Genomic DNA, 72,089 nt, shown 5'->3' with positions numbered 1-72,089 from the left:
AGAAGTGACCAGACGCTAGGCGACAGTGTGTTTGGTCCTACACTACAGTGTGTCTGGTTGCAACTTAACATGTGGCACGAAGCTGACTAGCCATTAAGATCGGGCGCTCAACATTTGAGGCTGATGACACATGGCAAGCATCGGGCGACCGAACGCTGGGGTCCTGTGTCCGATCAACCTGACCGACGCATCTGGTCAGCCCATGTTTCACTAGACAGAGGAGCCAATGGCTCTTTTTGTGGGGGATCTCTATTTAAGCCCCATCACCAGCTCAAGCTTACCCACTTGGCCATTTGCATTGACATAGCAACCTTGTGAGCTTACCCAAAGCCCTCCCACTCATCTCCATCATTGATTCGTCATCATTGTGAGATTGGGAGAGAATCCAAGTGCATTGCTTGAGTAATTGCATCTAGAGGCACTTGATGTTCGTGTTTCGCTGTGGGATTCGCTTGTTACTCTTGGTGGTTGCCGCCACCTAGATGGCTTGGAGTAGTGAGGATCGTCGAGTAGAGGTTAGTGATTGTCTCCGGCTCCGATCATGGTGATTGTGTGAGGTTCTTGACCTTTCCCCAGTGGAGAGCCAAAAGGTACTCTAGTAAATTGCTCATGGCTTGTTTCGTCCTCATCTTGTGTTGGTTGTGTGGCACCCTATTGAGGGTTTGGCGTGTGATGCCAATTAGCGTGTGAACCTCCAAGTGAGTAAATCGCCACTACGAGGACTAACTTGCCGGCAAGCAAGTGAACCTCAGTAAAAATCAATGTATCATCATTTGATTCCGAGGTGATTAGTCTTCATTGGTATTCATTCTTGTGATTGATTGGTTCATTCCTCGAATTAGCGGTATAACCATCTTGTTCTCTCTCTTTACATTACCGCAAACTAGTTTTCAAGTTCTTTAGTTTAGCTAGTTGTGAGAGCTTGTTAGTTTGGTTAGTGTGGCTCTTTAGTTAGCCTTTGAGGGCACACTAACTTAGTATAGTAACATAGCCATTGTGTGGATAGAGACTATAGAAACTAAAATTGTGGTAGGTGGCTTGCTTTTTAGTAGGCTAGCACAACACTCGCTTCGCCTCATATTTGTCTAACCAGTTTACTAAGTGTTGTTGTAGAAATTTTTAATATGCTATTCACCCCCCCCCTCTAGCCATTAGGACCTTTCAACTGCTACTCTGGCTGACACCCAAGAAGATAGTTCAAAAACTACCCAACAAAAATTAGATCGAGTAAATTGTTGATGCTCCTAGGTAGTATAGAACCTGTTTCACCATTTAGAAGATGTAGGAAGTGCATGAGCAAGTAGATCAGGACCAAATCCTAGAATCACCACAAACATAGGTATAGCAATGCAAATCAGAAGAACACAAGTTAGACACTAATTTATCCCGTGGTTTAGCTCACCACTATGTCTTGCCTATGTCCATGTTGTTGAGGAAGCCACAAAGGCTTGTGTTTCACGGAACCCTATCCTCGTTCTTAAGTCAAGAGAGTGAACTCTTGAGATGAGGGGGTTTCTACTAGATGATTAGGGTGATTACAAACCTCCTAGGGCTACCACATAAGCTAGCAAGCTCCACGGGCGACATGCTAGCCGGCTAGGAGCAAGCTCCAAGAGTAACTAACATAATCTATCGGCTTGAACGTGAACCAAGTGCTTTAGGCGATGAAGAACAGTTGAGGAAGCTTTCTTTCATTGATTAGAGGATCAATCTCTCAAGGAATCAAATTGGAATCAATGGGAGAAGGTTGAGGAGGTCCAATGGAGTGAGAGAGAGAGAGGAAGAGAGCTTTCTCTGGTCGGGTTAAGATGTAAATGGGTGAAGAGGTGACCGTTGGGGAGAAGGGAGGTGAAGGAAATACCCCCTTCTCTAACTGTCATAAGTTAAGGCGCGGCAGTGCTGCTCATAGAGCGAAATTGCTGCTCAGAGAGTGGCAGTGATGCTCTGGCCTATCAGCTCCAAATTGAAAACTAAAATACATGCTGACCAGGCAAGGTATTAGAGGATGTTTGGTGGAGAATTTAGCACTTAGTTGCACGTTGAAGTTTGTGAGTTGTATCCCCTTTGTAGTATGGCTTTTCCTAAACTCAAATTCAAAATAAAAATGAATTATAAACGCCTTTGAGTCGAATGCCACATCCTTTTGTATATCCTCCTTTTAATTTTACCTGCTTCTCATCTTGAAAAATCTCGTTAGTCCCCTAATTGTATATTAATTATCACCAAAACCCACATTAGGGCTTGATTGCACTTACACAAACTTCCCAGAGTTGCCACACAAGTTAAAAGCATTCACGGGCGACACCTAGCCGGCTTGGATCCTTGCTCTAAGAGTAACAAACACAATCCACTAGCTAGAACGCGAACCAAGTGCTCTAGGAGTTGAAGCTCAGTTGGGGCTGTTCTCTAATGGAGTTTAGAGGCTCAATCTCTAAAAGATTAGCAAGGGAATGCAAGGAAGAGAGCTTAAGAGCTTGAGAGACTTCAACGGAGAGAGGAGCCCTGTCTAAAGGTGAGAGATGAGTGAATGGTCGAGATGACCATTTGGGAGGCAGGGGAGAGGTAGACATACCCCCTACTGTCCAATGGTTACTTTAAGCCAAGCAACCAAGAATATGAAGAATGGGTAGCTTGCTGTTGTGGCTAGACTTTGAAGATATTTTGGTGGATCTTTTGAGCACTTGGTTGCACATTGAAGCTTGTGCATTATATCCCCTTTTATAGTATGGCATTTCGTAAACTCAATTTCAAAGCACAAAAGAAATTAATCGCTTTTGAGTCCATTGCTGCGTCCTTTTATCATTGGGGGCTCCAACATTGCATGTATTATCCTCTTTCTCATTTTATCTGCTTGTCAACTTGGTAAATCCTATTAGTCCTCTAATTGTGTGGTCATTATCACCAAAACTCACATTAGAGCTTGATTGCATTTACAAAGACCCATGCCATATTTGGCCCAATCTAAGGAAAACTCTATAAAGCGACATAAATAATAGTACCACATTGGTTTTTCAACGGGATAAGATCACCCCTACTCCCTATAAAATAGAGGGTATATGGCCGATTGAGGTATCCAACATCCAATCATTACAAACATAACTACTACCTCTTTTTTTCTTTTCCAACCTATGCTGCTCTTCATCTCTTGATCCAATGACCAAGGATGGCGCCCTAGGCTTGCTGGCTAACCTAGGGCAATCTGGCAACATCCTTTGCCCTAACGGGGTCCCTCCTAGGTGAGAGCTTCAACGGCTCCTTTGCTAGTGTGCTCGGAAACTAGCCATTCTTTGTCGCGCAAGCACGACCTCTTGGGTGAGAGCTTCGACGACTTCTTTGCTAGTTTGCTTAGAAACTAGTCATTCTTCATCATGTAAGCACGATTGGTTATCCTTTGGTGGTTTACTTGTAAACCTCACCGCTCTTCACCACGAAGGCGTGTTGGTTACCCGCTGCATTTGTTACTATCATGGTTGCTTGCTACCATGGGTGTACCGTTTCCGTTACTAACACGGTTGCTTGCAACCACAGGTGTACTAGCTTTTTCTGGTGTGTGATCTAGGATGTATCTTTAACATCAGCTTAACCGATCCCTCGATCGGTTTCATCGATCCACTACGTTTTGTTACTAACACGGTTGCTAGCAACCACGGGCATACTAGCCCTTGCTGGTGTGTGATCTGGGATCCATCTTCAACATTAGTCTAACCGATCCCTCGATTGATTTTATCAATCCGCTATGTTTTGTTACTAACACGGTTGCTAGCAACCACAGGCGTACTAGCCCTTGCTAGTGTGTGATCCGACATTCATCTCGGCATCAACACACTTTTTGATGACTCCAATAGGAAAAAATGCTTCGGCTCTATTTTGTAGCTGAATCTATCTGTCCTAGCCATCAAAAGTTCTTAAAACCCACTCGGTTGTGGGAGCACCACAGCATTCTAGGCATTGGTGGCTCATCCGCAGGCTGGCGCGCGTCTATGCACCTTTTTTGCAAAAAAACCCTCTTATTTTGTGATAATCAACCCATGCTCCAACTTTTCCTCTGATTATGCGACGAGACCCCTGCAGCCCAACTCTCGCACACCCGCATCCTGTCCCTTCCTCAGTTTGTCACCTCTCTTTAGAGGCTTTTACTAGTGTGTCATTATAAAAGTTGGTAATTACCCACAAGCCGTTAAAAAAGTTGAGTTTTCACATGTGCCACTGTTCTGAACTCTTTTGCCCTCCCCGCCACTTCCGTCAAATTTGACTCTAACGGTGTCAAACTGCGGGTGTGAAAAGTAAAAAATACTCTCATGCCTAAATATGCAATTAATTTTTTTAGCATCTTAACGATCTCAAATAAAAAAACTCAAAACTAGAAAGTTGTAGATCTCGTCGAGATCTATAATATTTATATAAAAACTATCTTCATTTGATTTCGTACAAAAAATGTGACTTTTCTAAGACATATTAATCATATCAAATCATATCTTTTTTTATATAAATAATGAAGATAATTTTTATACAAAAATTGTAGATATTATTGAGATCTACAACTTTTTAGTTTTGAGTTTTTTCATTTGAGGTCATTAAGATACTAAAAAAATTAATTGCATATTCATATCTGAGGGTATTTTTGACTTTTCACACTCGTGGGTTGACACCGTTACAGCCAAATCTGACGAAAGTGGCGTGAAGGGCAAAAATAGTTCATAGCAATGGCACCGGTAAGAACTCAAACTTTTTTAATGGCTTACGAGTAATTACTAACTTTTATAATGGCACACGTGTAAAAGCCTCCTCTCTTTATCCTTTGCGCCGCCGCCACAACGCGGTGCTCAGCATGCGTGCCTCCCCGCTTACCACCATCGCTAGAGGGGAGCCGCACGAGCATGGCGAAAAAATTGTAAAAATAACACTCGAAAAATTGACTCCTTGATTATGATGACACTCGGGTGGATGACTATTGATGTTGAAAGTGATCCGAATCAAACACCAATAGGGCCTTGGACGCCCGGGCCGCTATAGACCGAAGAATGCAGCAAGGATATCACTCTTTCATGGTGAAGAACGGAGAGGTTTACAAGCAAACCACCAAAGGATAACCAACGTGCTTACGTGACAATGAACCAGCTAGTTTTCAGGCAAACTAGCAAAGAAACTGTCGAAGCTCTCACCTAGGAGGGACCCCATCAGGGCAAGGATGTCGTTGGGTTGCCCTAGGTTGGCCGGCAAGCCTAGGGCGCCATCCTTGGTCATCAGATCAAGGGATGAACAAAATGGGGGTTGGAGAAGAGGGCAAAAGGGTTAGAGTAGAGGTAGTAGATTGATTTGTTTGACGATTGGATAGATGGGAACTCAATCGGCCATGATCCTCTCATATATATAGAGGGGGTGGTCTTATCCTAGTAGGAAACCTCTCCAAGCCTTATTTTCCAAGTTTCCCACGAGTTTAGAACAATTCGGATAGGAATCCAAAAGACTAGATCCGAATAGGATTTTCTGTTAGGTATGTCGGAAGTCCCGACTTGGGTCGGAACTCCCGACAGTCAAAACTTTTGACTTTTGTTGGAACTCCCAACGTAGCAATAACCCCAGACACCCGAGCAGATTTTTTCAGGCTTCCCAGAAGTCCCTACACCCATTGGAACTTCTGACAGTCGGAAGTCCCGACTTGGGTTGGAACTCCCGACAACGAGGCATCTTTCCGAGGGCATAACTTCTTCATCCGGACTTCGAATTAGATGTTCCATACATGTTTTTTTACCGTCTCGATGAGAGGAACGCAATGGTGAAGTCTGTTTCACATTTTGAGGACTTCACAAAATAGACATTTTTGGTTGTCAACATATGCCCCCTGTTTTTAGGTGAATGATGCATGAACCTGAAAACACTTATTCAAAACCAAACAACGATGATACCCATCTCATCGGCTGCTTAGTGACTAAGGGCGATGTATACATCGGTCATTTTTTCTATGGGCGATATATGTATCGGCCATTGTTTGGAAAGCACTTAGGCTTCTTGCCAAACACTTGGAAAGTACCCTTTCAAGTACCTCCCATTGAATGCTCTCATGAGACGTTCACCTTGCAATGTCTCTAGCACATATGAATTTCTGAATATAACTTTGACCACTTTGTAAGGACCTTCCCAATTCGGTGACCACTTGCCAAACTGATTGCTCTTTGATCCAATTGATAGTATGGTTTTCCACACCAATTCTCCCACTTGGAAGGATTTGCTCCTGACTTTCTTGTTTTATGCTTTGGCAACTCAAACTTTATCTTTCTCTATTTCCTTGAGAGCCTTTAATCTCACATCAGTCACCTCATTGATGTTATCCATCATCAAATCATGATACACAATAGCTAATAAATCATTTTGTTTAGCGAGCCTGTATGCATCCAAATTCACTTCGACAGGCAACACGGCTTCTTGACCATATACTAACTCAAAAGGAGTAACCTTTGTAGCACCATGCCTTGAAATGCGATGTGCCCATAGAGCCTCAGACAAAACTTCATGCCATCTCCTTGGATTCTCCTCAATTTTCTTTTTGATGAACTTGATCAAAGTCTTATTACTAGACTCAGCTTGGCCATTGGCTTGAGCATAGTATGGAGATGAATTCAGCAACTTGATCTTATATAATTCAGCAAATTCCCTCACCTTTTTTGGACACAAATGATGTCCCTTGATCAGTAGTTAATGTTTGAGGGATGCCGAATCTATGAATAATATGCTTAGTGATGAACTCAATTACTTCCTTATGTGTCATATTCTTCGAAGGAACTCCCTCGATCCATTTAGTAAAGTAATCTATAGCAACTGACACAAATCGGTGTCCCTTCGAAGATGGGGGATATATTTGGCCAATGAAGTCTAGCTCCCAACCATGAAAAGGCCATGGTTTGATGATAGGATAAAGCACAACAGCAGGCACAAGCTAAATATTTTCAAACTTCTGGCACTCTTCATAACCTTTGTCGTAGCAAAAACAATCGGCCATCATAGTAGGCCAATAGAAATTGGCTCTACGCAATAACCACTTCATCTTCGAGGCCAATTGATGCATACCACAGATGCCTTCATGGACTTCTCCCATAGCCACTCTTGCCTGATCTGATCCCAAGCACTTAAGCAGCAAATCTTCGGCGGTTCTTTGATAGAGCTCATCATTATGCAATACATATTTAAAAACGCTCCACCGAACACTTTTATCAATTTTTGCACTTGGATCACATAGATATCTCAATAAGGGAGTCCTCCAATCTTCTAAATTGGCCCCAACATCACTAAAAGTTATATTAGGCCGATTTGATAGCTTCTTGGGTGAATTGACCGGGCTGGTCATAGGGGAGTCAGCTGAGCCAACAGGGCCTGTAGGCTTAGCCAATTTGGAGGTGTCGGCTTGGCCGACTAGGGCAGTCTACTTAGCCGACTTGGCCACATCAGAAGAGTAGTCGGCTGAGCTGACTTGGTCAGTCGGCTTAGCCGACTGGTCTGTACCTACACGGGAAAAATTGAAATCTTCATGCATAGGCTGTTCTTGAATATGAAAATTATGTCCACTGACATCATAGTCAGATGCTTGTTGAGCTAACATGTTGGTCTTTTGATTTTCATGCCTCGGAATATGCCGAATTTAGAATTCGGCAAAATAGTCAATAATATCAAGGCAAGCATCAAGACAAGTTCTTAGTGACCCTTCTAAACATTGAAATTCACTAGCAACTTGTTGTACCACCAGCAAGGAATCACCATAGGCTTCAACATGTTATACCCCATGGATTGCAATATGGCCAAGACGAATAAGAAAACTTCACATTCGGCTTAAATGTTGGTGCAGATATAATTTTAATCGGCTTGATGTCTCCAATAGCACCATTGTGAGAAATAATGATTATGCCAACACCTTGGCCTTATTTGCAAGCTGACTAATCATATTGTCACATCCATGAAGTAAATCAAAATGCATATATCATGCCCCACGGGCCTTAAGGCCATCAAAGTAAATTCCATGGGGGCTTTCTAATAGCACAATGGTTGCAAGCATTCATTGACTATATTTTACACTAAGGGCAATATCAAAATATCATCCATATGAATTCATCCACATAAATATGCATAGCCGAAATAAAATATTTCAGCTCTCGATCATTGGTAAGTAAAATAATTTGGCAACCCTCCATAATATAAAGATCCACACCAAGGATCAAAATAAGGAGTTGAGGGATAACCATGCATACCAGGGGATGAATTCCACATAGGCATAGGCAGAGAGTATGGATCATGCCATGACTAATGATTTTGATGATTTGGTGCAAACCTCCAACTTAGCAATTGTTTCTTGAATCTCCTCTCCTTTGTTTTTGCTGCACCACTTGCTTGAACATCATCTTTTTGGGCTTGAATACTTCCTTTAGGAACACATGCCAAGCATTTTCCTTTCAGCTTCTCTGCACTAAGCCTCTGTAACTTCTTCTCTTGCCACTTTGGTAAACCGATTGAGCATATTAGTTTTATTTTTGTTTTGGACAGCAGCAAATCTTTTTTGATTTTTGGCACTCTCACCTTCTTTTGTTCAGATTTGGCACCTAGAATATCAATAAATGATTTTCCCACTTCTTTGTCATCAATAGCCAGATTTTCAGCAATGTAATCGGCTTTTCAATAGTTGAATTTAGATCTGAACTCTTCTTCTTTTAGCCATCATACTTCACGCGGTAAACTTGCTTTACCGCTTTCTTCTTTGGTTGAGCTCTAGACCGATTTTGATCAAAACAGTCTTTACAAGATGATGATCTCTTTGAATGTCTAGGAGCTACATACTCTACATATTCTGGCCTCAAATATGGTGGAACATGTGCCTCTTCATCAAACCAGCCCCAAGATGAATAAGAATAAAAATATGTGGGTTGTGGTCCATACGACATGGGAATTGGCTGCATAAAAGGAGAATATGTTACTGCTGCGTGAGGTTTATCTCCTTGCCGATTCCACTCTTGAGACTTGCGCTTTGGAGGCAATTTTGATGAATGGACTTTCTTTGGCCGATTGGTGACATTTGCTTCTCCTATCTTCTCATATTTAGCTAGAAGTTCCTCGAAGCTGAGTTTCAGCCTTTTACTTCTTTGTTTGTCATGGCATTTACCTCCATTAACTTTACGAGCATCCTCCTTCTCCCCATCTTGATAGATATGCTCCAAAGGAGGATCCTTAGCTGATTTCCCTTGCTCAACGAGATCAATCGGCTTTTGCTTTGGTTGGAGAGATTTCAGCTGCCCCCCAGTGTCTTTCTGGAACTGTGATAACTTTGTTGTCCTCTAGAATATCTTCTATTTGCAATTCATCAACAACAACCTTGCCTTCACTTGAGGGCTCCACATCTCTCTCTTGGGCATTCAAGCTTTGAGCTTTGAGTGAATCGGATAATGCAAGCCGATTCGAAACCTATTTGCCATCAAGACCAATTGAATCCAATTGGTCTATGTGTTGAGCTTTAGAAAATCTCAATCGTCCTTTATCAATGGCCGATTGGATGACTCGACGAAACACATTGCAATCAGAAGTATTATGATCAGATGAATTATGCCATTTGCAATATGTAAGCTCTTCTAAGTTTTGAAAAGATGGCAAAGCATTGTGATCAATGATTCTAATAAAATTATTCTTAAGTAGGATATGATCACAAAAGGTAAAGTCAAAGGTGTACTTTGATTTCTTGAGCCAATTCTTTTGTGGAGCTGGCTTTAAAGCTAGGCAAACGAATGGATCAGATTTATTATCAATCCATTTGGCCACACCTTTGCAATTGCTTATAGGAAGCTTTAGCTTTGACGAACTACCACTATTGGCTTTGCCATATGGAACAATGTCTTGGCCGATAGAATCTAAATTTATTTTATCATCAATAAATAAATTGCTATTCTCAATCGGTCTATTACAATAATTGCCAAGGATATCTTTAATAGATGTAGAAATTGAAATAGTATGACCAGATTGGAATTTGAGCAAAATATTTGTGTTTTCTAACTTGTTGATCATGTTGGAAAAGTGCACGTCCTTGATTTGCATGATGTTGCTCTTCATCTCCAGAGAATGATCAACAATAGGTGCCGAATCATTCGAAGATGCATCGGCAGCTGCCGAGACCAAGAAAGTCCGCTTAGCCGACTAGGCCGACTTGGGCACTAGCAGGGGCAGTCGGCTTGGCCGACTGGGAAGTTGGCCTAGCCGACTCAGGGAAGGCAGTAGAGGCTATTGGCCTAGCTGACTTAGGGCAGGCAGCAATCGGCTCAGCTGACTTTGAAGTCGGCTTAGCCAATTCTAAGCAGGCAGGCAACCCTCCTTTGTTGCTTGTAGGGGCTTGATCTCCATCAATGATGCGGTAATCACTAGATAAGTGTACAACCCCTTTAGCTCCTAAAAAATCAAGTCTAGCTGGTTTCTGGCGTTTTCCATACTTTTCTGTAGCAAGACTTGTTTTTTGAGATGTGATTGATTCGGAAAGGATATTGTATTGTTCAGCTTTTGTAGCCGAACCTTTGCTTACATCCAAATCAATTATTTCTTTCATGCCCACTAGCAATCCTCTTTTAACCGATGACTCGACTGTGATCGGCCTTTTCTCATTAGTCTTTCTAAAATATTCATAGAATTGCTCCTCTAATTGAGACCATGAACCAATAGTACATCGCTGCAAAGATGTAAACCATGCAAAGGCAATACCGGTGAGAGATAAAGAAAAATTTTGCACTCTCATATAGTCTTCTTTGCCGGCAAAACCCAGATATGAGAGATATATACTAATATGTTCCATAGTGGTTTTATCATCTTCACCACTAAATTCATAAAAATCAGGTACCCACCAACTATTAGGAGTTTTCAAGTAATCATAGCATAATGGGTATGGTCTATGATAAGTGGGCACCTTTCATTTAGAGGAACCATATGGATTCCTAGCATAGGCTAAATCTTCATCGATTCGTCTTGATTTGAGAGCAACAAATGAAGCCGAATCATGATTATTTGCAAGTGCACACATTGCTGAATTTTCATTGATTCGGCTACAATTATTAGCAATATGTGGAGCCAAATCATGAGTTTTAGCACTCGAATGCCTTGCTGAAATTTCATGAATTCGGCTATGGTCATGAACAAAATACAAAGCCAAATTGTGAGCATTGATCTTTGCATAAGGTGTTGAATTTTTGTTGATTCGGCTATGGTTACTAGTAACACGTGAAGCTGAATCATACGTATTAGCACTTAAACACCTTGCTGAATTTTTATTAATTCGGCTTGAGTTGGGAATAACATATGGAGTCGAATTATGAATAGGAGCATTGGCATATGGTGCTGAATTTTTAGAGTAATTGGCTAAATAATTAGCATTGTTATAGCTAATTCTCTCATTCATCGGCATGTCTTGTGGTGGAACCACATATTGTGAACTTATAGCTGATGAATAACAATTTACGTGTTATATGTTGCTAGTAGCATCAAAACTCGAAGAATTTACAACATGTATCGGCTCTTGACCATAATATTCATAATTATGATGTGTATGATGAGGAGCATTAACAAAAGTATTAACCGATGTAACATATCTAGCATCATTACAGCTAGCAACACCAACATGAGAGCTCATAGAACTTGCAAAATAACTATTAGGATCATAAGATGCATTTGCAAGTTGTACCTCAGGGTGATTGTAGTAATATTGTGATGCAACACCTTGGTACTTCATGATTTATAACTTGACCGTCTTGCTGAATTCTCCGATAAGCAGCGCAACTTGTTACAAAATTGCAAACAAGATCACAAGGGGTCAAAACTAGATGTGATCGGCCTTTTGGGCCAGATGCAATTGTAATGGCAAGCTCAATAAGATAGATCAACGAGGAGCAAGGCTAGGACAGAGAGATCGGCTATAAGAGATAGTCGAACCAATCGTCCCCAGCAAAGTCGCCAAAAAGTGTGTTGATGTCGGAAGTGATCCGAATCAAACACCAACAGGGCCTTGGACGCCCAGGCCGCTACAGACCGAAGAATGCAGTGATGATATCACTCTTTTGTGGTGAAGAATGGAGAGGTTTACAAGCAAACCACTAAAGGATAACCAACGTGCTTACGTGACCAAGAACCGGCTAGTTTTCAGACAAACTAGCAAAGAAACCGTCGAAGCTCTCGTCCGAGAGAGACCCTGTCAGGGCAAGGACGTCGTCGGGTTACCCTAGGTCAGTCAACAAGCCTAGGGCACCATCCTTGGTCGTCAGATTAAGGGATGAACAGCATGGGGTTGGAGAAGAGGGCAGAAGGGTTGGAGTAGAGGTAGTAGATTGATTTGTTTGACGATTGGATAGATGGGAACTCAATCGGCCATGATCCTCTCATATATATAGAAGGGGTGGTCTTATCCTAGTAGAAAACCTCTCCAAGCCTTATTTTCTAAGTTTCACACGAGTTTGGAATAGTTTGGATTGGAATCCAAAAGACCAGATCCAAACAGGATTTTCTGTTAGGTATGTCGGAAGTCCCGATTTGAGCCGGAACTCCCGACAGTCAGAACTTTCGACTTTTGTCAGAACTCCCGATGTAACGATAACCCTAGACACCCGAGCAGATTTCTTTAGGCTTCCTGGAAGTCCCTACACCCATTGGTACTTCTGACAGTCGGAAGTCCCGACTTGGGTCAGAACTCCTGACAACGATGCATCTTTCTGAGGGCATAACTTCTTCATCCGGATTTCGAATTAGACGTTTCATATATGTTTTTTTGACCGTCTCAACGAGAGAAATACAATGGTGAAGTCCATTTCATATTTTGACAACTTCACAAAATGAACATTTTTTGTTGTCAACGATGACAAGTGAGTCCATCTATGTCTATAAATGTGGGTCCAGTGTCAAATCTGTAAACGATCGTCAAGTCCCATTTTTGCAAAACGCCCGTTCGGCGGGCATGGCATCCATGCGGGGGCGTGGGAAGCTGCGCGATATACCTGTTCGGCTAGGGCTGAAACGATCGTATATGATCATGGATTATTACTGCTGACTGGTTTGGTGTGAGAGAAAAATACTATTCTGGCTAGAAATTTAGGAACCATGGACTCGGTGCCTCTAACATACTGCAGAACTCACTTGTCGATATGTACTCAAAGTCTAGATAGATGGCAATGGCCTAGAGAGTGTTTGACCAGATGCAATCTCAAGACAGACATGCCTATACTTCACTGATTTTGGGCTATGGAATGCAAAGAGAAGGGAATCTATCACTGAAGCTCTTTGATGAAATGATCGCAAACAATATCAAGGTGGACCATGTAACTATGGTTGCTGTTCTTTTAGCCTGCAACCACTCTGGGCTGGTAACTCAAGGTCAGCTATGATTTGCTGAGATGTTTGATGTGTCTTTCATTGCACCAAGGGTGGAGCATTTTTCTTGCGACAAAGCGAACAGGCTGATAGGCAGGGGAGCTCGGCGAACTCCATGCGTTGGCATGGCGCGACCTCATCCATGGCGCCGCCACCACGGCTATCGCTTCCACCCTCCCTATGGTGGACCTAGGTGCTCCTCCACCAGCTCTCCCTCCCCATTTCCTCTGCCTCTTCCCTCTCCCTTCATCTTATCCTCCTGACCCCTCTCCCTTTTACCTAGGTTCATCACTGGCATCGAGGTGTCCATAGGCCTCACCTACAGAGGAGGGTTCCCATGCCCGGAGGCCCCAGGAGCGCACCCTACAAGTGGATCCGATGGGATCCAGCCTCGACGGCTGCGGATCTGGCTGGCGTCCACCACTTGCACACAGCAGTGGCGGAGATGGTTAATGGAGGGTTCTCTCCAGATTAATATGCGATCTCCTACTCAAGTATTAAATCTGCAGCTTGTGGTTGGACTACTCGCACGGTCGCCCTAATTTTTTACTATTTGGCCCTTTTTTGAAAGTTTCTCACAAATAGACCCCTGGCGGAAAGAATTCTAGAAATGGACCCTAGGCTCAGCGCCAGAGTGACTGGCGCCGAGCTCGGCGCCACCGTCACTAGCGCCGAGCTCCTGGGCATGGGGAAATGGCCTGCCCGGGGGCTCGGCGCTAGAGTGACTGGCGCCGAGCTCGTCACTCTAGCGCCGAGCTCAGAAATATCTACCGCCGCCGCTGCTCCACCTTTCTTCTTCTCCCTCTCGCCCTAGCCGACCCTGCCCGTGCCGTCGCCGCTCCACCGCCACGCCCACGCCCGCACTGCTGCTCTGGCGGTCGAGCCCGCACCCTCACCGCGCCACGTCGTCTCTGCTGCTCCGGTGGCCGAGCCCGCACCCTTGCCGTGCCGCGCCGCCGCTGCTGCTCCCGAGCCCGAGCCCGCACCGCACCGCTGTGCCCTCACGCCGTTGCCCGTGGTTGGCTGCAGCGCCGCGCCGCCACGTCCTCCACCGCCATCCTCGCCTTAGCCTCACCTTGGTCTCCACCGGCGGCCTCGGCCTCACCCCGCCTTGCCCCCTCCACCGTCGGCCTTGCCCCACCTTGCCGCCGTCCACCGCCGGCATGCCTCCCGCGCCCATCGAGCCGGACTCACCGCGCGGAGCGCCGGGCACCCCGCGGCCGCCGCGCGCCACCTCTGTTGTCGGCCGCGCCACCGCGGGCTTGGATCTTTGCCTTGACCTACGCCCGTCGTCCGCCGACCCAGAAAGGTAAAAATTATGAATATGCAATGTACCTATTTAGTTGGTGTTTGTTATTTACTAGTTACTGTGATGACTCAGTTAGTTGATTTAGTGACTTATATATGTAGATAGATAGAGATATAGATACATTGGTAAATAGATATAGTTAGATAGCTACTTAGATATGTAGTTATATTTGTAGTTAACTACATATGATCTAGCTATTTAGTGAGTACACTATAAATATATACGTAGTTATTATCTTGATTACTTAGTTTGTAGTTAGAAAGTACTTGTTAGGTAATATCTATCATCTAATTTGGACTAAAGGACATGTGTTTCGTTATGTTTTTGAAATAGATGGACAACCTAGTGACCATATATCATGGAGGCACGGTTGAAAGCGATCGCTATGGATATGTTGAGTTTTTTGACATGCAAAGCGTGCCTGTGCTATTCAATGATAGGCCTTCATTTAGTGAGATGGTTGCAAGGGCTCAAGAGGAGCTACATTGCTTTGGAGATGATGACATTACAGTTGATGGTGTACTGCACCTAGCTTGTCCTCCGAACATCTTCAGACGAATGATCTCAATTGGTTGTGCGGATTAGTGGGAGAACTATGTGAGATCGGCTATGAAGAGCCAGCTACAATGTTTGGACGTGGTTGTGCGTCGGGTGTTAGTTGATCCAATCCCTCATGGGTTTACCCCAGCAATGGATCATCCGACACACATCAACCCTCCCATTCTGGAACCTTACCTGCATGTGCAGATTGCGCCTACGGTTCTGATGCTCAATCTGCCCCCAATGTAGTATTTGGAGATGGTTGTCATACTCATGTTTTCATGGTAGATCCTCCTTATGAGATCCCTTTGACACAGAATCATCCAAGTAAGTGTCTTAACCACATGGTTTTTGGGAGCTTACCCCGTTCCTTACATCTATTTCTTTCATTCTTTCCTCATTTCTGTAATGACATTGCAGGAGACATTCCTGAGAATATGGATGTGCCTCATGTTGCTACGCAAGTGCACTTTGGAGATGGATTCTGTGGCTCCAATAGTGTTGAAATTATGAATGATTTGGAGCCATATGAGATGGCTAAGGCTCTTGATTCTGATGATGATCGTCCTGTTGGAGAGCTGATGGAGAGTGATGTTGAGATGATGAGGCGTATCTTTCCTGACCGCCGTGATCCTAGAGTTCATGAGTTCTGTGATCTTGCTCATTCTGATCAGGCGTTTGCAAAAGGACGTGATGATGAGCTCCTAGAAGCTCCTGAGGCCGGTCCTAACATGGTAATTGAGGAGGGGAGGGTGTTTAATGACCTCCCTACTTTGAAGAGGTGGTTGCAGGCTTTTGCAGTGATACGAAAGAGGCCTTACAGGGTATTGCATTCATATGTGGAGCGCCGTTACATAGTTGTGTGTGACAAGGAATGCTGCCCATGGAGGGTTTGTGCAAGGAAGCAACAGGTGATCAGAAAATGGAAGATCACAAAAGTTGTTGGGCCACACAATTGTGCTGACCATGAGTTGACACTAAGGCATCGGCAGTTGACATCTACCCTCATTGCCAAGCGGTTGATGGGAATTTTGCAGGGAGAACCCAACATGAAGGTGAGAACAATTATCAGGACCGTTGAGGCGTTGTATGGAGGATATATGATAACTTATGGTAAAGCATGGAGGGCTAAGCAGCGAGCGTGGAAGATGATATATGGGGACTGGGAGGATGGGTATGAGCAGCTGCCAGTTCTTTTCAATGCAATCAAAGCGGTGAATCTAGGCATGCATTATGAGTACATCCCAAAACCTAATGCATGGAAGGATGGGAGGCAGATATTTTTCCATGCCTTCTAGTGCTTCCCTCAGTGTGTCGAGGCCTTTAGGCACTATCGTCCTATCTTCTCCATTGATGGTACGTTCTTGATTGGCAAATACTAGGGCACACTTCTTATAGCCATATCCTATGACGCGAACAACAAGTTGGTTCCTTTGGCATTTGCTTTGGTTGAGAAGGGGAACAATGACAGTTGGGGATGGTTCTTGAGGCTAGTCCGGATACATGTGGTTGGGCCTAGCAGGGAGGTTGGCGTCATATCTGATAGGCATCAGGGCATACTTAATGTCGTGCGAGAGAAGTTAGAGGGGTATGCACCTTTGCACCATCGTTGGTGTACTCGACACCTTGCCGAGAATCTACTCCAGAAGGACGGTGTCAAGAAAAACTTTGATCTATTCCAGGAGGCTACTCGATAGCTTGAGGACAAGTACTTTAGGGAAAAGTTGGAGCAGGTCAGAACCGCATCAAATGCAGAAGGTAGACAATGGCTCACAGGTTTGATGAGGGATTTGGAGAAATGGATGAGAGCTCACGACGCCGGTGGCTTGAGGTACGAGTTTTAGTGCAGCAACATGGCAGAGTTATTCAATAAGTTGCTATTGGGGATACGTGGTATGCTCATGAATGCAATTGTTCAATTCACCTTCTATAAGCTTGTTGCCTAGTTCAACGATAGACACGCCCATGCATTGCAGTTGAGGAGTGATGGAGAGATATGGGCTCCGAAACCAAAGGCACACCTAGAGAAGGCAAGAGAAAGGGCTGGCACACATGAGGTTGCATGCTTTGACCACGCCATAGGGACTTATCAGGTCGAGCATAGGGGCGGTACAACGTCCGATGGTGAGGTCCGAGAGTCAAGGATACATGTGGTTGTCCTCCAAGATTTCAAGTGCACTTGTGGTAAACCAAGGCAATACCACTTTGTATGTCCTCATTTGGTGGCAGCAGCTAGGCATCGCAACTATAATATTGAGAGGAGGATACCTCACAAGTTTAGTGTCAACACGCTTGTGAACACATGGAGCCCCCGCTTTGTGCCTTTTGGGACCCTGGAGAGTGGCCTCCATATGATGGGCCAAAGTACATTGCGGATCTAGCTTACCATTGGAACAAGCGTGGATCAAGGCAGAGGACGAGGCATAGGTGGTGATGGATCAGATACCCGGAAGAACTAGGCGTGGGAGAGGAACTCCATTTGTTACTGATCCCGAGCAGTACAAGTGCGGCAAGTGCGGTAGACTTGGCCACAACTCACGAAGTTGCCGTTGGCAGATTAGTGAGGTAGGACTATTGGTTTATAGTATTATTTTATATTTGTCTTATTCATATATTTAATTATGCATGTCTCAATTTATGCTTGTATTTGTGTCAATTACTTATACATTTATAAGTTCATGTTTCATTGTACATTGCAATTCTAATTCATTCACTTTTTTGTAGGATGGAGCAATTCCACCTGCTTGACCCGATGTACGAGGAGACCCACCGAGGACGTCTCGTTGCGCTGGGGCAGGTAATAATCTATAAGTTTTATTCGTACATGTGTTTGTGAAGTAACATGTGACTATGTTTTATTTGATGCAGGACCTTCTGCACCTTTGTTCTAGGACCCACAGTGGGTTCTTGACATTTGGTACGACGATAGGTACACTCCTTTCCTGCAAAGAGCTAGCCTAGATGTCATCTCCTTTCAGGTTCATCGTGGGTTGCCCAAGTTCAACTCAGCGGCGATAACTGCGTTGGTAGACAGGTATTAAAGTGAATCATTGCCTCCATTCATGGCCATTTGTTCATGCGATTGACTTTTTGACAAGTAATCTTGCTTGGTCTTAAATATAGGTGGCGGCCAGAGACTCATAGCTTCCACCTACCTTTCGAGGAGATGACAGTCTCGCTTCAAGATTGTTAGAAGATGCTAGGCCTAAGGATTCATGGGAACCCAGTCACCGGGCAGTGCAGGTCAGAGGGTTGGAGAGCACGAGTGAAGGCCTTCCTTGGGCGTGAGCTTGGCGAGCAAGGGGCTCGCACTTCTAGAGTTCCCATCTCATGGCTACGTGTAGAGTTCGCACAGTGCCCCGAGGAGGCAGATGAGGAGACGGTTGGGTACTACTACTAGGTGTGGATCCTACACCTTTTTGCTTGCGTTCTCTTTCTCGACGCCATGGGTGACAATGCATCCTGGATGTGGATCCACTGCCTCAGTGACTGGGACCAGGAGGGTCAGTACAGCTAGGGCTCTACAGTCTTGTGTTTTCTATACTAGCAGTTGTGCGAGGGGTGTCGTCGGTCTATGGTAAACCCGTCACTTGGTGGATGCATGTACCTGTTACAGCTATGGATGTGGGCTTGTTTTCCAGTTGGTCATCTAGAGGTTCTGGCTCATCGTGAGTGGTTCCAAGGTCAGCCTCCAAGTCGCCAACCGACATGGGCGTACCTTTGGGGCCAGGTCAGGGTTCCACACACAAGGATAGACCGGGCATACATTGAGTACACGAACGAGCTAGATTCGCTAACGGCATCTAGTGTAAGTAAATTTTATTTTCCATGCTGCTTTGAAAAGGATTAGTATACCATCTAACATCTTATTTGGACATGTTGCAGGTGGAGTGGGAGCCGTATGGTGGAGAGGATGCACTTCCTTTTCAGCTGAGCAACGTCTATGGGGCCGACGACTACTTCTATAGGATGAGGTGCCCTCTAATCTGCTTCTATGCTATCGAGTACCACCTGCCAGATAGGGTTGCACGCTAATTTGGAGTGAGATAGCTTTGGCCTATGCCTCTGTTCTCGACTGGCGTTGACTTACACAAGTGAGTGTTTTGATATTTCAAATGTCTCATGATGATGGTCCATTTCTTATAATATGGTGCCACGTACGTGGATTAATGTAACGATGACATACGTGCAGGTTGGATCGTCAGAGGAACAAGAAGATTTTTGACTAGGAGAGGCACCACCAATCCTACATTGAGGAATGGGAGGAGATGCACGACAACATGGACGACAACAATGAGCCGCACATAAACCATGAGTTCAGGCGGTACCAAGCTTGGTACCAGCGTTTGACACGGTGCAGGCTCAGGCTATAGTGGACCGAAACTGACTACGCCGGCATCGAGTCCTCCAACGATGAAGACACGGTGTACAACTAGTCCACTCGTGCAGGAAGGCAGGTGGAGGCAGGACCGATCTTGGATAGAGTGGTAAGCCAATCGCCTTATTTTGTTACGTTGAGTTACATAACAATACATTAGGCATTCTTGGACCGACATTAGGAGTTATCTATTGTAGTTGTTGCAACCTTCGAGCCATATAACCCTTATAATAAGTTACATTCTTGTACAAAAGAAAACAAACTAAATGCTATCTGTTCAAAAGTCTTATTATTGAGAACTTTGTTGCAGGGCAATACACTGAAATGCTCAGTTGAAGAGATCGAGCGCGTTCGGCCGAGAGTCAATGACGACTACATACTTGGCTTCCTAGACGTAAGATTTAAAATATTCTTTCAAACATATCATTAATACGTTATATTCTTTCAGTTAACATAGTTTTGTACAACAGAGGCTGTCACGTTGTCTACGCCGTGCGGCTGGTCGTTGTGGTTGCAGGACAGACACGACAAAAGACGTGTACGTTCCTTCCGTAGGAAGAGGAGCCTTGGGTTCCTCTAGTCAAGCAGCTATAGGGGACGGGGACGAGGACGAGGAGGACGACGATGATGATGACATGGACAAGAGGCACGATGAGCTTGGGCCCTCTCAGCTCCATGACGCTCCATCGACTCATCCTACACCACCTCTAGGCACTAGGCGACGCCGTCCACATGACCCTTACACTCTAGGCACCAGCACTCTGGGTCACAAGGGTAAGGGCAAGAGTAGGAGGCAGTGAGGGACGTGGTAGGTGTTACTATGAACTATTGTGAATTTTGTATTTACTTTTCTGTAACTATTCGGGACTATATGGACATTGTGGACTATTTGGACTTTGCATGACATATTATGTTGGTTGTGATATTCGTTGTGGTTGCATTATGCTCGTTGGATGATTAAATGTTTGGAATATATATTGATGTCTCTGTTTGTAACTGTGGATGCTCCTAATACAAGATTGTATCTTGCGAATTTTTGCGTGAACCTTTAATCATACTACACTTGTACAAAGGCACAAATGTAGTACACAGATTAACTATAAATTTATTACAACGTGTATAATCCAGGAAATATTGTATATACGCTTTGTAGATGAATCTAGGATTACCAAGCAACAGTGAACGAATCTATGCTTTTTAGACAATAAACATAGACTTTTCAGATACACGGATAGCATCGAATTATCACATCACTGATATAGTACTGGCATGCAAGGAAGCACAACTCCACTCTATCTCCACCATCCATCTTATGACTGTTTGATCCAAGGGCTGAGGTGAAGAGGCACACAGATCGCTGACATGGCACATTGAGAGGCCTCCATTCCTCCTCTCAACCTATAAATAACCACTCACTCCCTCTCATTCACACAAACAACAAGGAAGAAGAACACTCCTCAGCATTTGCTTTTGTTGCAGTACCAATGTCTAGAGGGTCGTCTAGAGGGAGAGGAAAGGGGAAGGAAACTACCTGGGGGTGGGAGGGTCCTCTTGGTCCCGATTTCTTTGAGGAAGCTCTTTATGAGAGGTTCCCAGTTGAGAGCAAAAGTGATTTCACCAAAGAGGCACCACTGAGAGGATACGATAAAAGGAAAGAAGAGTGGCCAAAATGCATGCATGGTGAGGACTGCCTAGTGTAGATGTTCACCGAGGGAATAGATGGAGGTCGTTGTTTCTTCAAATGCCCGTGAGCATGGGTAATTGCTATTACTATTTGTTTCTTCAATATGTTTGTCTTGTATATCACTTACACGACATACTTATTGTAGTCTTCCTTGGCCAAAGAAAACTGTAGGTTCAGTAGGTGGGTCGATCCTCGACCTATTTATCCACATGCAGAGTACATCTACTACCTACAGGACCGTATCTTCGATCTAGAAAGGGAAGTTAGCAGCGGTTACAAGGACAACGAATAGGACGACAACAACAATGGTGTCGATTCACATGAGGCACTCTGCAATGATCCATATTGCACCTGCCCTAACCATAAGAAGAAGGGGCCTCCCCCGTCACCCCCGCCACCACCACCACCAACAACGGGAGGCTACTATGGAGAAGGTGCAACACAATTTGCTATGTGGCCACACTACTAGGATGACTTTATCTTTTTCACATGTACCCAGGTTTAATTACCTAAGGCATGTTAGGTTTAATTACCTAAGGCATGGTTTAATTACCTAAGGCATGTTAGGTTTAGTCAAAGAAAACTCTGTACCCAGGTTCGGTACATGTAGTCACATGCCATTTAATATGTTTCGTGTGTTGATTTCTATAATGTCGTACGTCGTTAAGTGTTTTTGCAGCACATGTTCAAATTTAAATACGTCCGTATCATTAAGCAGAATATTAAGACCATTGATAATGAAAACAACCACATAATGAAAAGTTTGATACTATGCCACATTACACAACATATTAATACTACAACTACGTGCCGACAGTAGACATAGGGGCAAATGCACTTTCAAATCCTCAGTCTGAAACGTGCTGAGTAAGCAACTCATCATCCGAGTATCAGTCCTCTACTGAAACCCTGTTGCTGTGGCTAGGCTCAACTGCGTTGCTCTGACCTGCCTGTCGCTTGTAGTAAGCGGCCTCCGCTTCATCTGCGGCCACTGTGGCCTGAGTGAAGAACGCGTCCTCATCCTCCTCTGCCTGTAAGCCCGCCTCTGCTAGAGCGATGAGCTCGCTCAGTCTACCAGTGTCGTCGTCAGCCTCCTGCGCCTAAATGCCCACCTCTGCTAGAGCGATGAGCTCACTCAGTCTGCCAGTGTCGTCCTCAGCCTCCTGTGCCTATATGCCCGCCTCTGCTAGAGCAATGAGCTCACTCAGTCTGCCAGTGTCATCCTCATCCTCGTCTCCGTCATCACACAACACAATCGATGATTGAACGGTGCAACCAGCTCGTGATCTATGGCCATCTAACTTCTCCTCATACCTTGCACGAGCCACCTCTGCAGCATGTTCCCCGCTACAACCAATCCGTTCATGTATAAAATGCAATCAGTTAGCAACGCGATTATATTACATTTAAAACCAGGCAACGAAAAAAGGTTTTCAAGCACTCACTGGCACATAATGTAGCAACATGCTCGTTCAAACCTGCATCTATACTCTTGTCTCCTCCCTTACCTCATTCCTTGCCCTCTTCTCCTCTAACGTTATCCGCCTCTCAAATCCCCATTTGTTAAGACCAACATCGATCGAGTTACAAATACCGCGCTGTCTAGCAAACTCACGCATCTTTTCTTTATGATGTTTAACAAATAGGTTGACGTAGTCAGGTCCATATCCCCTCTTCCGTGCAATTAGTTGTCTCTTCTTCAGTTCATCCAAGAACTTAGCTTGACCATCATAACATTCCCAACTGTATTTCCTAGTGCTCTGTTCAAAAGAAATATTATATCATATATGTCTTAGCAAAACAAACAAAATACGATTTCATGTTTACCAGAAAAATAACGAACCTCATCATACTCAATCATATGGCCGCAATAATGGCCTATTCCAAGCTTCGAAGGGACTAGGCCATAGTTGGATTTTACACCACATTCGCACATGACAGGAGGTGCTTTGTAGATTACCCGTTCTTTCTTCTTTTCCTTAACCCTCCGCGGTTCTTTCGGCCATTGGTTCTTAGGACCATACAACCACTCCTTGAAACGACACTTTGCCATTGAATACACCTAAATAATGAGACATTAGTACATGAACACATATAGCTCAAGATTTTAACACATACACTTTGCACTTACTTCATGCTTGTTTGGACACACAAACTCCAACGTATTCTCAGGGTTTATCACAGCTCGATCTCCGCAATCGCACAGAGGAGGTTCCTCGAGTCGTCTAACTGTGGCTAGGTGCTTCTCCTTAGCCGTCACTGCCGGAGGGTTAGGGGGGGTGGAACCCACCGCTTGAAGTGCTCACGTGGATATCTCCCTCTAAACCAATCGTCAAAAAAGAGGTACCTAGGATCAAACTTGTCTGCACCATCGATCCACTGAAAGAAAAAGCACCTCTCATGGTCCTACACAACGAGATTCCAACAAAATATTAGTACCATACTTAAACAAATAAAGAAAAAGGATAGTACAAACAATTTCTTACATTAAACTGACTACATGTGTAGAAGCAACGCGCGGCTGTGTCCGGATGTTTCGATTGAAAAACATGGGCCGGCAAACCACAGTCACAGTTAGGGACAGGAAGGTCAGGAGGGACGGGGGCATCTTTGCTAGACGCGTCGGGGTATAATTCTCGAGGACGACCCTATTTTCGCCAAAACTCTTCCCGAAACATTTCTTGCATCTAACAAAACGGATGTAATTTAACAAACATAAATAAAAACATCACAAAAAAATATCAATGAGAACCATAACTACAATACAACAAATTTCGTTCTAAGAACCAAAAGCAGTTAACATTATACCCTAAACCTAGGGTTTCTCATTTCATCCACAACAATGAACCCATAACATAATTACATGCGGCTTGGTTTGCTAGCTTTTTCCATGTCTTGGAATCAACCTACGGTTGTATAATACATATATTGAGGGATACAATGAAACCCTAAGTGATGACGATTCTTAGGTTCAAAAATCCGACTAATATGTACCGAATCGATGCAAAAAAAACAAGAAGGTGAGCGAGTATACCTTGCTCTCGAAGATCTACGGATCAAATCAAGGTTTTTAAGGTCCAATATGTCGATTCGTGAGGTAGGGTGAAGTGGGGAGAGAAAAACCCGAGAGAGAGGAGAAAGAAGAGGAAGAACGCTCAGGGAAGAAGGTTGGGCTGGGGTTAAATGCAGGGGGCTCGGCGTCGGTCACTCTGGCGCCGAGCCCCCTGGCAGGCCATTTCCCCGTGCCCAGGAGCTCGGCGCCAGTGACGGTGGCGTTGAGCTCAGCGCCAGTCACTCTAGTGCCGAGCCCAGGGTCCGTTTCCGGAATTCTTTCCGTTAGGGGTCTATTTGTGAGAAACTTTTAAAAAAAGGGTCAAATAGTAAAAAATTCGGCACGGTAGCACCTGTGCTGCTACTTCCGCTTTCAGTGTGAGCTATCAGCAAGCACAAATTCTTTCCTCATCACAATTTAATTTTGCACTTTCTTGGACTCGCATAGAAAGCCTGCGCATAGATCTCGAGACCATTGAGGTGGTGCACGGGAAAGTGAGATTGTGAGTTTGGCTTGCTTTAGTTCCTTGCAATATTCACGCATAATCTCGAGGCTCGCTCAATACTGTAGTTCTCTGCAATCTTGTAGGTACCTCAGACTTTTACAACATAGCTTACGCAGTTCTTTGGATTCCTTCATTAGCTGTAAGCATTGCATTAAAATACACAAATTGGTGGTGCCAATTAAGCCATGGCACTCCAAGTTACGAGCTGAACGTAGCAATCTGTCGATGGTTTTGGTATATATAGGCAGGAATTAATCTGTTAAGCGTAAATAATACATTTGCAGGCCATCATGGCGTATATGGAGTCATTCAGTTATATACATATATGTTTCTTTATGGTGTCACATGCATTTCCACAGTTCATCTTGTGGTGCGTGATGGGATTTGGAGCACTTTGCTTTGTTCGTTGGATTATTTTTTGTTCATTGGGTTTGGAGTGCTTTGCTCTGTTTGGCATTGCTACTCCATTTTCCTGACTTGTTGCTCCTCCTGCGGCAGTGGTGAAATCATGGCGCACGTTACAGACGTCATGCAGGATAGGAGGCAGCAACAACTCTGATGATGTCCTCCTGCTATTTTTTTTTTCTAATCTGTTCGACTATTTCCAGAGGTGGGTGCCCTGTCCTCTGGAAATCTCTGGTTTACTGCCTCTGGAACCATGCTATGTTCTGGTCATATATTCAGACCATTTTTTTGTTTGCATTGATCTTGACCATATGATGGATGGACTAAAAAAGATTCCATGGAGTGAGGGCTCCTTACTGTTCATAATGCTTGGCTGGGTTTGTATTAGTTTCCCATCAGCCTAGAAAGACCTTACTGTGCTGTGAATTATAGGCTGGCACCATTAAAAAGCATTCTGAAGGCCTGTGGTGTTGTCATCAAGTTATGATAGAATTTATTTCCCATCTGCAATCTGCAATAAAGGTAACATGGTTTTCATATTCCCAAGGTGCTTATGTACCAGCAAAAGCCTTGGATATTATAGGGAATAGAAGTATGTTACGAAAACTACTTATAAGGAAAGGGCATTGATGCATGGATGTCAACAAGTTTGCTGCCATAGGGCATGTTTACATGCTAATATAGTTAATTTTAGATACCTCTAATTGTTTATAACATTTGGTCCACTTTAGTTGCACAACTTGGATAAAAGTTCTGTTTGGTTGAATTTTATCTTAAGTTCGTGCATCAAAACTTAGTTAGGTGCTATCAGTAAACTCCTATCATATCCATTGTTGATTTGTTTCTACCATGCTGTTTTATTTCTTGAGATGTTATACTCAAATGTGTAACTAATTAACTATAGGACAATAATGCTAAAGTTGTCAAAAGGAGGCGTCACACCAAGAGGCCATACTCATACTCAATTCTTCCTGTCGCCTTGGGAGTTTCCAAAACAAGAGAAATGAGAAGCCTAAAGCTCATGATGTGGCTAGAGGGGTTGCTCTGCAGTACAGCCTGGCAATTTTATCATAATATTAATCAGGCAATTTTGTGTTAGTAAATTTGACATTGTTGTTATTTTTCATCCGTCCACCACATTCATTTGTATTGAGATGTTTTTAGGCACTCACCGAATGCTTATATATGCTTGATGCTTATACTTATGCACAGTGGCAGTGGACTTGTGCCAATCCGATGCTAGCTGCCCCTGACCCTACACTTGCATGTTTCTCTCTTCTCAGATAAGGTGTACTGATTCCAAATGGCAATGCAGTTATCCTTTGAAAGCTACTTTCGTTTTCCCTGTAGATGAAATCTTGCAAGGCCATGTACTTCACATCATTTATTCTAGCTTGCCTATTATTTCTGTCATTGTTCTGCCTGAGTCATTTAATTGCTCATCTTGGGCACACCGTCCCCCTTTTTTTTATGCTGATCTCTTGTCTTCTGTTGATCTGGTCGTTTTCTCACTAATGTAGATTGAGGATTACAATGAAGCCTACCCTAATGCTTTGAGTGAATATGATGATGGGAGATACTTTCTCCGTATAGCTTTTAGATGTCGCCCTGTGCAAATCCGTTAGTTGGGCAAAGGAAGTCATCGCTGGCTTGCATGCGTTGTTTTGGACTGCAATGCTCCTGCTGCTTCGCACGCCACGCCGCCCGTTCAAGTGCTCATTTAATCACCGCACGCATTTAATCACCGTTCAAGTACTAGCAGCGCCCTGCATGCTCGCTTTCCCACCAGGTACTCGTTCGCATGCGCTTGCATGCGTGAGTACTAATAGCGCAGCTCCGACGCTTGCCTCACTTTCTTCCTCAACCGCGTCGCTTCGTCGCCGCTGCCGCGCACGCTACTTCCTCGCCGCCGCCGCCGCGCACGCTACTTCCTCGCCGACACGGCCATGGAGTCCAAAGCCACGAAGCTCGCTCGCGTTGTGGAGGTGGTGCCGGACTCGGAGTTTGAAGGGGCGCCAGACTCCGTCTCCTCGGTGGAGGTGGCGCCGGACTCGGAGATGGAGCTCGCGCCGGAGTCCTTCACGCTGGAGGAGCTCGCGCCGAAGTCGCTGGAGCCGGAGGAGGTCGTCACACCGGACTCCGAGATGGTGCCGGATTCCTTGCCGCCGGGCGCTTTTATATGCTCTCGTTGTGGTCTCGTCCACGCGGAATATAGACTTGGCGCCATGATTTATGCCGGCCTCGACGAGTTTGACTGCAAGCTTTTCATTCCCGATCTCGACAATGTCGTGATGGATGGCGATACTATCGTGCTACCTGCACACGTGCTCAAGATGCTCGACGAGAAGCGCGAGCATGAGCTAGCTGCCAGGAAGGACGACGCCAAAGCACCGGTAAGATAAATAGCTTTAGTTCTAAATAATTCTTACAACCATGCTCGTCTACTGATTAAGCTAACTAGCATCATTCTAATTGTTTGATGCAGCAAGAGTAGCCTCGGCTTCATCTAGCAAAGATGGTTCACAAGTGATAGAAGTTGGCAGCCGATCTTCTGTTTCTAATGTTTCTTTTTGTATGTGAGGTATCTTGAATTTGTTGCAACCTTTCACCTTCATAGCTTCCATAAAAACACTTTGTAGTGTTAGAAACATTCTGTTAGCTTTGTGTATCGAATACTCCATGAATGCCTACAAAACAAGTGTGCAAGAAATGATTCAATGAGAAAATTTGTTGTTGGAGAAACAATGAAACATGTGTGAACAATTTGATCAAATTACCTCTTGAACTGCTGGAACTAGAGCTTCTATTGTTTTTGCATTCTTCTTGTATTGAATTGCTTGAATAGCTCGAAAAAAACCCAAGTCAAGAATGTTGAAATCTGGAGAATTAGGTGGTTGATAAATTAGGCGAATATCGAATCCTTCTTGCTTAGTAGCGTCATAAAAAAACCGGATCATCCAATTTAAAATGGGAAGGTGCATTGTCCGGTTGAATGAAGATTGGTATACTCACATCTTCTCTTGGCCATTTGGCTCGAATGGCAGGCAACACTTTGTTGATCATGAATTCTCTAATCACGTCTCTTGTGATCGAAGTTATGGGCTTCATAACCAAGTCTCCACGGACACGACCGGTTCTCTGATTACCTCTCATAGCCGGTTCATAAGTAACAAGTGGAAAACAACCAATCCTACCATCAAAAATACAATTCTCATCCCTAAACCTTGGCCGAGCACAAACACACAAGAACATGAGTCTAGGGATGTAATTCTTGTTCTTACAAGTCCGATAGGGATCATCTTCTTCGGGTAGCAAATAATATTTTTCAGATTTTTAACAGATGTAGAATCATTTTTTATCAATGAAAACAAAGTCAAACAAATCCTTAAACATTGGATCACCAAGCAAATCCCTCTTAATCATGTCAACACAGCACTGCAACCTAGACTTCTTATTAGCTTCAGTGAGATATGGTTTGATGCTACTAGAGTGGCGCCTAAGCAAACCTTTTTTTTAAATACTTTTGAATCTTCCACTTGCTTATACGGAGGGAGTATGTTTGTAAAACTAAGAGCACAAATAGTTATAAGGTCTATGATACAGATCTGAAAAATTGTAGTTTCTTGATAGTAAGGCACATATAACCATAGTTATATGACATTAACTCTATAAAGAAAATTGGGGCAGAGAATCTTCGTGCTAACTTTTTCATGTACATTTAATAAAAAGTAGTCTGGCCAAAAAGCACTTTTGTTCGTTTGTGCATGCTGCACAGCGCTGCTATGCAGCGGCTGCTATAGAGTCCAGTTGCTAGAACCGAGATTCATGCTGTGGCTGGGGTTTGTAGGATAAAATAAATGGATTTAAATATTCTTATTTTCTTTAAAATGAGAATATAAGTAGCCTCTATTTGGTCACAGCTCCAGGTTCACGAATTTATGAAGGTACAAATCTTAGCTTAAAAAACCTACGGATTTTCTTAAGCTGGAGCTATACGGGGTTAGTTGCAGCAGCTGCAGCTGCAGCGGCAGCAAGCAGTGCCGAACTGGAAGGTCTCCGCTCTAGTCTTCTCTGTCTTCTCCAGTCCCACCACCCTTTCCCTTTGCTCTTCCCTCACCTCTTGCAGCTCGCTCTAAGCTCGGCAGCTGAACAAGTGAAGCAGCAGCAGCAGCTAGATAGCGATCCAGGATCCACCATGGGAAACACCCTCGGCTTCGGCGTCCTCGGCTTTGTCCTCGGCTTCGCCGTCCGCGGCTGCCTGATGCAGGTTCGAATCCATATCAGTGTTCACAAAATATTGCCAGTAACATACAGTGTTCTTCCCTCGTCTCCTTGCCCTTTTAGGGCCCTGCTATCGTGTATGTGCTTGTTCGGAGACTGCCGGCTGCAGCGGCTGGTGGTCTCAATTCCATATGTCCCCATTTAATTTAGTACAGTAATAATAAGTTAAATCCTTGACAACATATGCAGAGCTCCAGAGTCTAGATTGACATTTAATTCTTAGTAAAATTTACCTTCCCAGGATCAAAGGTTGTGATTTTTTTTCTTTTTGACCAAGGTGTAGATCGCCTTATGTGCGCTTGTCTTAATTTGGATTAGGAATACGAGGGATCTCAGGCTTTGACGATCTTCCCATGACAATAGATTTATTTTTTAATAATAAAAAAGAGATTGTTCTTTCTCGAAAAGAAACGGAAGAGGATCCTCATGAACCAATCTGCTGTTACTGAGACCATAGCAGCTCGTGCAGTTTTTTCACTTGAATGTTTTCCGCTTCGTGTGCGTGATTGGATATTTTCGGCAGTGCTGCGGATCCTCTGACGTACGGCCCTCCGATGTAGAGTCACTAACGTGCGGGCCCCGGCCTCACGCGTCATGGACGCGGCAGTACGACCCGCCTCCGCCGACCGCCAGCTCGAGCCGCCCGTTGCCTCCTCCAGCCGCGAAGGCCGCCGCCGCACCCCGTGGGGGTGGCTCCTTCCGGGAACTCACCTCCCCCGCGGACTTTGCCGCCGTCGCGGCTCCCGGCGGCAGCATCTCCGTCGTCGGATTCGGCTCCCTCCTCTCCGAGCGGCAAGGTGCTGCTGGTTCAAACACTGGACATCAGGAGACGAGCAATGGGGTGCCTGCCAACAGAGTGGTGGCTTCTCAATATCAATACAAGTAAGATGCTGCTCTTTGTTGCTTCTTCAGATTTTTAGATAATGAAAAGGTCGCGGCTTCCGTCCTCTTCAAAGAAAGGCATCGATCCACATTTATTACAAGCAAACCAAAGTTCCGCACACACACACACTAAGAACCAAAATAGTCCCTCCATCCCAAATTACATGTCATTCCAAGAATCTTGAAACATCAAAGCATCACCGAATTTATACAATAAGATAATAACATTTATGATACTAACTAAGTGTCATTAGGTTCTTCATTAATTACATTTTCATAGCATATCTATTTGATGTCATAAACCTTTGTAATTTTTTCCTATAATTTTGGTTAAACTTGAGATGATTTGACTCTTCAAGATTATTAGAATGAATTATAATTTGGGATGGAGGGAGTAGTAGTATTGTGAAATCTGAAACAAAAAAGGCCATCCATGATACGCGAAGAACTGCATAGTACTTGACTCTAGGATCTGACATATCCAAACCAAATCATTCCTTTGGTCATCCGTGTTAGTTGATCTCCACCAATAGGCCCAACGGTCTATTGAATCCTTGTCTCTGCTCCTTGATCGGGGGAGCCCAACCCTAATACGGTTGGTGGGCCCCTGTCGCACAGCACACATAAAAGGAAGGTGGGGATCAAGGCTCGGTCTACGAGGTTCACCGTGACCCGCCACACCCACCTACAGTAACCCTAAACCGATCTAAAGGTCGTGCTGCCAGCGACGGGATGTGTCCCACCGACTCTACATCGTCCCTGCAGGTCACCGCCGGCGCCACTGGACTACATCTCCACCGCGCTGGACGACTACAATGCCGCGGCACCGGCGTCTATGCTTGCCGATGCGCTGCAACAGAGAAAGGCGAGGAGTCTACTCGGATCTACGAGTTACACAGAGATGTACACTCATTCATCCGATCCTAACAATGGTACCAGAGCCAGGTTGTCTCTGTGTGACTCTAACCCTAATCGGGTAAAAGAAGAAAGAAAGAGAGACCGGGGTGGCAGACGTCACGGTCTACCGGTCACCACCGCCACCACGTGGGGGGAAAAGAAGCTGCACCGTTCGACGGCGCACGGCAAAGAACATAAAAGATCAAATCCAGTTCGAATCTGACAAGAAAAGAAAAGTTCCCCAACCCTAACCCTAACTGGGTGAAGGGGAAGAACAGTGAACCTGTTTCGGATGAACTAACCCGCGCAAATAGCTCGGGGAAGAAGAAAAGGAATGGCCCTCGGCAAGCCCTCGGCACTCGAACCCTAACCCACGAGAGGATTCGGATGAACCCCGAAAAGAAAAGAAATGAAAAGAAACCCAAATCGGTTCAATCCAAGCACCAAAAGAAAATGAAAGAAGAGGGATTCGACCTAGACCAACTCAAATCCAAAGGGGAAGATCCAAACCCTAACCAGTTCGAAAAAGAGGAATCTCCTCTTTTGTCATCAAGAGAAAAACCGAATCGGCCGAATCAAAAGAAAGAAAAGGAATCAAAGTAACCCTAATCCCCACCTCCGGTACGGAAAAGAGAAGAACAAGACCCAAATCGAAGAACAAAAGGGGAAGGGGCGGATCTACCTCGCCGTGCATCGGGATGTCCTTTCGCCGGCGCGGGAGAAGAAAAGCCGAGCCGGCCCTTCGTCGGCGCGAGAGAAGAAGAGCCGAGCCCGGGGGCGCCGCGGCCAGGCTGCTCGACGACGGCGTGCTCACCCGCTAGGGAGCACGCGCGCCAGCGCCGACGCCAAGGCTCGCTCCACCGCCCGCTCGCTCGCTCTCGCTCTCGGTTGCGCTCGCCTCGCTGCTGTGTGAGGAGAGAAGAGAGAGAGTGGTGAAGAAGAGAGAGAAAGGAAAGAACCGAATGAACACTAGGGTTTTGCTGACCGCGGCCGAAGGAGGTTTTTATTCGGCCGAGATGAACGGATGGCCGTCGGATGAGATCTGATGGCGATGGAAGCACGGGCCGGCTTTCACCCCAGGCGGGCGTGAGCGGCAGGCCGCTTTGCCGGCCCAGACCCAGGTTGCGGCCTAGGTGCGGGCAGCGAGTGCGCGAGTGCACTGTTCCAACAGGCCGGGTCATACTGTAGCTGATGGGCCATGTATTGTTTATTTCCTATGGGTAAAATTCAAGCAGGCCGGGCGATGGAAACAGTATGATTTTGAGTAATTCTTCGTTTTTCTTTTTCCAGTAAATGTTTATTTCCTGAAAATTGATTAATAGCTCAAAGAAAATAGAAAAAGTAATTTTTCCTTGTGGGTAAAATTCAAGAAATTAAGTGAAAGTTTTTTCCGCTGCTAAAGAAAAAGTATATTCTCAAAGTTTTTCCAGTAAATGTTTATTTCCTGAAAATTGGTTAATGGATTAAAGAAAATAGAAAAAGCAATTTCCCCTGTGGGTAAAATTCAAGAAAAAGAGTGTTTTTCCACAGTCAAAGAAAAGTTATTTATACTCCAGTTATTTTGAACCAATATGGTATTTAATTAGAGAAAAAGAGATTTTTTCTGCTGCTAAAGAAAATATTGATTCTCCAGTTATTTTGAACCAATGTGGTATTTAATTGGAGAAAAAGAAATTTGACATGATTATGATGTTGTTATTTTCTGACAACGTTGTTAATAACAATATCATAATTTTAATGATTTATGCATTAATTCTACTTCTGCCCAACGGTGATGTAGAATTAGTGTATAAGAAAAGTTGATAATTTTAATGATTTATGCATAAATTCTACTTCTGTCCAACGGTGATGTAGAATTAGTGTATAAGAATAGTTGTATGTTTTGATTTTGACCAACGTTGGAATCAAGGCATGCAAATGGTGTTAATTTTATGTTAAGAAAAGTTTTGACCTGGTTTTCATCTTATCTAAGGTGAACTAGGTAGTCACCTCACCGTGTTCCACTGAGGTTGTGGCACCGGTGAGGGAGATAAAAGAGAATGATGCCACTTGGGCAACTAAAGAAAGGGATTTTGAATCCCAAAAGATGTCCTACGGTTTTTGAGCATAGGAAGTGGGTCACTGCCAATAAAAAATGTTTGGCTATGATAAAGAACATGATTGAACCTGTAATTGTGGGCTTAATCCTAAAATGTGACACGATCACCGAGTACCTCGATAGAATAAAGAGTTAGTTCACTGGCACTTCAAAGACATATGCTACTCGGCTAATAAAGCAGCTGATGACAGAGTGTTACTCTAGAAATAGTGGCATAAGAGAGCTTACAATGCGTTGTCGAAATTATGACACTATCGTTCAGGCCATATTTCGAGGGGGAGAATAGAAAGACTAGTTAAGAATGATATTCTTCCTCCATTAGAGCTCTCAGACTTAGAACAATGCAGAGAATGCATAAAAGGAAAATATGTAAAGAAGATTAAGAAAGATGACAAACGAAGCGTAGGAATTTTATAGATTATTCACACAGACATTTGTGGTTAACTTTCCTGTAAAGAGTGTGGATGGTTATGATCCATTCATAACATTCACAGATGATTACTCCCATTATGTCTATATTTATCCAATCAAAGAAAGAACAGAAGCATTGAATAAATTTAAGATATTAAAGATTAAGATAGTTAGGTCTGACCGTGGGGGAGTACTACGGTCGGCATACCCTAAAAGAATGGCATAGTAGCCCAGTATTCTATACCGGGTGAACCTCAGCAGAATAGAGTAGCTAAAAGAATCAATCGTACCCTGATGGATATGGTGGGCAGTATGATAAGTTACTCCACCTTACAGTTGAGCCTATGGATGGAGGTGATAAAACTGCCATTCATATTCTCAAAAGAGAACCAAGTAAGTCGGTGCCCAAAACACCGTATGAATTGTGGACAGAAAGAGTACCCTCACTAAACCACTTCTGTGTGTGTGGGGGAGCTCTGCTAAGGTTGAAGTATTTAACCCAAATATTGGAAAGTTAGATCCTAAAATAGTAAGTTGTCATTTGTTTGGCTACCCAGAAAAGTCAAAAGGTTTTCGTTTTCTACTATCCAGAGCAGTGTTTTCCTAAACGCTAAACGGTAAACAGTCGGTCACCTACCGTTTAGCCATTATTCGGGCAAAACGTCCCATTAAATGGGCTAAACGGACAATTAAACGGGGTAAACGGGTGATTAAACGGAAACGGCGCACCTCCGTGTAGCGTTTACACGGTGTTTAAACGGGCTAAACGACCGTTTAGGTGAACAGTGATCCAGAGAGACATACAAAGTTTATGGAAACAAGATACGCTGTCTTCCTAGAGGATGAATTGATGAGGGGGAGCATGGTAGCTCGAGAAATTGACCTTGAAGTGAAGCGGGTGTAAGCGCCCACTCCATTGATTCATGAGCCATTTTTCTCACCACCTGCTATAGCTGCATCGACAGTGCAAGATACTATGGTGTCAGCACCTATTGTTATTCCACCTGTGGCAACAATGAATGAAAATGAGGAACCTGTTCTTCAGGATCTTATAGAACATATTGTCACACATGAGAGGGAGCGACAACAGCCTCAAACAGAAGATGTGCCAAATGTGGAGGCCCCCAGAAGGTCTGAAAGAGTTAGTAAATCAGCTATTCCTGCTGATTATGAAGTGTACAACACTAAAAAATTTCAAGTGGAGGATGATCCCACCTCATTTGAATAAGCCATGAAAAGTAATCATTCATCAAAGTGGCTTGAGGCCATGGAAGATGAAATAAAATCAATGAATGCCAATATAGTTTAGGACCTAGAAATAATTCCTAAAGGAGCCAAAATAGTAGGCTGTAAATGAGTCTACAGAACAAAACTTGACTCTCAAGGGAATATAGAGACATATAAAGCGTGACTTATGGCAAAAGGCTTTATGCAAAGAGAATGGATTGATTATAATGAGACATTTTCTCCAGTCTCATATAAAGTTTCCTTCAGAATCATAATGGCATTAGTGGCACATTACGATTGAGAATTACATCAGATGGATTTAAAGACGACATTTCTCAATGGAGACTTGGAGGAAAATGTTTACATGGCACAACCGAAAGGTTTTGTCATGGAAGGAAAAGAACGAATGGGATGCCGCCTAAAGAAATCCATTTATGGATTAAAACAAGCTTCAAGACAGTGGTACTTGAAGTTTGATCAGACAATAAAGAATTTTGGGTTTTAAAGAGAAGGTAGAGGACAATTATGTCAATACAAAGTTTAAGAATGGGAAGTTTATCTTCCTTGTCCTGTATGTAGATAATATCTTACTTGCTAGTAGTGATGTCAGTCTACTACTGGAGACAAAGAAATTTGATATGAAAGATCTTGGTGAAGCCTCGTTCGTTCTAGGGATCGAGATTCACCGAGATAGAAGAAAAATGGTATAAGGACTGTCACAAAAGGCATACATGAAAAAGATCTTAAAGAAATTCAGTATGCACAAATATAGTCCCTCATCTGCTCCTATAGTCAAGGGCGACAGATATGGGGATTTTAAATGCCCTAGGAACCAATATGAGCTCAATTAATAAAGTAAAAGTGGTTCCATATGCTTCAGCTGTCGGAAGCTTGCAACATGCTCAAGTATGTACGCGCCCTGACTTAGCATTTGTTATCGGATTTTACTTAGCAGATTCCAGAGCAATTCTGGAATAGAACACTGAAATTAGTAAAGAAAGTCTTGTATTATTTGTAAGGAATGAAAGGCCTCATGATGATATATAGAAGATCTGATTCACTCCACATGGTGAAATATTCAGATTCTGATTATGCGAGAGTGAATGCATATCCAGACGTGGATTTTCTATCATCTCGCAAAAGGGGAGCTATTTCATGGAAAAGCTCAAAGCAAACTGTCACTACATCGTCCACAATATATGACGGTTTGTAGTGTGTTATGAGACAACGGGCAGGTGAACTGACTAAAGAAGTTCATACCCGGTTTGAAGGTGGTTGACGATATCTATAGACCACTAAAGTTATACTGCGATTATAATCTGGCAGTATAGGATGCTCACAACATAAGTCAAGTGGTGCTGCCAAACACATTGAAATAGAGTATTATGTTGTGAAAGATAAAGTCTGGGATCAAGTCATAAGTCTTGAGCATATAAGTACAGAAAAGATGCTCGTGGATCCGCTTACAAAAGGCTTACCACCCAACATGTTCAGAGAACATGGTATTCAGAGAATATGTAGCTAGCATGGGTTTAAAGAAAAGCCTAAAATTCCTAGACAAAAGAAGGCCCAAAGATAAGTATCTATTTCAGAACAGAGTAGTGTGCTGTAGCTGTTAAGTCTATCGGCAATGGACCGTGACGATGAGACATGCTTTATGCGCTAATCTGTAATGGAATGAACAAAAGTAAATGATATGAAAGTGAAAGATGGAATGAGATTAAGGGGGAGAATGTTAGTTGATCTCCACCAATAGGCCCAACGGCTTATTGGGCCCTTGTCTCTGCTCCCTGATCGGGGGAGTCCAACCCTAATATGGTTGGTGGGCCCCTGTCGTACAGCACACATAAAAGGAAGGTGGGGATCAAGGCTCGGTCTACAAGGTTTATCGTGACCCGCCACACCCGTAACCCTAAACCGATCTAAAGGTCGTGCTGCCAGCGACGGGATGTGTCCCACCGACTCTACATCGTCCCTGCAGGTCACCGCCGATGCCACTGGACTACATCTCCACTGCGCTAGACGACTACAATGCCGTGGCACCGGCGTCTACGCTTGCCGATGCGCTGCAACAGAGAAAGGCGAGGAGTCTACCTGGATCTACGGGTTACACAGAGAGGTGCGCTCATTCATCCGATCCTAACAATCCGCGTGCTGCAACAGAGCCCAACACCACAGCCAGTGAGTATAAAACCTGCAAAATAAGATTTTGGTTTGCACTTATAAAAAATAGTGTCATTTCTCGTAGCCAAATTGCCCAAATGAGCGCCGCCAGTTAGTGAACAAATGTTCTGAACTGAGCGGAGGAGGAACACCAAGTATGGTATAGGCGGCGCGCCATAGAAACTTGGGCACTTCGCATAATGACATTCGAGATAATTCCGAGAAATTTCTCCCTGCTCCATCGATTCAGTTTTATTGTCTTTGTGGCCAGACTCATCTTGCTCTCTGTGTTCCTAGGACCGAAGACATTGACGAGTCGTCTGCAGAGAGTCTGCGCGACTCATTGAGCTACGCCATAGCCAACAAGATGCTGATCCAGGTCCCAATATTAGGAACAACGAAGAAATTCTGTCGATTATCTGACAAAGCGACTAGGATCAGCAGAAAACTTGCATTGATACTGAGGAGCCAGCACTCAGTTGGCAAGTACCTCACAGCTCCTCTGCAGGAGTCCCACGTCTGGATTGGGGACAATGGGAGTGTCAAACTCAGGGGGGTCAGTTTCACTGGTAAAGGCTTCAGTATTGAGCGTGTGAGAGATGACTACAAGCACCTTCTCAAGGTCCTGATTATGTTGATTAAATTATCGGCTGGGGATATCACCAAATTGCCTCCGGACTACGTGGAATTCCTCATGCTCTTGAAGAGGGACACCCTTGCAATGAAAGATGAATTCTTGATTGTAAACAATGTTGCGCTGCTGCCCATGAAAAACCGGTAATTCTTTGACTCAGTGTTATCGACTTATCGTCTTTGCCGCCAGTCTCATTTTGTTACTTGTGTTCACAGCACTGAGGTATTCCTGATGCTACACGATAAAATTGTTAAATCTCTTGGCCGTACAAACAAAGCAAAGAAGAAGAGGATACTCTCTAGCCTCCCTTACCAGAACGACTGGTTGGATACTGCCATGGCAAATACAAAAATCGAACAGTGGGTTGAGGGTGTCCAAAACGAGTACAAAAGGACTCCACTTGATCTACTGCGCCTCAACAGAAATGTAAGGAGCCACTTGCATCAGTACAATAACGACGACGACATTGAGGAAACTCTGTATTGTGAATGGCCCGAGCTGCTCATGGTGATGGAGAAGATGTTACATTTGGAAGGTGAGCTCGAAGGCACTGACATTCAGAACAAGTTCGGCTAGTCAGTCCTACTGCAAAACATATGTATTCTACATTTACTGCGGTTGTTAAACTACTGTTATTCGATCATCAGTGCGAAAGTTTACGGTGGAGTGATATGCTACCTGGTTTATGTAAATAGGCTAGCAGCTTTCTTCAGGTCTCACAACTTGAAGGTAAATTTGGATCAGCTTTATAAAACTATGCTGCAAAATATTGCCTTACAACTCTTAAAACTATGCTGTAAAAACGGACTTGTCATTGAGTTTGCGTGCATCCTTTAATCCCTGATTCTTTTAACAATGCCTGGATTGTACGTCAGTAAGCGACATTGCAAGCACTAGAAACGTTCTTCGAAAGCACATGCAGACATATTAAGACCCTGAAAATAGATTATAGCAATTTCATGGTCTCCTTTGCCTCAAATTTTACATCATCTTTGATAATGATGAGACATATACAAAGGAGATTTGATCCATCTTGTTACTAGGTACCTGACAGCCTTGGATTACTGACGAAATCATGACACTGTCAAATTCGTTGGTTAGCAGCCTGAGCTGAGCTCCTATGTATTCTTGTTATAGAGTGGCATCGGTTCCTTTTCGTCCTGACGTTGCCCTGCAATATTTGTTGGTACTAGGCTAGTAGTAAGCTGGGCGGGTCACGACTCTTCTCAATAATTAAAAAAAAAGAAGCTCAGGAAGTGATAAGATGTTTAGTATCTGAATCTTTCCGTTTATCAAAGTGCTTAAAATATGAATCCTCCTTTCACACAAAAAACCTAGAGCACGAAAAGAAACCGCCGTTGTTCTTTCTCATTCACACGGGGGAAACGTTGATACAAACAACTACGGGATTACATAATATTTATTCACGACCCTACGGGTACCAAAAAAAATGAAACTACACATGATCCGGAGCTCTTAAAGCTACAGAAAGAGGAATGCTAACTGTCGGCACAAAAATGTGTCGACACGCAACAAACCGGAAGGATCTGTTTGGGATGAGCCCGGAGATCCGCTTGGCTTCAACGTAGGACCAACCGACCCTGCGAATTCCCGAAGGTGTGCTAGTCAATTTGACCTGCAATTGACAAAGAGAGAAAGTTTATCAGTAATTTAAGGTGGAACATGCCGGTTTTATCCAGACAGTTCCAAGTGTGCCGCTTCGGGAGCAGCCAGACGGAAAAATCGACTAAATAGCCGATACGAGAAGAAATCGACTGTTAAGGACTGTAAAGCTCACGGGTCGTGATTGATTTTACAGTAACAGATATAATGCATCCAGATATAAATAACATCATCAGCTAAATAAATATAACCGGTGTAAAGCATTGAGCCGATAAGTTTAACGAGAAATGATATAACATGCGAACAAAATTGACTGTCTAGTATAAATAGATCTACAAACGCTCTGAATCTAATTTGCTACCATCAACAGTGAGGTTTCGACCGGATCGATACAGCTATGATGATAACAACAAACTAAAGCCAAAAAATTCATAAAATCATCTATACGTTGACATGTTTGTGAAAGACATGCTATATGTGTGAAAGTACAGGCGAATTGGCTGAAATAGCCGGTTCATGTAGAAAAAGGATCATAGCATGAGAACAATCGACTATTTAATACAAACAGATTTATAAACTCATCAAATATAATATATTATGTTTAACAGTGGGGTTCGACCGGATCGATGACAGTCATAATAAAGATAACAGATTAAACCTTTTAAAGCAAACAGATCTATTCACATTTAAAAGAATCATGAAGACACGCTATGAGCATTAAAGTACGAGCAATCGGCTATTTAGCTGATGCAAGCATAACTAAGCCTGGGCAAAATACCCGATACCCATTACCCGTACCCGAATTACCCGAACCCGGACCCGAATTACCCGAACCCGAGGTACCCGATCCCAAATTCGGATAGCGATTTTGATTACCCGAAATTAGTTTGGGTAATTCGGGTAATATCCCCCGGTACCCAAACTACCCGAACTACCCAAAGATTTGTTTTGTCTTTGTATTCATCATGTGTTGTTAGCTGAACCATTTAATTTATCACTTTATTAGAATATAATTCTCTCTATTTGAATGAGTGACTGTAATATATTATTCTCTACAAATTGCTATTGAAATTCTATACAAATTGCTGCTGAAATTATGTATAGATCGCTACTGAAATTTAGTGTAGTTTGTTGTTTTCTGTAAATTTGGGTATATCGGGTAATACCCGAACCCGAACCCGAATTATCGGGTACCCGAATTTGCGGGTAGTGTTTTTTCGGGGGTAATATCGGGTAGCAATTTTTATTACCCGAATTTTGAATTACCCGAATTACCCGACCCGAAAAAATCGGGTAACCCGAACGCCCAGGCTTAAGCATAACAAACAATCAAGGTCACGCCTGGTCGAAAGCAAGCCTACCAGCTAGCATACTCCGATCTAAAGTGCCATCAGTGAGGATCAACCAGATCGTTACAGCCATAATAGCAAGCTATAAACCAGATTCAACTAGCCAGCAAACCTCCTCAAGATCAGACATGTCTGAACCGTGTACTATGCACGATCAAGATCGAAGTAGGACAGCCAATGAAACATAATCCGTCATTTAAAGTAAGAGTCATTGCAATGTGACAAGATAAACGAGAAACTAAAAGGATGTAAGGCCAATCTAGCTTGATCTTGATTGGGCAGGTTGATATTGCTGAAACTAATGATAATAAGAACATCAGCGAATCAGAGTGTCTCTGTCAATCTCAAGTCTCCAAGGGCGGAAAGCTGTTGTTCGAGGGGTCTCTCGAGATGTGAATTGTGATGCATGCTTCTCTCCACTCTCGAACAGACGCTGTGAGAAACGAAAACTGAAAATAGCGTGGTTTGTCAAGAAAAAAACACTCCTTTTTGTCAGAGTTCATGTCACTATCTAAAAAAAAAAGAAAAAAAATTACTATAACGACGGTAATATCCATCTCTGGACACAAAATAAGCACAGACTAAGGTGAAAATGGTAGACGTAGAATTTTTTTAACAGAGTAACCTTCAATTTATTTTTTTTACAAAAATACGGCAGCACATGTGATCCCACGTGCTACCACCTCAGCAGCACCCGTCTCCTCCGTCGCCGCGAACAAAACCGCCCGGTCGTGTCCGCCCCGCCATCGTCATTGGTCTCGCTCTCCTACTCCTGGTTTCTCGCTCCCCTCTCTCTCCTCTGTCTCTTTCCCCCTCCACCACCCCACACACCGCCACACGCAACCACGGACCAAGAATTTTTCTAATACCAATTTCACCGTCCTTGCCTCTCCTCCCGATCCGATCGAGGCCCAACCCTAGCCCGTTGTAATGGCGGTGGCGGAGTCGTCGTCGGGCGCCAGCATGCGGAAGGCGCCGTCGATCGAGTGACGCTGGGTGTCCACAGAGGAGGAGGACGGCGGCCAGAACGCCACGCCCGGGACCACCGCGGTCGGCAGGGGCGGGAGCTTGGAGTTGGAGGAGGAGGACGCCGAGGACGACGATGACGAGGAGGAGGAGGGGAAGAAGAGGCTGACAAGGAGGAGGACGGCGGCGTGACAACGAGGAGCAGGCAGTCGGCGACGAGGAGGAGGAGGCAGCGATGGCGGCGCGGAGGATGAGGAGGCCGCAATAGCGGCGTGGATCCGAAGGAGGCGCGCGGTGACGGCGGCACGGTGGAGGATGTGGTGGCGAATTAAGTATTAGATAATCAGATCCAAACGTGCAAAGAAACTACTAAACCTCTCTTGGTTTTGACCACTGCTAGCTGATGGCGTTCCTGGGCCAATAGACGATACTACTAGACTACATAGATAGTTGTTAGATGCCCAAAAGAAGCGAAACAGTTGGTTGACTTGCGTTACTGAACTTCCCCTGTCGGCGTTCATTGGTGGTGGCGCGCAGGACGGACGTGGACCTCCGTTTGAGAGGCCAAGCCAGCGGCGGGCGGGCGGGCGTGCAGGTGCGCACGACCACGTCCGCCAGCGGAGAGTACAGCAAGTCAGCAAGTTCTGCGGGAGAGCGCTGATGCGATGCGATGCTCGCTTGTCGGGCATTCCGTCGAGCGGCCCGTGCGGAGTGGAGAGCGAGATGCGACAGAGCGTCGGTCGAATTGAAGGGAAGGGATATGGAACATTATCGACGTTTGACCTAACCGACAGTCTGACACTGGTCGGTAGCACCGGTGCTCTGCTCGCCGGTGGCCGCCGATGCCACGCGCGCAGGGCCGTACCAACAGGAGAAACTACATGGTTTCTGTAGCATTAAATAAAATGACACATGAACAATTAATGATGTGACAATATAGTTAACGAAGCGTGTGGAAATAGTTTCTTATATAAAAAAAATCATGTCTACACAAGATTCAAAGAAGCAAGAAAGGGGATTGGGGGGAAGACGGAGAGAGAAAGGATATGATTGGGTGTGAATCTATTTTGAAGAAACTAATCATTGGAACTACAGTTTTTAAGAGTGGTGTCTATGTGTATAGAAATTGCTTATAGTTTCTTCCATTGTCTATATATATAGAAATTGACTGAGACGGCGAAGGCGAACATGGACCTAGGCAGTTTGCTTCACTGGGCGAAAGAAACTACAGTTGTACCGTACGGAGTAGCATTTAAATAAATGGGCCTCCCGATTTGAAAAATCAGACCCATGTTGAAAGCAATCTCGGAGCCGAGACCGAGATCGAATCGGTTTCCAACTGGCGATGCCACTTGAGGACCGAGTGTAGCTCGGTTGGCTCGTTCGCCAAGTGTGTGAGTGGCCGAGCATGAGTTGGATCCAGGATCGACAGTCGCATACCTCACAGGGGCCCGAGATAGATCCCGGTCTAGGTTAAAGGGTACACATGCGTGCGTGTTTAGTGGTACTGTGTGTTTTCCGTACACCGAAGGCTTAGAACCTCCCAATCCCTCTCTAGTGTGTGTGAGGACGTGCACGCGTGTGTGTGCATGTAGTGTGAGCGTGCTGTGTGTGTTCGTGACGTCCTCGTTGTTCCCTCAAAAAAAAAACTGGCGATGCCACTTTTATATTTATGTACATGCGTGCATCTCGCCGCAGGCAAGGCCATCACTCGAAGCAAACCTCGCTCGCTTGCTCCTAGCTTCCGTAGCGACAACAGCAGAAGATCATCCCATGGTGTCACTGCCACCGTGCTGCACCGTCGGCTCTGGGGACAGGGATCATCCGGCGACCCCTGCCCGCGTGGTCCTTAACAATCCCGATGACATGGATGGCGCACTACCAGAGCCTACTCGCACCGTGGCTCGGGAGGTCACGACGATGACCAAGGATGATGGCAACAAAGAAGAAGAAGAGTGCGCGGTACCTTCGACCGCGTCGTTTGTTGCATCATGGGAGCCGCCCCATCACTACTACACATACGGCCTTTCCACGCACCCCATCACCATTGTCTATATTTTTATTTTTGCACACACACATATATACATACATACATACACACACACACACACACATATATATATATATATATATATATATATATATATATATATATATATATATATATATAGAACTACTATCCTGTAACTGGCTACAGAATAACTTATTCTGTAGCCACTTTGAGTTATGATAATTACTATATTAATTTACGAGATTATAGTAACTCCTTACTAAGTGGTTTAATATAACGTTATGGTAAATATCCCCATGTGTTATAGTAACCCAACTATCGTAAATATGTATTGACATTATGGTAAATTAGTATATAGAATTATAGTAAATGGAGGTGGCTACAGAATAACTTATTTTGTAGCCGGCTACTGAATAGCCTCTCCCTATATATATATATATATATATATATATATATATATATATATATATATATATAAATTGCCTATATAATTGGCCATACATAAAAATTGCACGTGATCACATTATACCCATTTATACATACTGTACATAGGTGCCGATACTGAGGCCTATACCCCATCTTAAAAGCGCTTGAAATTCCAGATAAAAATAATCTTTGATTAAAGAGCCAAAAATGCGTATCAGAATGAGTACAACCTGCAGGTAGAAGATGAATTAATTTAAGCAGAAAAGAGAATTGTTGGAATTCAGATTGAAAATTATATAATTCTGATTTTGATCCAAGTATATATTCATACTTTTGCTCCAGCTTTGGAACGAATGCCCCTGCCTAGCAAAACTAGAATAGAACAAAAAAATAGTTAATGGGTTAAAAAATGTTTAAAATTCCTGGACAGCAATATATGTGTAGTATATCACATGCAAAAAATATATTAGGGTGTATAAGAATTTTTTTTTGCAAGTTACTTCAAAGGGTGCCTTAATTAGTTTTTGAAAAATAGAAAAACAACTCTTTTTATAATAAAAAATAACTCTTTTATGTAACAGGAGGCAATGTAAATTCACACATGTTAATACGAGGGGTAAAGTTAAGTTGTGTCCAAAATTTAAGTTTATATGAGCAAGAAAAATGTTTTAGGGTGTATAAACTCCAAAGTTTGCCTTTAGTTATATGCAATAGTAAGAGATTTATCCGTCTGTGAACAATGTACAATATAATTTTTATAAAATCTTTTTAATTTTTTTATGTCAAGCTTATTCACCCATAAAAAGGATTTCATGCCAATTTATAGAATTTTTGGGCCACTTTTAGGTATTATTATTATTAATATTTTTGGCAAAGCGGTGAATAGAAGTTTTTATTACCCTTAACAAACATTTGAATATTTCATCTATTTTCAGCATATGAGCCAACATGGTACACATTACTGAAATATAATTTTTATGGAATTTTTAAAAAATTAATTGAGACACGTGTAGTTCAAATTGAATTATTTTCGATAAGCACGCATAAAATTAATTTAAATAACCAAAAATAGTTAATGAGTTCAAAAATGATTGAAATTCCTAGAATATATGTAGTATATCACATGCAAAAAATATATTACGGTCTATAAGAAAAATAGAAGGGTGCCTTAATTAGTTTTTGAAAAATAGAAAAACAACTCTTTTATGTAACAAGTGGCAATGTAAATTCACACATGTTAATAGGATGTGTAAAGTTAAGTTGTGTCCAAAATTTAAGTGTATATGAGTAAGAAAAAGGTTTTAGGGTATATAAACTCCAAAGTTTGTCTTTAGTTATATGAAATAGTGTGAGAGACTTTGGGGCTAAATTTTAGTCCCATCACATCGTATGTTTGATGCTCATTATAAGTATTAAACATAGGCCAATTACAAAACTAATTGCATAAATGAGGGCTACTTCACGAGACGAATCTATTAAGTCTAGTTAGTCCATGATTAGCCCATAGGATGCTACAGTAAATATGTGCTAATCATGGATTGATTAGGCTTAATAGATTCGTCTCGCGAATTAGCCATGGCTTATGCAATTAGTTTCATAATTAGCTTATGTTTAGTTTTTCTAATTAGCATCCAAACATCCGATGTAACGGGACTACACTTTAGCATGTGGGATCCAAACACTCCTTATCCATTTGTGAACAATGTATAGTATAATTTTTATAAAACTTTTAAATTTTTTATGTCAAGCTTATGCACCCATAAAAGGATTCCATGCCAATTTACAGATTTTTGGGCCACTTTTAGGTATTATTATTAATATTTTCGGCAAAGCTGTAAATAAAAGTTTTAATTACCCTTAACAAACAATTGAATATTTCATCTATTTTCAGCATATGAGCCAACATGGTACACATGTACTGAAATATAATTTTTATGGAATTTTTAAAATATTATTTGAGACACATGTAGTTCAAATTGAATTATTTTCAATAAGCACACATAAATTCATTTAAATGACCAAAAATAGTTAATGAGTTCAAAAATGTTTGAAATTCCTCGACAGCAATATAGATGTAGTATATCACTTGCAAAAAATATATTAGGGTGTATAAGAATTTTTTTTGCAAGTTACTTCACAAGGGTGCCTTAATTAGTTTTTGAAAAATAGAAAAACAACTCTTTTATGTAACAAGTGGCAATGCAAATTCACACATGTATGAAATTCATAGACAACAACATATATGTAGTATATTACATGCACAAATTATTTTAGGGTGTATAAGGTAATTTTACATAATAAATTTATGCTTCAATTTACTACTAACATTAAATATGGATTGTATTATGCTATTAAGCTCACTAATGATAGTTCAAGTGCGCATATTATTAGATGATGGAACAACACATGTTTTGCAGAGATCGATTGATGGTTGTAGTGATGAACCGGTCAGTAATCATCACTTCTTTGTTTTTCTTTCTTTTATATGGAGTTTTTTTTTACTTTTTGATTCTTAGTGCCATGTCGATCTGCAATTCTGATTTCTTGTTTATTTATAGCTTGGTGGAAATATGTACTCATGAATCTCTTTCACGTGAAAACGGCACGAACAAATAATTTGTGATGAGCATAATACCATTCCTTTTCTTAGTGGGTTCCATAATTGTATTGTCTCACATATAATATGCTTTTGAAAAGTTTTATGGCCAAATTGCATCATAAGGTGGACCGTATGTGGGGTCACTCCTAGCCTCTCGCCCTCGCTGAGGGGCACGGGGGGAGAGGCCAAGGTTTCCCACAGGTGAGTGACTAAACTATCGTGAAGGGATGAGCGAGCGTACGGGAAAGCAAGGAAAAGTGCGGATTAAATGCCCATTAATTTGTCCAAAAAAAGTTCAACCTGTTTCTTACACGAGAGCTCCGGGCATTTATTGACCATACCAAGAGACGCGGTGGAATTACATTAGGGTGAGACCCTGGCAGCTAAACACTATACAAGAGCCAGGGGTACGGCGGTAATCTTCTTTCCTTAGCCAATCACTCCTTGGCCCAATTATTGATGGGATGGTCCCTCCCCGTGGCTAGCAGCGACCTTCGCGCACCCCCAGTGAGGGTTCGTTCGCCGTCACTGTCTTGCGACCTCCCCGCCACGCTCCTCCAGTGTAGCTGACCTTCATGCGTGCCACCTGAACACACGGATGAAACAAACCGATCATGGGTACCCTCGTCGTGGGGGTGGCACCCAGGATGAGGGCAGGTTAGTTGAGCCAGTGCCAGGTCGAGGATTAGGGGAGGAGCGGTGTCGGGGGTACCTCCCCCCAACAATAGCCCCTCGAGGGTTGGGCCCAGCGCGATGGGTTGGAGCAATGTTAAAACTTGGGTAGGGAGGCACACATGGGTACTTAGCTTGCGGCCCCGGTCCAGCGATGCCCCTATCATGCTCGACCGAAGTCGGGCCTTTAATTGATTTGAGTGAATGGGCCCAGTTTGGAGTTGGATGGGACACGAGATTGTTGGGTGTTTTTTGTTCGTGTTTTTCTCGGGGAGTGGTTCCTGAATCTTTGGGATGTGCACCAGCTTCTTTCCTTAGGTTGGGGTTCTTGGTGCCTATAAATAGTTGTGGGAGGTTAGGGTTTTTCATTGTTGCGTCTTCTTTGTGCTAGTTGGTTGCTGCTGCTGAACTTGTTGAGCGAGGGTTCGATTGTTGCGAGGGTTGTCTTTTTCGAGGGTTCGTGCTTTTGCTGGTGTAAGGGACCGTGACGCCTAAGAGGGGGGTGAATTAGGCAACTTAAAACTCTAAATCTAAACTATGGCCTCTTTTTCTATCCTTAGTAAAAACCTATGCAAAAGATAAACTATCTAAATGTGCAACTACGGTTTTGCTAGAGTGCTGTTATTTCTACCACAAAAAGAAGTTATGCAACCTAGGTTCCAAACCTATGAACTAGCCTATCACTAAGCTAGGAAAGTAAAACACAAACCAAGATTACAATGTAAATACGGAAGCTAAAGAGTAAGGTAGAGATATGTAAACTCCCGTCGACGACTATGGTATTTTTACCGAGGTATCGAGAAGCACGCAAGCTTCTCCCTAGTCCTTGTTGGAGCCCCTCGCTAGGAATCCCTCGTAAGGGCCAAGCTCCTGGTTGGGTAACTCCGTGGATAGCCCCGAGCCTTCCCCACGCGCAAAGTGGGTTTCCGGTGTGCATTTCGGCAAGCCTCTCCCGGACCGCTCCCCGCTGTCTTCACTATCAAGCTTTCGGTCGAACCGTCGCGGGCCTTGTTCTCTTTGGTACACGGTAGCGGCCACACCACAAACGTGGTTGGTGTGATCTCGCAAGACTAAAAGCCCTCCAATGTACAACAATGGTGCGCACAAGCACTGAGTGGTAAGAGGTGTGCAAACCTCATCAAACACTAGGCCTAAACCTAGAGCAAGCGCATAAGCGGTTGTCTAACTAATCTAAGCACTTCGCAAAGCACCTACGCTAATCAATGAATGTATCACTAAGCACTATACAAGTGGAGATCACTAAAGTGGTGTATCAACACCCTTGGTATGTTTTCTCAGCTCTCTACTCCTCAAATGGCCGGTTGGGGGGTCTATTTATAAGTCTCATGGAGAAAGTAGCTGTTGGGGACAAAACGTAGCTTTCTGCCATTTACCGGACGCGCAGGTCGTCTTGATCGGACACGTTCGGTCGTCCTGACCGTTGAAGCTGATCGTTGGCGCTCACTGTTGATCGGACTCTCTGGCGAGTCCGACCGCTTACCATCTGACATGTCTAGTCAATGTTTCACAATTCTAGAACTTCTCTGGACTCGATTGGACGCCACTGCCTGGCGCGTCTGGTTGTCCATAGCTGCTATGTCCGGTCCTCACCGAGTTGTTGCTGTGATGATGAACGGTGAAGTCCATGCATCCGATCACTGTCTCACTCAGAGTTTGGTCGCTGCTGTTGATGCCTGCTGTTGCCAGGCAACTGATCAGACGTGTCCGGTCCACATAGGGCCACGTCTGGTCACCTCTGCAGAGCTCATTTCTTCACGATCTTGCGACCGGCTTGGTTCCTATCTTCGTGCTTAGACTTTGCTTGATATCTTGGGTCTTCTCTTATGCTTCTAGGGTCTTGCTTATGGTGTTGATCATGGGATCATCATGTCACCTTCGTCTAAGTCACGTCTTACACCCTATTGAACTACAAAATAATTACTTGCAAATTCATTAGTCCAATTTGGTTGTGTTGGTCATCAGACACCAAAATCCAAAGTAAATGGGCCTAGGGTTCATTTTCCTTACAATCTCCCCATTTTTGGTGATTGATGACAACACGATCAAAACAAGCAAATAATAAAAATTTTAGAATTTAAAAACTATTTACTTGCTAGGATGCAATGCAAAGGGCAAGGTTATATAATGCTAAAAGATACCACATGTAAACATCTTTGGAAACTTATCTTGCCCTTGCAAATGTCCCCATGTGGCATTATGGATTTAAGACTCCCCTAACTCCATAATCCACTATCCTCCCTTTCTCGGACCATTACCACTTGTAAATTATTATGATCGGGCTTGCTTTTGGTCCTACAAATTCTTCCCCTTTGGAATCAAACACCGAAAAGGAAGACATTAGTAGCATAAGGGAGGGTCAAACTTTGTGATCCTTTGTATGTGGAGTGGAATAGGTCCCAAAATTTGACTCTCACATTACATAGACTAAGCTCCCCCTAAATATATACATACATATGATGGAGAATGTAGTTTATACATAATTGGCAAATTAATGCTCAAGGGAGTTTAATCTATATAATGCATGGAGAAAGCATATAAATACCAAAGTGAAATAATCATGATGATATCGGTCTAGAAATACCACATGTGGAAACCAATTTGATTTATACCACTTGCAATAGGTGGTGAATGTTTGAAGTATGATGCTTAACTCCGGGGACTCCATTTTCCTTGCAATGAGACTACTACACACATGATAATCTTGAAAAGGTTTTAGTCTCAAAGCATCCAACTTGTAGAGTAACCTCCCCCGAAATTTATGCACACAAGTATGTAATACTTGTAGGAGACATGCACATTGATTTTAGAATAAAAAATACCACTTGAGAGATGACATCACATGAATGTGAGAATCATTTTTGAAAGTGATATTCAGGAGAAATTATCTATAATTTGGACTTTGGCATATATTAGATGAACAATTGTAAAACAAGCTATGTGTCGTGCTCCTAAATAATTTAAACCATATAGGTTTGCTCCAAGGATTAAGAGTGAAACCGAGCAAGCCTATCATAAGATATACGTAGTGTATGCAAGATAAAAGATTAAACATGCAAATGCAAACCTAGGAATGAAAAAGGAACTAGATGCTAATTGAGATTGCAAGAAATTAAATCTAGTTACCTAACATGGGAAGGGGAATTTGGGTCCATAGTATTCACTAACCCACTTGACAATTACCTTGTCCATAATGATTCACCCCATGAAATGCACCCATACTTTGCCAAGTCTCCAAATTCCCCAAAGTCCATCGGACTTCTCACTTCCCTTTCAGGATCCAAACCTTCTTGGTGCTCTTCACGTTGGAAATGATCTCCTTTGGCACCTAAATGTGTTTGGCCCTATTATTGGCTTGCTTGTTCTCCTTGATGGCCACCACCTTGTCATTTTTCTTCTTCTTCAAGAGATAAGGTGTGGAGGCCTTTTTGTCCACCTTGTTGGTGTAGGTGTTGGAGAGCTTGCTTGTTTCCTTTTTATTTTTCTCTTTCTTCTTAGCTCCTCCCCCATTTTTCACCTTACACTCATAGGACTTATGACCTTCCTTGTGGCACATGTAGCAAACCATGGTTTGTCCTTCATCAAGGTTCTTCACTCCCTTAATGGTGTTATCTTGATGATGTTGGGCTTGCTCTGTTTTGCCTTTTACTTGAGTCAAGTTCTTGGTAAGGTGAGCCACTTCTTGTTTGAGTTGCTGGGGTTGAAGGATGGTCTTGACACTTCTTCTGTGACTATGGCTGGGGTCATGGTGCTCAAGTCCTCCATGGTGTGAAGGATGGTGATGATGCTTGCATATTTCTTTTGTGGTAGCATGGATATGATCTTCTTCACGATGTCCACATCATCAATCTTCGTTAATCCTATTGAATGGAGCTCATTGATAATTAGATTCAAACAAGAATACATATCACGAACAAGCTCATCATTATTCATTTTAAAGGAATCATAATTTTGTTTAGCTAGACAATGTTTTTGCTCATGGACATTAGTTGTGCCATCATGGAGCTCTTGGAGTTTTAACTAAATTTCATGTGTTGTATTTAAAGTGAACACTTGGTTAAACACATCAATGCTAAAAGATTCAAATAAGCAATTTTTAGCTCTAGCATTGAAAAGAATTTATTTTTCTTCACTCTTTGTGGGTTTATCGGGATTCTTAATAGGTTTCATCCCGTCACAAGTGACTCTCCAAACACCCAAATCTATCGCCTCAAGGTGACAAGCCATTTTAGCTTTATAGTAGGGGAAGTTAGTGCCGTCAAAGTGCGAAGGCCTAGAGGTATCCATCCCAACCACTCTAAATAGCGTCGGCTCAACAGCGGTGAAGCCAAAGGTCCAAATTGAGCCAACCGGCTTAGATACCACTTGTAAGGGACCATGATGTCTAAGAGGAGGGGTGAATTATACAACTTAAAACTCTAAATCTAAACTGTGGCCTCTTTTTCTATCCTTAGTAAAAACCTATGCAAAAGATAAACTATCTAAATATGAAACTACGGTTTTGCTAGTGTGTTGTTATTTCTACCGCAAAAAGGAGTTATGCAACCTAGGTTCTAAACCTATCAACTAGCCTATCACTAAGCTAGGAAAGTAAAACACAAACCAAGATTGCAATGTAAATGCGGAAGCTAAAGAGTAAGGTAGAGATATATAAACTCATGTCGACGACTCTGGTATTTTTACTGAGGTATTGAGAAGCGCGCAAGCACATAAGCGGTTGTCTAACTAATCTAAGCACTTTGCAAAGCACCTACGCTAATGGTCGGTGGGGGGGGGTCTATTTCTAAGTCCCATGGAGAAAGTAGACGTTGGGGACGAAACCTAGCTTTCTGCCATTGACCAGACATGTAGGTCGTCCTGATCGGACGCGTCCGGTTGTCCCAACCATTGAAGCCAACCGTTGGCGCTCACTGTTGATAGGACTCTCTGGCAAGTCCAGCCACTTACCATCTGATGCGTCCAGTCGACGTTTTGCCATTCTAGAACCTCTCTGGACTTGATCGGATGCCACTGTCTGGCGCATCCGGTCATCCAAAACTGCTGCATCCAATCCTCACTATGTTGTTACCTCAATGATGAACAGTGAAGTCCATGTCCGATCACTGCCTTGCTTAGAGTCCGGTCGCTACTGTTGACTCCTGCTGTTGCCCAGCAACTGATCGGACGCATCCGGTCCACATAGGTCCGAGTCCAGTCAACTCTGCCGAGCTCATTTCTTCACGATCTTGCGTCCTGCTTGGTTCCCATCTTCATGCTTGGACTTTGCTTGATATCTTGGGTCTTGTCTTATGCTTCTAGGGTCTTGCTTATGGTGTTGATCATGGGATCATCATGTCACCTTCGTCCAAGTCACGTCTTGCACCCTATTGAACTACAAAACAATTACTTGCAAATTCATTTGTCCAATTTGGTTGTGTTGGTCATCAAACACCAAAATCCAAAGTAAGTGGGCCTAGGGTCCAGTTTCCTTATAGCTGGATTCTTCCTCGTCGTCGTGCTCATTGAGGTACTTTCTAGAAGCTTGTGTTTTGATTTCTTTTTGTTGCTTTAGTTGTACTGATGAGTCTGTTGTTTGCTCTGCTTTGTAGATCGAGGGCTCACGTGAAGAAGATGGCGAGGCCAGTTGAAGGATCCAATGTTGCTGACTTTGTCTTCGATGTCGTGCTGAGCTTTGAGTTTGGTCTATCGAGGGACACGTCGAGTGATTTGGATGACTATGTGAAGGCTGCTTGGTTCGCTCGTGACTCTACGAGGCCATCTGGGGGTGTGACCGTTCCTAACCCTGAAGATGACGAGGTTGTCATTTTCAAGGAGTTTTTCGAGGCTAGGTTGAGGTTTTCGCCGCATCCGCTTATCATTGGCATTTTGAAGAGGTTCAACTTCAAGTACCACCAGTTGAACCCATCTAGTTTTGTGAAACTAAGTATCTACATTTGGGGATGCAAGTCATAGGGTGTTGAGCCAGATCTGGAGGGTTTCATTCAACTTCACTGAGTTCATCCCCAGCCACGTGGTGGAGGGCAAGACTATATTGGGGCAGTTTGGGGTGTATACCTTCATTTATCGACATGGTGTGGAGGTTCATGTTTAGGCTTGGAAGAATAAGTGGGCTTCACCGTGGACAGATAACTGGTTCTATGTGAAATTGGAGGGTGAGCCCAATCTTTGTGGTAAATTATCGAAGCTTGAAAGTGTGCCTTCTGAGGGTGTCATGATCAATGCCTGTGCCGCCGTTGTAGATGCGCTCAGGATTCTATCACGCCATCAATGTGCGCATGACTTGGTTGAGGAGTTTCTTTGTGTGAAGGTTGTGCCTTTGAGGGCTAACTAGGCTTGGTTCGTGGTTGAGGATGATGAACGCTATTGAGGGCGAGGGTTGAAGGGGCTTGGTGTTAATGTTAAGCAGCCTTGGTCGAAGGTTTTCTAGAAGAGCAATAGCTCTACGGCTAGCATTAAGACTATGTATAAAAAGGTTGCCAAGGTCGTTGAGGGTCTTATTGGGGCTCTTGGTACTTAGGAGAACAAGAGGATTAAGGTTGCCTTGGCTGATCATCAACGTGTTAACCGGTGCTTCGACTTGTTGGGATTAACTTACCCAGACTGGCCATCTGTGGAGTTGAAAGGTGCCGAGGGTAGCAAGAAGAGGAAGAGGGCCGAGGTGGGTGGACAAGATTGAAAGTACGTCCAAGCGAGGTGGGCGTGGTTGCAGACGTGTAGGGGGATCTAAGGTTGATCGTGTAGCCATGGTGAAGGTTGTTGCTTTGTCAGCTGCTTCACTTGCTGTTGTGGCAAAGCCAGGGTCTACGGTTTTGCTGGGGCTCGGTCGAGTGTGGTTGGTGGGCCTCTACCTGGCCACAAATTGCCAAGCATTTCTAGACTACCTATTTTACAAATAATCTCTAATGACAAGGGTGATGATGAAGAGGGGAGAGAGGTGAGCAAGGGTTCTAAGGAGGTTAAGATTGATGGTTCTAGTTGCTTTAGTAGCAGTAGTGAATCTGGCACGAGTGGTGATGAAGGTGATGCCGACAGTGTGAGCATGATGAGTCGGGTGACCCTCAGCCCGTTGGGTCTGATGAGCTTGGGTTTCAGGGTCATGAATCTGAGGAGGAGAGGGAAATTGAGTCTCGCTCAATTAGGGCTGGGTCGATGCTTCATCGTCGCCGCGTGCATATCCTGTGGGAGGGATGCAAAGTTGCTATAGATGAGGATGAGCCTAGAGCTTGCTTTGGACAGCATGCTCTTGGCGAGGCTAGCCATAGTGGCTTGCAGCATTTTGCTGCCTCATGCGGCGCTGATGAGCTAGAGATTGATTTGTTTACCAGCCCGGACCTCCTTGATTGCCATCTCATTGGGACTACAGAGGAGCGTCGCTTCATGGCGGGGATGTATCGTCGGATTTGTATGCTGGAGGCAGAGTTTTTGATGTCCCATGAGACGGTGGATGACCTGACTGAGGATGTCGAGGTTGCTAGTGTTAGAGCTATTATGCTTGCTTAGGCCGCGCGTCGGCACCATGGTTATGTCGAGACTGAATTGAAGGAGCAACTAGCGTCATTGGAGAAGGAAAAGGTTGACCTGAAGGCGAGGAATAGGGAGCTGTCTAGGCAAGTTGGGTCGCTTGAGGCCTTGATTGCGAAGAATAAGGCCCTGGTCGAGGGTGCAGAGGCGTGTTTGACTCATAATGTTGACCTTAACGCGGAACTAAAAAGAAAGGACAAAGATCTGAGGAAGCCTGAGGATTCTCGCAAGAAGGCTGAGGATTTGGCAGAGGAGAACGCTAAAAAGTTGGAAGAATCGCGTGCTGCTTTGCTCACCTGTATGCAGGAGGTGATGGTTGCCATTGATTCCGCCTTTGCTAATGGCAGCGCGGAGTCGAGCGGGTCATTGCTCGAAGCTGATCCTTCTGTGTTTTCCACATGGCTTCAGGCAGAGCTAAGCCAGTTTTCTCAGCTGTTGGACAATGTTGCTGATTTTGGGGCTTATGGGTCTGCCCTCGCCATTGCGCGGTCTTTTTAGGCCGCTGGATGTGATCATTTGAAGAGGCTTGGGTGGGTTAACCATAGCATTCCTAGGTTGGAGGACATGCAAGGTGCAGCTAATGACCAGCTTTGCAAGAATATTATCGCGTGCTTCTTGACCAAGTTTTGGATAGAGGGCGAGGGTCAGTCTCTGGCCTTTGATGAGGCGGTGACTAGCACTCATGAGGTACGTTGGGGCTTTAGTTTTGTTGTTTTTTATTTTCCACCTTTTTTATGTTGCTTATGATTTTGTTTATTTTGTTAGCTGACGTAGCCCTAGGATGCTTTGACCTCTGCTGCCAGCACCGGCGAGGCTGGTACCTCTTCGACAAGCATGAGGGCCATGGTGTCTGCTGCTGGTGAGGTGTCTGCTAGCAAGGTCGCTGCTAGGGTTTGTCGCGAAGGTGTTGAAGCAGGCCTCAAGACCAAGGAAGAAAGAGTTGATGGAGCACCAGCCACAGGAGCCATGGATGTTGATGCTATAGGGCAGGTTTGACACGCGTCTGCATCGTAGTTAGGGTGGCCGTTGCTTTTTTGGAAAACAGTTGGAGTGCCCCCCTATGGGGTCTACTTTTTGGTTGGTGATTGACTGTGCCTTCATTACGCAGGTTCCTGTGGGGCCTACGCGTGAAGTGTCGGATGTTTTGCCCCAGATGTCAAATCGTCATGATACATTTATTTCTAGCGCGTCATGGGTGCGTGCTAAGTCTAAGTTTCCCTCGTTGTCGTTCGATCATTTTTGGTGGGTGAAGCTTGCTTTGTATGATAAGAAAAATCAGGAGCCAAGTCGGTTTTGGCGGGACACGAACCTTACGAATCATCAGTCTGAGCGCTCGCTTTTTGGTTCGGGGTCTACTTCAGGGGTGTTGGATGATGTTGATGATGAGGATGCTATAGACTTTATTTTTGGGCGAGGGCGCCTGAGTCTGGATGCCGAGGGGGAGTTGAAGGTGCCGAATCCAGAGCCATTGGAGCTTGATGAGCGTGACCATCGATGTATGTACCACGCAAGGGTTTTGGAAGGTGATTTGCCTTTGGTTCCTATGGCACCCATTCTTTGGGGCCCAATTGTAAAGGTTGAGGGGTCAGGTGGGGGTGAGGGTTTGCAGGTGGTTGTGGATGATGTAGCTGAGTTTGTGGAGGGTGTAGCAGATGAACTGGCTGAGAGTGTGCTTGAAAATACAGTTATGGAGATGGCGACAGAGGTGGCATGTGAGGTGTGTTTTGAAGAGGATGCTCCCGATGTCTGGGAGGTCCGGCACTGAGGCTTGACTTGAAGTCTGTTTTTTATCGATGTAACAATTGTTGTTGTACTTGTTGTAATTTTGACGTGTTATTGGGAGGCCCATCGAGGGTTTCAATTGTTGTAAACATTATTTACTGCTATTTAATTGACACATCAGGATACAGTGTGATTTTGTTGTCGCTTTGGTTCTTGGCGATGCCTCTTTTTTTAGGTGAGGCTCACTGCTTTTTGTTTTCTAAAACTTGACACGCAGTGACGCCCCTTTTGTTTTAGGAGAGGCTCGCTGCTTTTCATTTTCTAAAACTTGACGTGCAACAACGCCCCCTTTTCTTTTAGGCAAGGCTCACTGTTTTTCATTTTCTAAAACTTGACGCGCAGCGACGCCCCTTTTCTTTTAGGCGAGGCTTGCTGTTTTCATTTTCTAAAACTTGATGCGCAGCGACGCCCCCCTTTTTTTAGGCGAGGCTCGCTGCTATTCATTTTCTAAAACTTGACGCGCAGCGACGCCCCTTTTTCTTTTAGGCGAGGCTCGTTGTTTTTTGTTTTCTAAAACTTGACGTGCAGCGACGCCCCTTTTCTGTTAGGTGAGGCTCACTATTTTTTGTTTTCTAAAACTTGACGCGCAGTGACACCCCTTTTCTTTTAGGCGAGGCTCATTGTTTTTCATTTTCTAAAACTTGACGCACTTCTGGTGAAAATAGAATGAGAAAGGATGCTAAGTTTGACTTTATTTTCTTTGATGGGGTTTACATAGCAGTACTAGTTCTAAATACATCGAGGGTTTGCCATGGTGAACTTTTTCGATTGTCGTCTTCATGGGAGATGATGCGATGGTTTTGGTGCTACTTGCCGATTGATGATGAACCTTGGTGAGCCCTCGTTGATTTGTTGTCGCCTTGGTGATGGAGGTACGTGTTGATGCTGTCTCGGTTGGCCACGGGGGCCACAGGTTTCCTTCTTATGGAGCTTGGACCCCGCGAGGCTCCATGCTACGCTAAGCGCGAGTTTCTCCTAGAGTGCCTTTGTGTTCTTGTTCTTAGCAAAGCTTCTTTGGCGTGCGACTGATTGCCCACTTGTAGGAGGGTGGGATTGAAACCACTCCTCTTGAATTATTGGTGGGCGGCGTCGTAGTCCTTGTCGACTTTGCTTCCACTAAACCTTCGCCCGAGGGTTGCTAGATATATGCGATCCTTAGGGCTCACATAGTTGAGCGGAGGTGTCGACTAGCGCGCACCAACTTCCAGTATGAGGTGTTGGCGATCACTTCACTCTGAGGCTCGAGATTGGTGGCGAGGGAGCACTCGAGGGGATGTTATGTTTTTTCTTGTGGTATCTCCCAAGTGCTCTAGGCTTTGGGACTGCGTTGATTGGGCTTGCGGATGAGATTGTTCTAGCTGTCCCTAGCATTACGTTTGTTCTTGTGGTACCCTCATTTGCATTGTCGAGGGTGGGGTCTGGTGGTTTTTTAGGTGGGGATTTTCGCTTGCAATGGTTTTGAGGTTTGAGAGGCATTTTCGAGTGTTGGGACGTTGAGAATTGTGGCTGTTGCTGTGGTTGCTGATCGACCCATTGGGTGGATTGGGGTGGTATTTATAGGGTGAACCGGCTGTTGGATTTTGGTGTGGTAGTTTTTTTTAATGTTGATTTGGTGGGTGGTTTGTTTATGGAGCATTTAATATCAGTCATTTCATTTCTTAATGTAGTGCTGAATGCGGCTGGTTTATGAGAGATTAATGTTTTGTTGGTGAGGTTGGTGTGTGGAGTGAATGCGTCGTTTGAGGTGACTGGTCTTGTTTTTGAATTTTGATGATGGGTTTAGTATTCCTGTGGGCCCCTTTTGTTTTTGTGTTGTAGGATTTTGAGTTGGCGGTACGAGGATGCCCTTCGGTTAGGGTTGTTTTGCTTTACGAGGGTGTTCACGTGCTTTGACCCTTGTTTCCATCCTTTTGTTTTGAGGATGGGTGGCACTGTGTCCGTCTTTGTGTCTTGGGGATTTGGCGGGTTTACGTTGTGAGTCCTTAGCATTTTTGCGAGGGTGCTGAATTTTTTTAACCTCCGCATTATCTTAAGGTCAGGTGTGGTTTGCTTTTGTGAGTCCCTAGCATTTTGCGAGGGTGCTCACTTGTTTTGACCTTCGCGTCCATCCTTATCTTAAGGGTGGGTGGGGTTTGCTTTTTGTGAGCCCCTGGCATTTTACGAGGGTGCTAACTTGTTTTGACCTCCATATTCGTCCATATCTTATGGGCGGGTGGGGTTTGCTTTTGTGAGCCCCTGGCACTTTGCGAGGGTGCTCACTTGTTTTGGCCTTCACATCCGTCCTTATCTTAAGGGCGGGTGGGGTTTGCTTTTGTGAGCCCCTAGCGCTTTGCGAGGGTGCTCACTTGTTTTGTCCTCCTCATCCGCCCTTATCAAGGTCAGGTGGGGTTTGCTTTTGTGATGTTTGGAGGAGTGTGTTATATCGAGCGATGGTTGATAGGTGGGAGACCCTGCTTGGTACAAATCTTTACCTGTGGTTTTTCATCAATGAGGGTGGGTTGATCATGACCCACCCATTTTGGCAGAGGTTGGAGTTTTGGGAAATAAATGTTACATTAGAGGGTGGAGCGACTGTCTCATTAAAAACCTTGCGCCCCTTCGCAAGGAAAAAGAGTGTAGCGCTGCGTTTTTACATTGTTGAATGAAAAAAATTACATTGTGCGAGCACATGCTAAGGCATCGCTAGGGATAGTATTTTCAAAGGTCGTCTATGTTCCAAGTGTGAGGTAGTTGGTTACCCTCGCTATCTTGGAGATTGTATGCTCTGGGTCTGCTTGTTTGAGTTGCCAAGTATGGGCCTACCCATTTTGGTTGGAGCTTGCCCGCCATCTTTGTGTTTTGTTTTCTAATTAGCACCATATCTCCTATGTTAATTTGGCGGGTATTCACTTTCTTGTCTCGCCACCGGACAGTTTTAGCTTGATATAAGCGAATGTTGTTTACTGCATGGCATCTGAGTTCTTCTGTGAGGTCTTTTGTTAACTGTTCTTCATCGAGGGTGCTTGTTCCATCTTTTGCGAAGGTCACTCTTGGTGACTTGTGAGTGAGCTCTTTTGGGAGGACGGCTTCTTCTCCGAAGAGGAGTTTGAAGGGGGTGAATTTTGTTGCCCTCGATTCGAAGGTATTGTGTGGCCATATGACTGAGATAAGTTCCTCTGTCCATTTTCCCTTGGGTCTGTCGTGTAATCTTCTTGAGATGCCTTAGAGGATTATACCATTCGCTCTTTTGATGAGGCCATTAGATTGAGGGTATGTAACACCCTAGTGTCAAGCTTGCACTTTGCACTTGCATTTGCATGAGCATAAGCATCACCCATTCATTCATGAGCATGAGCATATGAAATTTCATTTCATTCACTATATGTTATCACATGTGATGCTTAATTATACCTGTATATGCTTGCGATCATGCTTGGTTAATGCAAGTGAGTGTTGTTTGGTCACTAAAACACCCTAGACACACTTAGGAGGGAAAATAAAACCAAGTTTATATTCATGAGTTGGTCCAAAAATGCTTCTAAGTGGAGGTATCACTAGAAATGTCTTTATTAAGTTGATTGTTTGACCAAAGTTGAACAATAGCCTAGAGAGTTTGCATGGCTATGGGACCTTAATAAAAGTTGTAGCTTGTCTTATGTGTAACGAACTTTGTTTAAGGGCCAAGAGCTAATTCAGTGCCTAACATGGTCAAATAGAGCTCACAAGGAGCAATAAAATGCTGTTTTGAAACTCAGAAAATTTGTCACAAGCTCGCTTACAGTTTAAATGTACCCTCTTTGGAGCTTTGTAGTTTGAAAACTGTGGTGAAATAGACAAAACTTATTTAAGCAAAGTCGTAGTACTCACATAGCTCTACAATTTCTATTAATGGACTTTTTGCTAACTCGAACTGGATTAGGAGATATAGAGGTGCAAAGTCGGCACGTCAAATGGCCTAAAATCGGCCTCGCCACGTGCCGTGGTGGCCAACCACATGCAGGCCACATGCACCATGTGGTGGCCATATGCCAGCACCAGCCCACCTAGCCGCACCACAAAGGCAAGCACTCGGATGCCCATACTCACGCGTGCTCATTCACTCTCTCGCTCTCTCCCTCTCACTCACGCGCAGCTCCAGAGCGGAGAGTACCACGCCGCCGCTGTTGCGTCCTTGTTGGCCAAGCATGCCACCACCGCCGCACCTCCATTCGATTCGTCTTGCCCATAGCTCTGTCATGACCTACTCCACCTCCCTGAGCAGCTAGTGCCACCATTTGAGCTCAGGTGAGGCCACATTGCGCTGCCGCCGTCACTGCCATGGTCATGGTGCACCACCGAGCTCGAGCTCGCTCGTGGCCGGCCCCAACCAGTTCCTCTCCGACCTCCCCCTCCCTTGGTTTGTCATCGCTGTAGGTCCTAGAAGATAGTGCCACGGCCTATTGAACCGCAACCGCCTCGTCTGCATCGGAACACGCGTCCACCGCCGTGAGCCGAGAGCACCGCCGCCATGCACGCCACCGGGGCCATGCTCGCCTAGTCTCCTTCCTCTCTCGCTTTTAGGCGTTAGGGATTAGCCTTAGGACGGTGATACTCAAATGGAAGACGGATGACCAATGCCGTCACCCGGCTCACCGAAATACTGTAGCGCCACCGTCGCGCTTGTGCCATCGTGCCGCCATGCACACGCCCGTGCCTCACCGGTGCATCCTAGAGCCATAACCCTAACCCTAGATCTTCGCCGACCACCTAGGAAGCTAACCTAGGCCATAGTTGCCAATGCCATGGTCGGAGATGGTCGAAACGCTGTCGCACAGCTCCGCCGAGCCGCCATGGCCACCGTCGAGCTAGCTCTAGCCAGCCTCTGAGCCAACCGCGGGTACCAGTTGACGTAGGACGGCAAGTAGAGTCTGATACTGAAGACTCTACCGCCGATGACCTCGCCGTCGGTGAGCTTTCGCCGGTCCAACACCGCCTCTTTTTCGATGTGTATGATAGGTGGGGCTGAGTTGACCCCGGGTCCCAGCTGTCAGCGTCTCTAGGTGCACTGAGTTCAGGTGCGCGTAGTGATTTCAGATTTTGATGTTTTTCTTTATTCTTTTTTAGAAATTGATTCAAACTTAAAAAATTCATATCCAGAGCTAGGAGTGTCCAAATTGAGTGAACCAAATTTTGTTAGATTCATCTTGGTGAGTACTATCTGTTAAAAATATGAAACTTGATATGATTTCTTTTTTTGGCTTAATTAAATGCTAATTCTTGTGAAATTAATTGTGGTAGATCTATGTAACTTATGGGCATGAAATAATTTCTACAGTATTCTGGTATTATAAGGAATGTAAGAAAAATAGTAAATCTGTTACTTGACACTTTTCACTATGCTAAGTATATTTAAGTTGCCATAAAGCATGTAAGTTGTCTTTTTTGTGGAGGCTATTACACATATCCAAATGGTATAAAATTTTAATAGTGGTTTCTTGAGAGTATGTGTGAGCTACTATAATTTTTTTAGAATTTATTGAGGACTAGAAGTAGCAGTTGCAATTTTCAACCAATTAAATAAATTAATAAAGGCTTATATACAATTGATTTAGGTCCAACCATTATACCTTTCAACATGTGGGTGATGTATATAATCTGTTGGTATAGTTGGTTGTGAATAATTTTGATTGGGTGTATGCAGTTATGTATTTATTGCTATATAATTCAATTGCATCTAGTTCTTGGAATTCTGGCTTTGTATGAGCATGGTGCTTGTTAAAATTAGATGATTAGGCTAATTAAGATGAGCTACTAGCTGCAGGTGATAGACCTCTTAATGACGATGAGCAACTCTATCTTAGGTTGTTAGAGCATGATGAGTGTATGTTACTTTACTAGAAAAGAGATGTACACCTACTCAGTAAAATTTAGTTAATCATAGTATTACCTTATTATCATGTTGGTTATATATATATATATATATATATATATATATATATATATATATATATATATATATATATATATGCATTGCACCATATCATCCATATCATCACCTATGCATTCATGTGTCTTATTGCGTGCTCATGCATATAGGATCGCCGGAGGGAGTCACGCCGTTGGAATTCGAGGCTGTGGACGAAGAGGACTAGGAGGCACCACAACAAGTAGCTCCAGAAAGGGAAGAGCAGGCCCCAGAGGAATTACCAGAGTGCCCAGATCATAGGCCTACATCCTTTCTAAAAGGCAAGCCCCAGAGCATTCTAAGCCTCCTATGTTTTTCAAATATCAACTTGAGTCCTTTATGTTTGATACATTAGGTTATAGGAGTTGATTGGAAACACTTGATGCATATAATTTCTTTATCCAGAAATATACCTTGAACCCTGTATAGGTCTAGGATCGAATATATGCTTAGCCATGCTTAGCTCGGTAGAAGTCGGGTGATTTCCTATCACCTGCGAGATATAGTTGGATGTCTGGTCTTGGTTGGCTATATTTGTTATCGTGGAAAAGAGCCATGTGATGAAGTAAATGGAAGCCGGACGGAGTCTAGGTTATAGGTTGATGCTTGTGATTCCATCCCAGTCGTTTAAGGACCACAACATTGGAGGCCCTCTTGTCATTTGAACACATGTCTCTTACTTAGCTGGCTAGATAACTCATTCTGACCGCAAAGCCGAGTAGCTCAACTCAGGCCAGGAGTCATTCTGTAAGAGTGCACACTCTAGATGGTAGTAAGGATGTACGGTGAGCCAGACATGAGCCTATGGGCAGGCCAGGCCTGAACGTCCTGGCAGTTGGTTGTCCCTAGGTGTGCGGCGCTGATCGAACCCGCAAAATGTGTACCTGAGTTATACAAAAGGTGACCTAAGACTACCTTGGTGTAGGTACGTCTAGGTTTGTGTTAGGAATAACTGCCCAGCTGGTTGCAATCAATTCGAATCGCTGTCTCTCTCGGATAGTGAGAAACTTAACAAAGCCCCTTCACCATAGTAACTTGATGAAATGTGATGGTTATGAGGAACATGCATATATTATACCGGATATGGTTACTATTGTGTGCTTCATCTTAAATCAAGTGATTGCTCTAGTACAGGTGCCAACCTAGACATGCTTAATTTTAATAGGTATAACTTGTTGCTAGAATAACTGGCTAGATCAAAATATATATTACTTCCGCTTTTACACAAAATGTTGGCAAGCCTACTCCACTTATAAAGCCTTGCATGATCCTTGGTGTCATTTTATTTTTGGTTTATGACAGGTAAGTCTAGCTGAGTACCTTCTCATACTTAGGGTTTATTTCCCACTTGTTGAAGATGGTACTGTATACCATGGGTATTGTAAGAATTGCTTCTCTCTCACCATCGACGATTTGTAAGGCCACAGGCAAGGCTATTCTATGTGATCTCATCTATGATGCTTTTGTTGGACTTGATCACAAATTGGCATGTATTTGAACAAGTGTGTGTAATGATGGTTTTAAAACTATATTGCTTCCGCTACTACATTTGAACTTGGGTTGTAATAACTCTTTTCGTACTCCGATGTATGTTGAACTATTTGTGAAATTATATAACATATGGCTTGTATGTCGAATCATGTACGATCTTGGTTGTATGTTGGATTATTCGAGATCCTTCGTGATACTCAATGGACTACCAGGTTTATATGGGCTCAAGTATGATAGTGCGATCGCTTCGGTGGTTGACATTGTACTTATGCTCTTATAAATTGGTCGGTTCTACCACAGGGTGTCTTACCGAGGCGAAGCATAGCTTTGTTCCTATCTGCATAAAGAACTCCTTGAATACTTCGCTATCAAATTGAGTTCCGTTGTCTACTGTGAGCTCTCTTGGCACTCCGAAGCGGCATATGATTTGTTGACAGAAGAATCTTTTGACAGTCTGTGAGGTTATTGTAGCTAGTGGCTTTGCTTTTATCCATTTGGTGAAGTACTCGATGGTGACCACCACGTAGCATAGGTTTCCAGGTCTAACTAGGTCCATTTCCCGTCACTGGAGAGGCCATGTTGGGCAGATTAGGGTGGTTTGAGCCCCTGGTCTGTTTGAGTGCGTTGCTAAGAGTTGGCAACCTTCGCAATGCTGGACTAGCGAGGCTGCGTCGTTGATTGCTGTTGGCCAGTAAAATCCTTGTCTGAATGCTTTGCCCACTAGAGCCCTAGGTACATTGTGGGAACCGCATGAACCCTCGTGTATCTCCTTTAACAGTTGTTTTTCCTCGCTGGATGCGACACACTTGAGCAGTGGTGCTATTATGCTAGCCTTGTATAGTTCATTATTGATTATTCTATACCCCTGTGTCCTCTGCTACATCCTTTTTTCTTCCTCTTTGGTTTTTGGTTCATGATATCCTTTGAGATAGGCCATTATGGGCGCTCTCTAGTCTTCGCTGTGTATTGCGTTGAAGAGTTTTGGTGTTTTTATGTTTAGTCCTATCGAGGGTTGATTGATGACCTCATAGAAAACATCCAAGGGTATGGTGATGCCTTGAGCTATAGCTTTTGCTAGTTCATTAGCCTCGCTGTTCTCTGATCTCAATATTGGTTTGGTCATGATTTCGAGGAAGAATTCCTCGATCTTGCAGACTGTGTGCAAGTACTTTTGTAATTTGGGATCTCTAGCTTCAAAGCTTTTCTCGATGTGACCAGAGGTGACCTGGGAGTCAGTTTTGATGATTGCTCTCCTTACTAAGAGTGTGTGGAGCTTTGATAGACCCAGTATGATTGTTTTGTATTCTACGCTATTGTATGTGCATTGGAATTCTAGCCTCGCTACATATCTGAGTTTGATACCGGACGTCGATGTTAAGATTGCCGCTATTCTAGCTCCTGCTAAACCACATGATCCATCTATGTGCACTATCCATATTGGTTCTATGACTTCCACTATATTGTGAGTGTCGGGGGTACAATCTGCCAAGAAGTCTGCGAGGGCTTGAGATTTGATTGTGTTTCTCCCGACGAACTCTATTGCGAAGTCATTGATTTTTGTGGCCCATTTTCCTATTCAGCCTATGGCTTCTAGGTTCTTGAAGATGTTGTCAAGCGGGAAACTCGAGGGTATAGTGATCTTGTGCACCTAGAAATAATGCTTTAGTTTTCTGGAGGCCATGACGACTACGTATGCTACCTTCTCCATTTCTATATAGAAATTTTTTGCTCCATCAAGGATTTTGGATATGTAATACACTAGTAGCTGATTCTTCTAATACTCTTCTTGATTTTCTTTTACTAGTACTGCACTGACAGCATATGGCAAGGCTACGACATATAGGAGGAGCGGTTCATCGGGTTGGGGGCTGGCGAGGGTTGTTAGGTAGTGTAGATAGACCTTCAAATCCTCAAAATCCTTTTGTTGTTGGGGTCCCCAGTTGTACGGATTTGTGTTTTTTAGTACTTCAAAGAAGGGGAGCCCTCGTTCCGTGGACCTTGAAATGAATCTGTTTAATGTCGCCAGTCTTCCTACGAGCCTCTGTGCTAGCTTTTTTGAGGTTGGGGGTTCCATGCTGAGGATTACGTTGATTTTCTCTGGATTGGCCTCGATTCCTTGTGCTGAGATGAGGCAACCGAGCAGCTTTCCCTTGCTTACGCCGAATATGCATTTGGTTGGATTCAATTTGAGCCCCATGTTACAGAGGTTGTTGAAAGCTCTATGGAGGTCCTCGATGTGTTCTTGTTTGAGCTTGCTTTGTAAAATGATATCGTCAACATAATCTGAGATTGCTTTGTCCTCTTTGAATATTTTTGTTGTCATGCGGGTGAAGGTTGACCCTGCATTGCATAAACCCTCTGCCATTCTTCTGAAGCAGTATGTTCCAAAAGGAGTGATGAAGCTTGTTTTTTCCTCGTCTTCCTGGTTCATCCAAATTTGATGGTAACCTAAAAAGCAGTCCAGGAGTGACAAGAGCTCACAACCGGCTACTGAATCGATGAGGGTGCTTATTCTTGGTAATGGGAAATCATCCTTAGGGTAGGCTTTATTTAGGCTCATGAAATCGACGGACATTCTCCACTTGCTGTTTCTCTTTTTGACTAGCATGACATTTGATAGCCAAGTGGGGTATTTAACTGGTCGAAAACCCCTACGTCGAGCAATCTATGGACCTCCACCTTGGCTATCTGCTTTCTTTCTTCAGACATTTGATGAAGCTTTTGCTTGATCAGGGGGTGATTTTTGTCGATGTCAAGGGTGTGCTCAATGATGGACCTGTCTACCCCTCGGAGGTCCTCTGCAGACCACGCAAAGATATCGTTGTTGTCACACAGGAAATGGATGAGCTCGGCCTCAGTTTTGTCATCTAGCATAGTGGAGATGATGACCTGCTTGCTGGTGTTACCTTCGAATAGTGGTACTTTCTTGGTTTCTTCTACTGGCTTCGCCCTGACTTGTTGTTCTGGTTCGTTTAGCGAGGGTATCTTGACTTTTGGCTTTTCTATGCCTAGGTTGTGTACATTTTTCTATCCTAGGGTGGTTGTTTCTTCTGCTATTCTAGCGAGGTCTTGGTTGCCGTATACGACAATGACGCCTCTGGTGGAGGGCAGCTTCATACAGAGATAGCCCGGGTGGAGGACTACGCTGAAAATGTTTGTGAACCCTCGGCCAAAAATTGCATTGTAGTTCTATAGCATGTCAACCACATCAAAGGTTATGTGCTCTGTCCTGTTGTTGCTTTGGTCGCAGAAGGTTACTGGAAGTGTGATTTTGCCTATGGCTTTCACTTGTTTGCTCCCGAATCCGTATAGCGGACGTCCGGCCGGCTAGAGAAGATTTCTATCTTATTTCATGTTGTCGAAGGTTGATGCGAATAGGATGTTGGCAGAGCTGCCAGTGTTGACCAGGATCCTTGTTACTATCCATCTAGCTAGATTTGTCTCGATGACCATGGCATCGGTGTGAGGGTAGTCTTTTAGTTTGAGATCCGTGTTGTCGAAGGTTATTGGGATGTGAGACCATTGCAAGTTCTTGTGTGGCCCTTCGGTGGCTAGGTGGTGTACTCATCTCATATGCTCTTTGTGATGTCTCTTATTGCCGTGATCATCGTTGGATCCTCCGGTGATTCTGATTATCACACCGAAGGTTGTGACTAGGTTGTTGATTGTTGTTTGAATGGGTTGGCTCACGAGTTCTGGTTTTACTTGCTGTTGTTGTGGCTGGGTTGATGGTGGCGGGGGTGGTGGTGGTAATGCTGAGTGTTGGCTTTGTATTTATGGTGGGGTTGGTGGGTGAGTAACCATGTATGGTTGGCTGTTGGAGCGATTGTTATAGCCGTACGATGGCTGGGGTTGTCGTAGGTGTTGTAATGGTGATAGGAGGGATTGTAGCCGGCGAAGGTTGGGTATTGCTAACGATGTTGTTGCGAGGGGATGCCATAGTTTATTGGTGTGTATTGGTATGGGGTGGTTGTGGGGGTGGGTTGTCTCCTTGTGTAGTTAACAGGTTTTGGTTGTCGAGTGGTAAGTGGTGGCTTGCTATGCTTCTTGATATTCTTTTCCCTTCACAAAACATGCACATTGCTTTGTCGAGTGGCATTTGCCTGGTCTGTAGAAATAGTAGTATAGCTTCGCTGGATCTCTTGGGTTGGGTATGCTTTGGGTATTGTCTCTGTTGTCATTCTGGTTGTAGGCAGGGGTCTGTTGAGATGTTGGACTTGGTTGCTGTCTTTGGCATTGCAGAGGTGTGGACTCTATGGTATTCATGTTGATTGGTTCGTTGCGAGGGTATTGGTTGCACTGTGGTGGCCTCGGAGGTGGTCGCATTTGAGTTTTTAAAGCCTCGATCTTTGAACGAAAGACAATGTCTGATCTGATGTACTTATCCATGACCTCGTGCAGCTCTGCGATGGTTTTTGGGTGGCTTCCATGTGAGCCTCGAGGAACATGGCCCTGGCCTTACCTCGTTGATTGCTGCCAGGATCACTGCATCATATGTTATGTTTGGTGTCCTCGCTTTGAGCTGGATGAATCTTCGTCAGAAGTCACAGAGGGGTTCTCTTTTGGCTTGGGTGCAAGTGATTCTATGGGATTGGTTGCCGAAGGGCTGATACCTTTGAAATTGTTGCATAGTTTTTCATGGAGGCTCCCCTAGGAATCTATCAAGCCTAGCGGGAGGTTGTTGTACCAGCTTTGGGCAATGTTCCTTGCTATGATCATGAAGGACTTCACCATGGTATACTCATCCTCACCTGCTGCTGCCATTGCCACTTTGTAGCTCATTACGAATTGGCGAGGGGCTATGGTTCCATCATACCTTGGTAGGTTCTGTGGTTTGTACTCGAGCGGCCAGTTTCTGTTTGGAGTATCTAGGTTAATGGGGATTTTGGGTCGTATGACATTGTCGGAGGTTGGTTTCTGTGGTGTTGTTGTACGGCTGGGGGAATGTATTCTGGGTAGATCCGGTGAAAACGAGGTGGTGCAGGGGGGGGGGATCGGGTGGAGCGAAGGTGGATTTGGGTGGGGCGGAGGTGGATTTAGATGGAACGGAGGTGGCAAGTCATGCTGTTCGGGTAGATAGTTTGGGTTAGCTTTGATCGAAGGTAGGTACTCATGCATTTGCCTGAGTTGTTCCCTGACTTCATCTGCCTTCTGCCTTATCACTTGTAGGCATACCCGCCTCTGGTGGGCTTTGACTCGACTTCTTTTCTCCTAGAGCTCCTCATGCATCTGGTTTAGGGCCTCGAGGCCTCTTGCCTCTGCACCTTCGTTGTCATCTTTCGGTACGTAGCCAGTTTCTTCCGTCCTAGATGGTTCGGGTTGGGGGTTGGCTCTGGCTCGGTTGCCTCGGCCCCATCCGACTCGAGCTGTGTTCTTGTCGGTTGAACGGCGGGTTGGAGTACCGGAGTCCTGCTAGCCCTGCTTGCGGAGGTTCTCGCCGCCGGGTCTGACCCTGGTGGTAGGGGCAGATCCCTTTGGGTGTTTCTTCTTCTTGTTGCCATTGTTTTCGAGGAGTGGCGGACTGGGGTCCCCACAAATGGCGCCAACTGCAGGGTCACTCCTGGCCTCTCGCCCTCACTGAGGGGAATGGGGAGAGAGGCCGAGGGTTTCCCATTGGTGAGTGACTAAACTATTGTGAAGGGATGAGCGAGCATACGGAAAACAAGGAAAAGTGTGGATTAAATGCCCATTAATTTGTCCGAAAAAAGTTCAACATGTTTCTTACACGAGCGCTCCAGACATTTATAGACCATATCCGGAGGAGTGGTGGAATTATATTAGGGTTAGACCCTGTAGGTAAACACTATACAAGAGCCAGGGATACGGCGGTAATCTCCTTTCCTTAGCCAACCACTCTCGGCCCCAATTGCTGACGGGATGGTCCCTCCCCGTGGCTGGCAGCGACCTTCACGCGCCCCTAGCGAGGGTTCGTTCGCCGTCACTGTCTTGCGACCTCCCCTCCATGCTCCTCCCGCGTAGCTGACCTTCGAGCGTGTCACCTGAACACATGGATGAAGCAAACCGATCATGGGTACCCTCATCGTGGGGTGGCACCTCGGACGAGGGCGGGTTAGTTGAGCTAGCGCCAGGTCGAGGGTTAGGGGAGGAGCGGTGCTGGGTACCTCCCCCCCACCAACGTAGTAAAAAAATCAACTTCAAGATTTTTTTCGTTGGATAAAATAAAAATATATATAATCCGTATTGGCGGTGACATGTAAATTAGTGTACACAATTGTAGTACTTCATGATTTTTTTCTTTTTAGTGTTATTCGAGATACTTATATTCAAATTGGAATTATGTGAAGCTCATAAGAACTCGTCAGGAAGATGATGAGCAACTAAAAATGGTAGCAAATCAGCTAGGAGTTTGCAGGTTGACTTCAATGAACCTTGAGATACGTGCGTATGGAGTTAGCTGGAAACAACTGAAAACTGTGCAATTCAATTAACGTGCCCAATCATAGTTTACCCCCGCCGGCGGAGCCAATAGAGAAGATACATTAAATTAACAAAATTATATGAAAAAAAAGAGAAGATGCATCGCCATTTATTCATTTTAGGTAAATGTAAAAGAAGACCTAGGTCCCATATAAATAAAACATGAAAATTGTGCAATAATTTCTCAATAATATGAGTAGAATTCTAGCAAACCTAAGATAAACTTATAATTTTGAAAACTAACCTAGCATTTTTATTCCTAGAACAATGCATTTTGCAAACTTCAGTAAAATAAAAAAATAAAAAACTGGTTGGCCCCCTCTTCACCGCCGGCCAGCGGTGAAGGGGCCTTCACCGCCGGCCCACGGTCCCTGCCCGGCGGTGAAGGCTTCGGCGCGCGGAAAAAGTTTTAGGAGGCGCGTTTTTTTTTTGCTCGCGAGCTCACTATCCCGCCACGCTTTTCTCTCTCTACCTCACTCTCCCGCCGCACCCCCGCGCGCCAGAGCCCCCGCTGCCCCGCCCGTGGCCGCCGCCGCCGCCGCCTCACCGGCCACCTCCCGTGGCCCGGTGCGACCGCCGCCGCCCGCCGGGTAAGCCTCTGAGCTTCGCCTCCCTCTACAGGCGTTCATGGCCTCCACGGCGGCGTCCGAGGCGATGCAAGACAAGCGGGTGGCCGTGGAGTACACCGCCGCCAATGTCCAGGTGATTGATTAATCGCGCCTCTTATTTGTATGCTGAAGAGCCTTAATTTTTTTTTCATTCGAGAGCTTGGATATGCAAGGAATCAGACTCCTTGTACCTGATATTAAATTTAATGGATATTAGCCAACACGCATACAAGGTTCTAGCTGTTGTTTTTGTTGTATGCTTGTAGTAACCAAATGCTTTTCCCTGTTTACTCAAGCATGGCACTTCTTTGGCAGTTTGACACACATTGCCATGCCCGAGTGTCTAATTAGTTTCACTCAAATTATTTATAGCAATGAGTGCATCTTTTTATGATCTTACCTATTAATAAAATTGTACCAAGTGAGATATTCCGTTTGCCTGAATATTATACAGGACCAGGGTTTCTATGCTCTTGTTCACATAGCATTGTTGATCACACTGCTGCCAAGCATGCATCATATTACACTAATTATCCATGGATTACCTTTCTGTCCGTCGTTTTACTGAATCAATTCTTTAATCTACAAATGCTGCAGATTCCTACAGATATACACCCCCAGACAAAGAAATGCTGCATTTTGTGGCCTTTTGGATTGTATCTGTGCAGGTGAACCATTGTTTTGCTATGGCATTTGCATGCCCATAAAACAAAACAATGCAGCTCTACTGCTCTGTTCCACAATGCATTTTACATTGCAATGTGACTTTATTGTTATTTTCTTATCTTACTCAAAATACAGCTAGTACAAATAAGACAGTGAACAAAG

At 44.2% G+C, this 72,089-nt stretch overlaps 1 protein-coding gene across 1 annotated transcript; it reads left to right on the top strand.

Moving 5' to 3' along the window:
- The first annotated feature begins 29,255 nt into the window (after positions 1-29,255).
- Positions 29,256-38,655, top strand: LOC136497531 (uncharacterized). The gene is made up of 4 exons (XM_066493368.1): positions 29,256-29,508; positions 30,046-30,404; positions 37,498-37,977; positions 38,050-38,655. Exons 1-4 carry the CDS (start codon positions 29,437-29,439, stop codon positions 38,408-38,410), a joined length of 1,272 nt encoding a protein of 423 aa, XP_066349465.1. The 5' UTR covers positions 29,256-29,436; the 3' UTR covers positions 38,411-38,655.
- Positions 38,656-72,089: the final 33,434 nt, after the last annotated feature.

This window comes from Miscanthus floridulus, chromosome 12 (assembly GCF_019320115.1).
Source record: "Miscanthus floridulus cultivar M001 chromosome 12, ASM1932011v1, whole genome shotgun sequence".
Taxonomy (NCBI): Eukaryota; Viridiplantae; Streptophyta; class Magnoliopsida; order Poales; family Poaceae; genus Miscanthus; species Miscanthus floridulus.
The sequence above is the reverse complement of the archived record's forward strand: the minus strand, read 5'-3'. Positions and strand labels throughout refer to the sequence as shown.

Bases quoted from the DNA above. Each gene is read 5' to 3' on its own strand.
- LOC136497531 (XM_066493368.1), top strand. From the start codon at position 29,437: ATGGGAAACACCCTCGGCTTCGGCGTCCTCGGCTTTGTCCTCGGCTTC. The intron at 29,509-30,045 runs GTTCGAATCCAT...TATTTTCGGCAG, and splicing joins TCCGCGGCTGCCTGATGCAG to TGCTGCGGATCCTCTGACGT. The intron at 30,405-37,497 runs GTAAGATGCTGC...CTGTGTTCCTAG, and splicing joins GCTTCTCAATATCAATACAA to GACCGAAGACATTGACGAGT.